At 41.7% G+C, this 67795-nt stretch overlaps 5 protein-coding genes across 6 annotated transcripts; 3 read left to right on the top strand and 2 right to left on the bottom strand.

Annotated features, from left to right (window-relative positions):
• The first annotated feature begins 10129 nt into the window (after positions 1-10129).
• fkbp3 (FKBP prolyl isomerase 3) lies at positions 10130-13965 on the top strand. The gene is made up of 7 exons (XM_012866732.3): positions 10130-10275; positions 10486-10587; positions 10683-10784; positions 10874-11009; positions 11095-11162; positions 13419-13516; positions 13640-13965. The coding sequence occupies exons 1-7, from the start codon at positions 10171-10173 to the stop codon at positions 13692-13694; spliced, it is 666 nt and encodes a 221-aa protein (XP_012722186.1). The 5' UTR covers positions 10130-10170; the 3' UTR covers positions 13695-13965.
• A 2111-nt stretch (positions 13966-16076) lies between these two features.
• LOC118561933 (ubiquitin-like protein FUBI) lies at positions 16077-19855 on the bottom strand. The gene is made up of 5 exons (XM_036134180.1): positions 19742-19855; positions 18256-18337; positions 18002-18146; positions 16444-16499; positions 16077-16341 (listed from the first exon to the last, which is right to left on the bottom strand). Exons 2-5 carry the CDS (start codon positions 18328-18330, stop codon positions 16216-16218), a joined length of 402 nt encoding a protein of 133 aa, XP_035990073.1. The 5' UTR covers positions 18331-18337; positions 19742-19855; the 3' UTR covers positions 16077-16215.
• A 711-nt stretch (positions 19856-20566) lies between these two features.
• Positions 20567-29184, bottom strand: LOC105929069 (PRP39 pre-mRNA processing factor 39 homolog (yeast)). Its single transcript, XM_012866677.3, has 15 exons — positions 29030-29184; positions 27555-27968; positions 27194-27384; positions 26928-27053; positions 26384-26502; positions 26123-26290; positions 25848-26028; positions 25356-25463; positions 25106-25270; positions 24493-24619; positions 22046-22314; positions 21730-21914; positions 21568-21651; positions 21300-21414; positions 20567-21208 (listed from the first exon to the last, which is right to left on the bottom strand). Exons 2-15 carry the CDS (start codon positions 27934-27936, stop codon positions 21119-21121), a joined length of 2310 nt encoding a protein of 769 aa, XP_012722131.2. The 5' UTR covers positions 27937-27968; positions 29030-29184; the 3' UTR covers positions 20567-21118.
• Positions 29185-33436: 4252 nt separating this feature from the next.
• On the top strand, positions 33437-36136 carry arf6a (ADP-ribosylation factor 6a). Of its 2 annotated transcripts, XM_036134191.1 has the most exons (3): positions 33442-33602; positions 33771-34082; positions 34422-36136. In XM_036134191.1, the coding sequence occupies exon 3, from the start codon at positions 34430-34432 to the stop codon at positions 34955-34957; it is 528 nt and encodes a 175-aa protein (XP_035990084.1). In that variant the 5' UTR covers positions 33442-33602; positions 33771-34082; positions 34422-34429; the 3' UTR covers positions 34958-36136. The 2 variants fall into 2 exon arrangements, with proteins under 2 accessions (XP_035990083.1, XP_035990084.1); XM_036134190.1 differs by lacking the exon at positions 33771-34082 and having other exon boundaries at positions 33437-33602.
• Positions 36137-53766: 17630 nt separating this feature from the next.
• On the top strand, positions 53767-67131 carry LOC105929100 (E3 ubiquitin-protein ligase pellino homolog 2). Its single transcript, XM_012866733.3, has 7 exons — positions 53767-54147; positions 61970-62099; positions 62411-62512; positions 64062-64259; positions 64346-64531; positions 64623-64828; positions 66424-67131. Exons 1-7 carry the CDS (start codon positions 54068-54070, stop codon positions 66812-66814), a joined length of 1293 nt encoding a protein of 430 aa, XP_012722187.2. The 5' UTR covers positions 53767-54067; the 3' UTR covers positions 66815-67131.
• The last annotated feature ends 664 nt before the right edge of the window (positions 67132-67795 follow it).

Raw genomic sequence — 67795 nt, 5'->3', positions numbered from 1 at the left:
CCCACGAGGCACAGCTCTGGCAGGAGGTGCTATGGTTTTATAAAGGAGCGGGGTAAAAAAAAAAAAAAAGGCAAATGCTGAAACTTTCTTGCAGCCAGATGTTGGTGGAGTTTTCCCACTGCTGACCCAACATACCTTGCACTCTGGCAGAGCTCCCTGAGGGGGAGGGAATGCAACCTCGTCTGAGGCGCGAGCTGTCAGCTCGAGCTGTTCCAGCGTATGAATCGTGCACTAAAGCAGAGGACGTGTTCTTTACAGCACCGCTCGCAGGCAGGTGAACCGAGCTTGCTATATGGCTTAAAGGGGAGCTTATTAGGTTCAGAGCAGAAAACACATTATCCACAGCGGACCCTGGCCACTGAAGGATGATTCCCATTAAGAAAGCCTTTAATTCTGCAACAGTAAGCGTGAGGAGGGGGGAATAGAGGAAAAGAAAAGTCTCCAACTCTCTTGTTGGTTTGTGCATGATGTCAAGGTGCCTGTTTCTACTGACTGGCACCTATAGGGGAAAAAGTGGTGCTGAGTTTTCTCTTAGTTAATTGAAGATGTTCAGTCAATGAATAGCCATCACACCTTTTCCTTTTTATTCGACGGTCTCCAGGACTCCTAAATTACTAATTACATACTGCTTTGCTTTTTGTTTTGTTTTTACACTTGCAAAAAAAAAAAAACCTATCAGCAAATTTCCCCCTGAGAATCACTGAATTTACGTGTTGCAGTCGCTTGCATGACCACAGGTGCATAACATCCATCACACACTGCAAAAAGAGAACTAAAAATAAGTAAAATTTTCTTGAAATGAATGTATTTACCCTTGATTTGAGCAGGTAAATAAGATTATTTGCCAATGGAATGGGTATTTTTACCCCTAAAATAAGATAATTAGATATACTGCACTTGAAATAAGATGATGGAGAGGAAATCTTACTATTTTAAGTGCTAAAATCTTATTCCATTGGCAAATAGTCTTATTTACCTGCTCAAATCAAGGGTAAATACATTCATTTCAAGAAAATTTTACTTGTTTTTAGTTTATTTTCGCAGTGCATAGGTCTGCTGACGGCTTCTACAAACATTCAGGGGAGAAATTCTTGCTCTCAGGACTTCAATGAATTCCAGCAGGATGCTACTGGTGAAATGTGTCCATTCCTGAAACCTCTGTGCTACTAAACACTTCACAGTCAAGCATAACAAAGTGGAAGGGGTTTTAAACGGCAGCAGCACGCGTTAGACCACAGGAAACGTGTGTGTTCAGTGGATGCTGTGTTGTCAGCTTTCTGGAGTCGAAAGCTACAGACCAGCAAACTTCACGTGACCTTCAAATTAGCTCAAGAACATGGTTGTGAGCTTAATGGAACGGGTTTCTGGGGCCGAGCAGCTGCATCCAAGTCTCACATCACCAACTGCATCGCAAAGTGTTGCATGCAGTGTAGACGTGTTCTCCGCTTCCTGTTCCGACATGACTGTTCCTCAGCGCAGAAAGTAAAGTCCATAAAGATATGGATAATTGGGTTTGGTGGGGGAGAATGTGAGCATTCTGCACCAGGTAATGATATTAACTTGACTGAACACATTTGGGATGAATTTGGGCGTCCGTCATCAGTGTCTGACCTCACAAATCTGCTTCTTGAAAAAGACTATCAAACATTTCCATAAACACATTACTAAGTCTTGTGAAAAGGCTTCCCAGATGAGATGAAGCTGTAAATGCTAACGGTGGGCCAACATGACTTTAAACCCAATCCATTACAAATGTGATGTTGCTCAAGTTCATTTGCGTATAAAGCCAGAAGACCGAATACTTTTGACAAGGTGAGAGATGAGAGGTTCTCTGTTTGTATTTTTCTTGTTTTGTTTCTCTTTACTTGCATATTCTTCGTCAAATTTATTATCCAAAGGTATTAACTTGTGTCCCGTATTAATGCAAAACTGCATGGATACCAGGAATATTTCACATTAATAAAGCACATGGAGGCGATTAATGAATAGGATTATGGCAGACTGTAATAATGTCTAGATTTCACTAGCAGAGATCTCCAGACGCCATTTTGAACAAAGTTGTTGTGAAAACCACACAATCTGGACGATGTGTGGCATTAATTTGACATTTACATCCCAATTATCATTTCTGCATAATTGCTGCATGATTTACTACTAGGCTGTAAAGTGTCACCAGGCAGACAGACTTATAAAGAGCCAGATCCTGCGCGTTTGCCCCACCATGCATGCACCCACCTACACCATCGCCATCGTTCCGGTCAACACCAAAGGGAAGAAGTGAGCTGGAAATCCCATCGCTGCACAGAAAGTGGAGAGCCTGTTTCTGGTTAGCTGAAGAGGCATAGTTCAGACTGCCATGCAGTGCCACAAATCATTCAAATCTTTAAGGTGATACGAGTGGAATACGGCATTTTCCTCATTTTATGGCCTGTCTCCTCATCGCCGTTTGTGTGCTGCTTGGCTTGCGATCATCACTTAGGGGTCATCAGATTCAAACTCTGGCTGAACGCTTGCAAACACTAATCACTTTTAAAATGTTGGATTTTGTGAAACCTTGCAGCAGAAATCCATACTTATTACCGCCGTGCTGTTATTGCTGGTGTGCATTTGTTCACGAAATAAATACACCACTGGATTGTATCTTTAATGCAGGTTATGGTAATTATTGTTGTTTTTCTCAGCTAGGTGAATAATGACCATTGTTCCTCCAGTCAAACCTTATTAGAAACTGCGTGTACCAAAGCCTTGCCACGGCGTGCCAAGAATGCGTAAACACTGACCCCTTGAGGTTCCCAACAGAGACTGCACTTCAGCTGAACTTGATGGATTTATGTCGCCCTTGTTGCACTTTAAATGCAAAAATACAGCCGGTTTAATCATGTTTATCCGACCTTGCATGAGTTTAAATTTGCGTAACTGACGACAAGTCGAGAGGTGCCTCTCAGAGGATGTGTATCACTTTGTTTGTGTCAACTGCAGATATGAAGAGCTCTCAGCTGCAGCATCAAATTAGATCTCCCTCATTCTTGATCCCTGAGATCATGTGAGCCGTTCGGCTTTGCATACCAAAGAAATGTTTTTTGTGTCGTATACTTGAGACCCGGGCGGAATTACCCAAACACTGAAAGTTTCATTCGGTTTATGACTGTTGTATTTATCTGTTAATAACCGTCAAAAAAAGTGTGCGTTCTCCATGCAATTTTAAATGTTATTTTATTGTGGACAGCCGTTCAAGAACTCTACACTGGTTCTTGTCAAGCGCCTCTGTAGGAAACACTGATCATACGTTGATTTTATTGGGAAGACACAGAGGGCCGGCCCAAGGTGTAAGCAAACTTAGCGACTCCGCAGGGCCTTCTTCTGATGTGGGTGCACAGATAGCACTTACATTTTTAACAAAGTATAGACACAGTAAGCATAAATGACTGAATAAAGAGTATTTATCGGTGCTCTCATAAAACGTCTGTCTTGATTTTTCAGTATTCCCATTTGATTTTACATTTTTTGGAGTAGTTTGTGTGTGTGTGTGTGTGTGTGTCTCCTAATTTTGACGTGTCAGTGCCATGGGATGCCGTATATTGAGTGTCTATGCGTCTCTGTTACCTTTAGGCTCCCATGTGACTTCATGCTGGTGTCTAATTGGTTACTTAAAGATTCTCCTCAGGGCGCACCTCCTGGTCCTGTGAACAGTCAGTACTTTTTTTTTGTCATTCTTCATCCTATTAGTTTAATTAACCCTACCTGTCGATCAAAGCCACACCCCTGGCAGTTTAGATGTGCAGGCGAATGTCTTAAGAATACAAACAGAAGAGTCAGACCACAGAAAGCAGGTTTAGTTCTGCAAACATTTGGTCATTTATTTAAAAATAACAATTTCACGAGGCTTCCGTTGGAGGAAACAAAAAGTCAACACAGGAACTTGGACTAGTCGACCAGGCTTAAAAATCCAGCAGAAGTCAAGTGACCCCAAAAAAGAAAAATTTTTAACCAGCCGACTCTGGTCACTGCTGTGGTGAAGCTTGTCAGGTGGGAGTTGGGTCGACCAATCAGATGTGTCTTGGGCAAACCGTGAACAAGGACTTGTTCAGATGCACCTCAGGAATTAGTGGACTAGCTACCCGATTGTCTCCTTAGAGCTTCAGAAAGAGTCTTCTTAGAGCCATAAGTAATGCTGAAAATATATGGTTTTTAACCATAAAAACCTATATCATAACTTTTTAAGTTATTCCGTCAGCCCTGTACTGTCAAAAAAGGCACCTAACCATATTATTGGATAAAGCAGCATTCACGTTCAAATTTTGACACAGCCAGAACTAATGTTAAGATTTACTGGTAATTATTGCGAATCGTTAAGCTGCTAGGCATTGGAATAAACAAAGGAGAATAAAAAACAGGTTGTTTTTGGAGACGTCAGGCCAACAAATGCACAGATTGAATTTTGCTTTGACTAAATCTACAGCCCGAAGAGGCCATTTGAAGTTACCTACAAAAAACAGGGCAATTTTTCCCATTTGTTGCTTGGAAACAAAATGTGAAACTTTGCACCTGATTGGGGACCATGCATGGCACAATGGTATATATGGAGGGCTGTCCCCAGCTCAGCAGTTTGGGGTTCAAATCCCTACAGCAGAAATTTTGTTGAACGTCCTCCCCCCTCTCTCTTTCCACAGAATCAGAAAGAAAAGTTGCCGTTCCTCCTCGACTCTCACAAGTCTGTATAACGGCAACAGGTTTAGCTGGAAGTGGGCAACAAAACTGAATTCTGTTGAGAGCCTAAAACAACCTTGAGCCAGCACTGAGAGGACACGTTGCTTTTGATGAAAGCTAAAGTCATTCCAGTTCATTCTGATTATTATGGGATTTTCAAACACCACAGCTCAAATTATTAAAAGTAAAGTTGTAAAATAATGTATCAGTAAGAAAATATCTAGACTGCCTTCACGTTATTTTAATATTCCCATCTTTGCGGAAAAGAGGAAACAAGTTACATATTTGGTTAAGTTTCTTCTGTTTTCCAGCAGAACCAAACGGCAAAAAGGCAAATGTCTGTCTCGATCACCAAGTTTATTAAAATAGCAAGTTACTTTTTTTCCCTTTGCCTTGTGTATCATTGAGTGTTTTTGTCATTTATTATGGGATTTTTGCTTTAAATATATGGATATTGAAGAATTTCTAATATTATTTGCCAATAATTTATGAAATACTTGACTACAAACAAAAGAACTAACTGATTCTGCATGGATGAAGTATACAGTATGGATACAAAGTACTTTTATACAGGTGCAAAATGGTGGCAAGGAAGAAACGAAATGACGTTTCGGTGGCTAAAAGGGGTATTAAATCCTGGAGGGGCAAATAGACCTGTAAGGGGTTGACAAACTTCTTCAGTTGTTAAAAGATAGTTAAGTGTTGATTTTACTGTGTGGCAACCAGTCAGAGATAATTATTAAAGTGCAGTATGCAGTAGTGAGTGTTGTTTTCACATTTGATGTTGCTGAGAAGGTAACTATCAAAGTGGCTAATGTAACCAACAACGATATAAAGGTTTATCCCGCACTGAGTCACATTTACTGCCAATGTTAAGAAAGATTTGTTATTAATGTTGCTAAATTCATTGAAATCCTGCCTTCTTGCAGGCCAGGACAGAAAGAAGCTGGAATGTGGCAGTCAGTGGTATACTGGGTGCACAGGATGGAAGCCCAATGCAATTCTGTAACTCAAGCCAGACCTGAGAAAATAATTTATTAAAAGGAGAGAAAGCATTACAAATGAATGGAAATCCCTGTTTATGTCATGTGTGTGAATGCGATCATGAGGAAAGCACCACATGAAAATCCAATGTGTCTAGTTGGGAGATCGGCTCTGCTAATGTCACATCTCCACAGTTTGCACAGTGGTAACTATTTTCCCCACAACAAGAGAAAAAATGAGACCTGGGAGACTTCCTATAAAGATATAATTATCCTTCTCCTCTTCCTCTCCCAGAGTCACTCTTGTTGCCTAGTAACCATTCAGGGCAGGGGGGGAAAAACCAGCACAGCCCTGTTCAACAGCTTGGTACAGTGTCTGGAAATCAACTCACTGCAATCCATGGCTACTGATAAACGGAAACTAGCGGGAGCTGTAGTAAGGCATATTTATGAGGGCCTTTTCAAGCCTGATGTGTCACTGTTAGCGTGTTGGCTCTGGACTTCTGGCTGAGCGGCAGGGCACATGCAGGGAGGGAGGGTGACGCAACAAGGATGGGGCCGACACGTTCACGCTAAGAGAGGGGCGAGGAGGCGGCGACCTGTCAGAGAACAACAGGCTCCGGCTTAAAGCGGACTAAATGTAAATCAACGGGTCTGGCTGGCAAATGCACAGCGAGACAAACTGAAGGTTGCACGTTTTGCAGACCATGGAAGAAAATAAGAAAAAAAATTAAGTGGTGATTATTCATAATGGAAATTTAAACTTGATGTTAGTTTCAAAACCATTCAAAACATATGCATGCCCTGTCGTCTGAGCTATATACTGGTTAGGACCTGATTTCTTTCATACACACAGCGATGCTTGTGAAAATTCTGAAACCTTAGTCAATTAGGTATCATGAGATGGCGAAAATGCTCCTTAAACTCGTAACCAAGTAAGACGGCAGAGACGTTTTAGTGAAAGGCAGAATTATGTAAAGTAGATACAGATAAACAGATAAAGAGAAATCTATCATTTACCTTCTGTATGTATGGACTTTGGGGGATAGCTCAGTTGGGCATCTGCAAAATGTGATAGTAATACATAAATTATTTTACAAATATTCTATACACTTGAAAAATAACTGGGATTTCATTCTCTGTAGGAAAATGAAATAAATATTCAAAATAACTATACATCACTCGCAACACATAATGTGAAAACACTGCTGACACTCTTGGTGAAAAGAAAATCCCTTAAAAGTCTTAGAAAAATTATTTTCTTTTTTTTTTGCTTCAGTATAACAATCGCTTAATAGAATAATACAAGCTTTAATTTGCGTGTATTTATTCAGAAGGAGAAAACTGATAATCCTTAACAAAATTACTGGTGGCTCAGTTACACGATGACACTAATCTGATTTTCTAGGAACTCCTAATTCATAATCCACCACTTTCTGTTTGGGCATAAATATGACATGACACCAAGCCACTATCACCTACTGGGTCACAAGGCTGGACAAGGACTCACACACAGCAAAGCAGAATGGTAGAACAAAGAAAAAAAATCCATAAAACTCTCAAAAAGCAGCATTTTGGGATCTCCAAGTCTCCAAAACAAGCTATAATTGCAGAAAAAAAAATCTATTTTTGTTCAGCCTACAAATGTAAACTGAACTCTGCTGGGCCTTTAAGTGAATCCACATTCTTTTTGTCAGAGAAATTTCTGCAACAAACAGATTTGGTGTGAGACACGGAACAAACATGTGGAAAACAACCCAATGTCCATCTGACCACTGTGGTGGTGGATCTGTGTTGCTGTGGCCCTTAGTCTCTTTCTAAGGCCAGCAAATACTAGGATAATATAAGGAACTACCAGAATACTGAAAATGGGTCATTACTGGTTATTTCGGAGGGAAATGATCCAAAATGCATGGCCAATTGGCCAAATCACCCAGAAATGGTCATTATGACACAAAATCGGCCCTTTTCAATGGCCATCTCGCTCCGCAGACCTAAACCCAAAAGAAAATCCGTGGGGGGGGGGTTATGAGGAGAGAGCAAGAAAGAGGAGCCAGGGACTCTGGACCAGATTATGCAAAAAGAGATGGCCAAACCTCTGCATATGCTCCAACTTTGTGAAATGTTATGAGGAGGACTAATCACTGTGTGCACAAACAAGAAATTTGACTTTGGTTTCACACATCCACAGCTCACAGACAATATAAATATATACATTTTAGAGGAAATAAAATGTATATAAAAGGAACCGTGTGTACATGTATGTATAAGCCAGTTTTTAACTAGAAAAAGGAAGAAAAGAAAGACTTGTGTTCTGTCCTGTTTTGTGGATCAGCCAAACCACACAGTGATGAACAAACTTAGGACAGATTGAATAATAGAAATGTGGAAGATGACCAGCAGCTTCTGCGGAAGGTCGTAATTATTGAGTTGCCACAGGAAGTACAGTCTCTGCTGGAATACTTCCTAACAGTGTCTGTGTGTGAGGATCAGCTCAAGGTTCTGGGAAATAGTTGTTCTAGAAGCACCTGTAGTGATCCACGGCAGGCACAGTATTATTAAGGATGGTGAGGGAGGGTGGTGTGGGGGTGTTCTTCAGAAGTCCACCCTCATCTCCACAGTACCAACGAGAGGACATAAAAGTATTATTCTTAAACAAAACCCTCTTCTATCAGGTATCAAGCTATCAGCGATCAAGAGCAAAAATGATACAGTAGAATAAGAACAGAACAAGTAATTCAATTAAAAAATGACTTCTTAGCACAGAACTGGGTGGCTATTTATTTTAAAAATTCTATTAATGAAGCTTATGAAAAATTTCTAGAACAATTCAAATGACTGTGTAATAAAAACTGTCCAATAAGGGGATATTACAATAAAAATAAATACTGTAATTCTCTTTGGATCACAAAAGGTTTACAAAACGCCTGTAAAAAGAAAAATATGCTTCACAGAAACTTCCTAAGATTAAAAACCAAAGACGCAGAATTGAAATACAAGAAATACAAAAATAAATTAATCAGTCTTTTGAGAATAAGTAAAAAGGAATACTTCAAGAATATAATAAATGAAAACAAACACAACATCAAAGAAATTTGGAATATCTTGAATCGTGTCATAAAAAAATAGCACGGATAAGATTGTGTACCTAAACGTTTTCCTCATCGAGGGAATTGAGAACTATGATAAGAATCAAAATGTTAACTGCTTCAATTATTTTATTTTATTTATTTATTTTGGAAATCTAGGACCAGAGTTATCCAAAGATATACCAGAATCACTCAGCACATCTCAGAATCTGAACAGAAGAATTGACCAAAATCCCAGTTCTATGTTTCTCCATCAGAAAAAATAATGACTGGATGTTGTTAATAAAATGCAAAAGGTCCCCTGATGTATATGGAATTGACAGGAAATTAGAGAAGCAGATAGTTGATGGGATTTCAAAACCATTTACTTACATAAGCAATGTGTCATTCAGAAGCAGCCTATACAATAAAAATAGCTAAAGTGATTTGATTACATAAAACTGGGAACAAACATCACCTCACCAATTACAGACCGGTTTCTTTGTTGCCACAATTTTCTAAAATATTGGAGGAGTAGTTTGATAATAGGCTGGAATTATTAATGGATAAGTATAAACTGATTAGTGAAACCCAGTACGGGTTCAGATCACAACGTCACTAGTCACTATTGGAATCTATAGAAGAAATTACATCAGGAAACAGCTTGTTGCAGGAGTATTTCCAGATATCAAAAAGGCATTTGATACAATAAATTAGGAATTATTAATAAACTGGAATAAGAGGGACGGTGTTAAATTGGGTCAAAAACTGCTTGGAAAACAGAAAACATATATAAAACTAATATTAATTCAGGTTTTAGTCCTAAAAAAAAAGAGCCATAGCAAAGAAAAGAGAAAAAAAAACAAAAGCATGTTTTTTTCTCAGATTAGACAGACAGACAGACAGACAGACAGACAGACAGACAGACAGACAGACAGACAGACAGATAGATAGATAGATAGATATAATTTTGTTCTACTTCATGGAATGTTTTTTGTTTTTGTTAAAAAAAAATCACAATAAAATGTGTTGATGTTTGTGGTTGTAAGTTGCCAAAATGGGAAAAATTCGAGGAGAGTGTTTCTATCACACACAAAAAAAGCGTCAAATTTTAAAATGACTCCTAAATTCATTCACCAGTGACTATGCAATCTTTTACCACTAGGTGGCAGTGCAAGCACAAAGAGTAGCAACTAAGACTGGATAATATTTTAAATATATAATATCTAATATGGAGTAGTAACATAATTTAGTGAATATTATAATGTGTATAAAAATATTTTAAAAAATAAATTAATTTTAATGAACAAAATGAGCTGAGGCGGAACCACAGAGAGAATCGCAGTAAACAAGCTGCGGGACGTGAAGACATCCGCCAGCAGAGTTCACAGTTCACCAGCTCGCCTCTCAAAATGGCGACTGACCTAATACGGGGATGGAGCGACGAGCAGCTCAAAAGTGACGACTTGCCTAAAAAAGACATAATAAAGTTCCTCCAGGACAATGCGGCCCACTCGGTAGGGTTACCACCTTAGAGCCGCCACGGTCTGAGCCACGGTCGCTTCGTACTCCCACTCCCCCCCCTCACCTCACCTCACCTCACGTTGGGCTGCGAGCATGCTGCAGAGCTAGCACCGGAGCAGCATGAGGCGGATGCAGCGACGCTGGGAAGTACCTCTCACTCTGTGCTGATATTGTCCTCTGTGGTGCCTTTTTTTGTCTTTCAGTTCCTCAATGAGCACAAATTGCTGGGAAACATAAAAAACGTGTCGAAAACGGCAAAGAAAGAGCAGCTGGCCGACGCTTACAATCAGCTCTTCGAGAGCAAAGTAAGTGATGCTAACACATGAAAACCTGTTGTCGCCTCGTCAGCTGCCTGAGTTAAAAAGCAAAAAGGTTGAATTTTCAACCTTTTTTCCCTCAGAGGTTTAAAGGCACAGAGCCCGTGGAGGACGTAACCGAGCACGTCAGAGCTGTGAAGATTGACGACAAGCCCAAAGAAGCCAAAGCAGAAGCCGTGGATGAGGTGCTGGGCTCATGACTTCTGGTGAAGTGCGTTTTATTTCCCCTCCTAACCTGCTTCAGTCGCCCTTTAAGGCTCCTCTCCATTCACAGGGTCCGCCAAGATATACCAAATCGGTGCTGAAGAAAGGAGACAAGACCAACTTCCCAAAGAAGGGAGACACTGTGAGCTGCTGGTACACCGGTACCCTGGAGGATGGGACCGTGTTTGACACGAACATCCCCGCAAGTATGGCCGCATCCACTCTGGATTATTCTGTCCAGTTAAAGATGTCCATCCTCGTTTTTAAACCATCTCTTTTGTCCCTCTGCAGTTGCAAAAAAGAAGAGGCAAACCAAACCTCTGAGTTTTAAAGTGGGCATGGGCAGAGTCATCAGAGGGGTATGTCATTAGTAACTTTCACTCATGGTGTGGACAAACGTAATCTGGGCTCTTAATTAGGGCTGAACAATTAATCGCATTTTCAATATAAAAAAAAACGCAATTTCCAAATCGCAGAGTCTACAATTTTTGGCTATGTAACAATCAGGGAATTAGACACGTCCATTAGGCGTTGGTAAAATGTTTAAAGTGGGTTTGCCTCCACATGGAAGGGAAGACAATTGCAGCAGTGAGATAATCTAATTTTATTACTTGTATTAGAGTTTATATAATCATATGTTTGCCAGAAACTTTCAGGAATCTCACCACAGCATTATTTACAGGTCAATCAGTTTAATACGCAGACTTGCTTGTTGGTTCTACTTTATGTTCAACAAGGATTGATGTCCAAATGAACTAAAAGCTGTTCTCTTGAATAATATTCTGATTAATAGAAACATTAAAAATTCTTGTTTAAAATAGTCCTTGTTTACAAACATCTTTATTTAGAGGCCATTTGTGTTGCTTTTGGTTAATGCAGAGAAAAGTCAAAATTGCAATGTTGGTTGAAATATATCATAGGCAGAACGCAATCATTTCTGCACCGAGTTTAAATGCTGTGGGTCTTTTAGCAAATAATTTGCACAGCGAGGAAACAAGTTGATTTATTGTTTGTATATGTTTAAAAAGACATGATAAATTAAACTGGGGGGGGGAATCGCATTAAATCGCAATATTAAGAAGAAAAAAATCGCAATTGGATTATTTTCCAAAATCGTTCAGCCCTACTCTTAATGTTGTTTAAATCGCTCTGTTCTTCCAGGGTGGAATGATTATGCAAGAAAGAAACTAGGATCTGATTTACTGTTAAAGTTTGAGCTTGATCTCAATTTTTATCAAATCCCACACTACCTTACATAAAATCATCATACACCCCTTCTGTTGCTTAATCCGTCTCCTCACCCTAAAGTGGTCAAGCATTTTTTTTTTTTAAATCACTTGGTTGTCGTGGGGCACATCCTGAGCATCATCCTTAATCCCACCCAATCCGAAAACAATTTTCAATGTTATTTACGCTGCCCAGCTGTAGAGCCCCGTCTTTGTTGAATTTCCAACCGTCACGCCCAGACCTTAGTTAACAGGGAACTGGCTGGAATGATCAGGAACCATAAAAAGCGTGTGTGTCGGCGTCTACGGTGAAGCGGGCTTCACTTCTACATGCACAGAGAACCTGTCATTACACAGGTACAAGGCAACAAAATGCAGTTTAGGTCTAACCAGAAGTGCAATAGCAGCAAGTGCAGGATAAGCATAAGTACAGGACATGGATATATACTGAATAAATATAGAGATGAATACTATTATAAACAGAATTTTACTGATAGATTTGTCCTATGAATATAATATATAGGTAACTAGTATTGTGAACTACATTTACAGCTAGTAAATGTAGTGTAATGATTGTACTATAAATAGAGTTTTACAGATATGTACAATAGCATAATACACAGCTGGTTGTTATTATAACAGTTTACATGTACTGTGAATATGAATATATGTACAGATGCTATTACTATAGGCAGAATTGTGAGCATGATATACAGGTAGCTATTGCTATAAAATGAATAAATAGAGTTTGGACAGCAGCTATTTAAAGTGCAGTGGATGGTAATTGCGTATTACAGTTAAAGTACGTTATTGCCAATGTATATGTAAACAATTGGTACTGTGAATAAACAGTCAGCAGTGCAAATCAATATTCAGTCATAGTTAGTAGTGCAAGATGCATGTAAACAGTTGTTACAATGGTAACAGCCAGGAGTGCAGGAGAACATTACAGTCTTGTAAATAACAGAATAACAAAATGGAGGTAGGTGTGAGGAGGGAGAGGAGGCAGGCTAAAGCAGGCTAACGGGCTTCTGGGAAGGCTCGGACCTCAAACCCTCACATTTATGAGCCTTAATCAAATTAAACGGACCGGATGAGTTCTGACAGGAAGACTGGTGACAGATCCAACCACAAATGTTCTTTGGTTTCTCTGTAGACGGAAATGAGACTTTTATCTAACGATCAGGAGTGTATTTATAAATTTGATGCTGTGTGGGTTAAAGAAAATGACATTGAATCATTTAAGCTGTCTTAAGTCTGCTTTAAAAAAGAAGCGTTCAATGTGTTGTCACGTGTCTTAAAATCCTTGACATTCATGCTGATTTGTGTTTGGAAAGGTCTGCCGGGATGTGGACAATTACTAGTGATCATTTCTGTTCTTACCCACAGTGGGACGAGGGCATTCTGACTATGAGCAAGGGCGAAACAGCACGACTGGAGATCGAGCCTGAATGGGCTTACGGAAAAAAGGGCGTTCCTGATTCCAAGTATCCTTCCCCCGTTAACCGTCTAAGGCGGCGTTTTTTACATGTTTTGGGTGTCGTTTGTCCGGCTGGTTTGTTTATTTTTGGATTTTTATGCGCAGTTTTCCTTAATTCCTGTTCCATCAGAATTCCTCCCAATGCAAAGCTGATTTTTGAAGTGGAGCTGGTGGCTGTGGATTAAAGATGCGCCCACATCCACAGAACGTCAAGCCGTTTTTTTTCCCTCCCTGAAAGATCTAAGTTCACGCCGTCTTTGGACTGTACTGCACTCGGCTCCAATATTTACCGCCATGCCTTGTGTCTGTTTACTTATCAAGAACAAATAATTGCTGGCTGTTTCAAATGCTAAATGAAAATGGATGACTTTTCAATGTTTAAAGGGTTGTGGAACGACTTTGGGTCTGTTTGTTTTTTTGCATGTAAAATATGGATAATAAATCTGTTTCATTGAACTCTGTGGTTATTTCAGATGTTACCAGGTTGCTTTCAGGTTAAATTACCATATTGCTGCTCTGTCGATGAAGTTTTATTTGCACGCATGTAAAAACTAGTAAGTTGTTTTAGGATGCAAACCCCGTCTTTGAAGATTTGGACCAGTAACGATCACCCAGTATTTCCATATTTAGGGGAATCTAATGGCATACAGGTGTTGGTCATATAATTAGAATATCATGAAAAAGTCAATTTTGTTTCAGTAGTTCTATTCAAAAAGTGAAATTTGTACATTCATTCATTCCACACACACTGATATGTCAACTGTTTCTTTTAATTTTGATGATTATAAGTGACGACTAATGAGAACTCCAAATTCAGTATCTCAGAAAATTAAGACCATTACAAAACAGGATTTCCAGAAATGTTGGCCTATTGGAAAGTCTGAGCATGTACAACACTAAATAGTCTGGGCTCCTCTCCCCTGGATTACTGCAGCAATGCGGCGTGGCATGGAGTCCATCAGCTTCTGGCTCTGCTCTGGTGGCTCTGATAGAGGCCTTCAGCTCTTCATCATTGCTAGATCTGGTGTATCACATCTTCCTCTTCACAGGTTTTCTCTGAGGTTAAGTTCAGGTGAGCTTGCTGACCAATCAGGAACACGGTGGTTAAACCAGGTACTGGTAGCTCCGGCTCTGTGTGCAGGTGCCAAGTCCTGCTGGAAAATGAAATCTGCCTCTCCATAAAGTTGGTCAGCAGCAGGAAGTGCTCTAAAGCTTCCTGGTAGACGGCTGCGTTGACCTTGGACCTCAGAAAACACAGCAGAGGACATGGAAGCCTAAACCGACAGCTGAAAGCTCGTTATATGTCAATGTTGGACCTTTTCACAATAATTTTCAGATGCTACATTTGGGGTTTTCATTAATTGTCAGTTATAATCAAAATTAAAAGAAACACTTGAAATATGCCAGTCTGTGTGCAATGAAATAATATAATATACAAGTGTAATTTTCTGAATGGAGTTACTGAGAAGAAAAATAAATCAACTTTATCATGATATTCTAATTATATGACTGGCACCTGCATACCAGACCAGGGTGCCCAAAGTGCCTCCCCATGACCACAATTTGAGAAAGTGGTGAACCAAACAGTTGACGTTTATTAAGCAAAAAAGTTGACATTTGAATAAAAAAAAAAGTTTCCTAAATTGGAAAGCAAACATCTTTTATCCACATTTTTAACTTTGAAATTAATTTTGTAAGACTACAAATATCCCTAAATTTTCAAACGCAGACTTGGATCCACCAACTAAAACCAAGCTAAATAAAGTTTTTGAAGAGTCAACCACATCCTGTTCTTGTTACTAACATGCAAAACCATTTTAGTGTTTACATTTTCTGAGATTTGCACATCCCCTTTCTTAGACAAACTCATTACCTTTGTTTTGTCAATATATTGTGTATTTAGTAAAGGCTGTACAAACATTTTTTTAGCCTAATGAATTTTTTTAAACAACGATGTAAACAGTTTTATGTCCTCATAAAATTCACGTCCCAAAATAAAGACGTGTCCCATTTTAGGTTTCATGAAATTTAAATACTTTAGGGCCATTAGAGGGACACGTCAAAAATACCTCAATGTTAGGCTGCTTTGGGCTCCATATGCAATCCCACTGCATTTGTGGAAAGATTATTTTAATATAATTTTCATAAAATAGTCTTTGTGACAAATTTCAGCATACTAATAAACTTTTTTTTCTTAGCATTATTTTCTTGATATACCAATAAGCACAGACGGTGGACAGGGTACCAGGGACCTATTGGCTTTAACTCCCTAAAGAAATCGGTTTCAGAAGCGGAACAATCTTGTGGGTTTATGGGGAGAAATGTTTTCTCAAAATGTTATAAAATCCTAATATTCACAACTTCAATTCGAATAAATACTACTGCAGCAACTTTAAAAAAAAAAAAAAAAAAACATTGCTATAAACAGCAATAAATGTAAGTTAGCTACAACTACATGAAATGTGAGGTTTTACCTCCGTCTACAGCTGAACATTTTAAGAAACCCTCCACCAACCAGGTGGTTTGCTGGTCAACCAGACTCATCACTGAGGACATTACTCCAGGAAGCCAAGTCAAATCTCCTTTATTCTGTACAAGACAACATTTAACTTGGTAAAAACTGACAGGTGTTATTCCTAATTGTTTACATACAATTAGGAATAAAATTGACAGTTGTTGGTGTAACTCCTAATAGCATTAAAGCATTTAGGAATTTGCGTTGGGCCCCTTCTTCTTTCCAAAGGTGGGCACCACGTTCACAAAGCGCCTGTTGTACTGGATGCGGCGCTTGGCGCGGCCAGTCTTCTTTTTCTTCTTCTCCTGCTTGTCAACCTGGAAAAAACAGAAAATTCACAGATTTTCTTAGGATAATCATTAATGAATTAATTCAGGGACTTCTGCAACAAAGTGGAAAAAAAATACAAGACACTTTACCTTGGGAGTCTGCCCTCTTACTTTTCCAGCACGAGCAAGGGAACCGTGCACCTTACCTGGAAGAAACAACATATTTATACTTTGCTTGGTGGCCCAAAAATAACACACACAGTAAATGCCCTAAAAACTTTTAATTTATCCAAATGTCACCATATAAAACAAATATGTGGTCAGGGTTTGCCCTACCGCATTATAAGCCTTGCTGGCCGCCAGGCTAGGAGTTGTTTATTTATTTATTTTAAATGAGGTTTTTTTAATACACCACCATCAGAAATACTAAAAATGGCGGTATCGTTAGTGGTGCAATAGCGACACCTTATGGTCAATACGTGAACACATTGTCCAATTCATCACCTGCACCCTCAAAACCACAGCCTACCCGTTTCTACACTAACAATTTCTTTAAATAATGCAATGGAGAAAAGGTCAAATGGGACGGCATCGCCGCCGAGCCCACTTGATTAACGTTAGCCGAACCGCGTTTCATCGAGGCAGAGCCAGCTAGCATGGATGCTAGCACGTCGCCGGGGCAGTCTTCTGCGATGGTGAACATCGAACTAGCAGATTTAACCCAAAATATTTGACCCTAAATTAAGAGGACTGCTGCACGGTAAGCATGTTTTGTATGAAAATAGTAACAAATATTAACATTATGCACGCAAATTTTATGTTGGCTTAAAAGTAAATGTTGCTATTAAATATGCTTTTTTTTTTTTTACAGTTGCTGCTTTTTTGGCATGTTTTGTCGGGTGTGGCAACCACCGCCAGTGGTCAATGCAAGGATCCTCAGGGTCTTCATTAAAGCCACTTTTACATCTGATGGGCAAAATGTGCTTGATGCACGCAATGGCGCTATAATAATAATAATAATAATAATAATAATAATAAATAATTACAACACAATTTAAATTAAAATTGTTCTCTGCATTTAACCCACCTCTTTGGGGAGCAGCCAGCATGCAAAAGTAAATAACAAAATTGCATCAAAATAAATATAGGTGGGCTGCATGCAGTGAGCCAGAAACAGACGAGGTAAAGACAGTTGAGCTCATCTCTTCTAGGCATTCCTTGTTTTTATTCCTTAGGCTTTAGGTGATCGGTTTGTTGGCTCCTTGTTTGCAATTTATTAACTTATTTTACTTTTAAATGTAACCAGCATTAAGTTGCTTGCTTTAAGATGTGCTGGCTGATCACTTAATTAGGATTCAACTTAAGTGCAAACAATTGATGTGTTTTATTTGTTTATTTCAAGAGTGTGTTTTTGTTTTAGTATCGTCAATGTCTTATGACATTTAATAGACCCATTTTGAAATTTCCTGTCAACTTTGAACATTTTTATCAAAAACTGGGGGTGGGGGGGGGGGGCGGCTTAGTGGGACCTGCCACTGGGCGTGGCCAGTTTTCTGGGGGAAAACTGTGTGGTAACATTTAATGAAAAAGCCAAACATTACACTTCCCAATGCAGCTTCACATGCTTTTTACGACAAATTACTCTTATTTAATCTTCGAGGCCATGCTTTCGCAACGTTTGAAAAAGGTGTAGCATCCATGTACCGACCTCCGAGCAGCCTGCCGGCCACCTCCAGGGTGCAGTGCTCAGTCACACCACAGGTTGCCAGGGAGGCATCGTCCTCGAGTGGGCACCCAGCAAGCAGCAGCACCTGGTCCTCCACCAGGAGTCCCTCCAGAGACTGGACATGGGCCTGAAAGACAGAGTCAAAACATCTTTAAAATACTGCTCAGAAAAAAAAAAAAAAAAAAACAAAGTTCCAAACAAAGGGACCTTGTGTCTTTGAAGCATGTTTTTTTTACCTTGATCTGACCAACAGTCTCCTGTCCAGTCACCTCAAGGGTGTGAGTATTCTGGGCACGCAAGAAGAGCTGCATCTTTACTCTGAACGGGGGAAAGAAAGCATCATAGTGGATTAAAGTGTTTCGAATCATTGCTGATCACACAAACATCCAGAACTCAATTCATTCTCCATTTACCTGCTTCCAGTGAACTACAATACAGGAAGCTAGGGCGTGACGACAAACCTCTGGTCTACCAAAACTGTTTTATAAATGTGAGCAGTTTCTTTAAATCAATATAAAAAAAAAAACAGCCCATTATTGTTTGAGTCCATACAATCCAAAAATTATAGATGCTTTACTGACCTCAGAAATAATAATAAAAAAGTGTCTATATTAAAATAACTCAAGATAAAGAAAAGGTGTTGAGCTAATTTACCTGTTAAGGTAATAAAAAAACTCAACTACAAAGGTAGCTTTAAAAAAATGCATTCAAATCGAGTTTAAAAGAGAATGCGTTTTATTTTTTTTAGTTAAATATTTTCTTGACCTTTCTGCTGAATAAAGGAGACAAAAATAGAACATTTGACACAGAATGTCACAGTAGACACAACCTACTTTTGGGGAAAATGCCGATTTGTTTTGTTCCAATATATTTTATTATTGGAGGCACAATACTCCCGGCTCATCAGATTTAAAGATACTTTAATTTTAATTATTTACAGCAATGCACGACCTTTGCGCTGTCTGAATGGTCCTTCCGAGGCCATTGCACATGAAACAGTTCGTCTTTTGTAAATGTCATACATAAAAATACATTTCTTGTTCAAATTTCGTTACAATTGTTTTATTTTATTTTATTGCTGAGTAAAACTAAATACAGTGTTAGAGACAGTTTTAGTTGCTGGAACTAGATCCATGCTACCATGGTGGCTTTTTAGTGCAACGCACGGGTAAAGGCAGCGATAGAACCAAGTCTTCCTTTTTGTGTAGATATGTACACGTATTTACAAAATAAATATGTATATTTTCCTTCTACATACGTATACCGAGAGTCCTCATGGAGAGTAAGGCGGAACCGGAGCCAAATTCCTAACACAAACCCATTTCCATGAGCTTCACATCGCGACTAATCAACATGTCGGCCTCTGGAACGGAAACTCCTAGTGTGGTGGCGCTACATTTGGTAACGACGACTAACGGCATCTTTTACCAAAGCAATCAACATCCATTGTTGAATTTATTTAATCGAGCGCAAGGTTCACCCTCTTCAAAACTTTAAGTAAATAAAGTAGAGGTTCTTCTAGAAAACTCTGTGCTAGCTTAGCTTAGCCACATGTTACATGTGTTGTAGAGAAGTCGCGTTAATATATGCTAAACGCTGTTTCAAGACAAAAAAGAACTACGATACATTGTGGATAATTATTAAACGTACCAAATCTGCTATCAACCGCGTTATAGGCTACTTCATAAAACGAAATAACGGCAGAAAAGGAAGACGGCTCACCTCGTTTGATGCTAGTCGTTCCACGCTAAGCATAAAAAGGACCGTCTGCAGGGCAGCACAGCGCATGTGCAGATTTACGTCACTTTCAGTCGAAGCTGTGGTGCGTTCAATTTGCCTCGGAGGTCGGAATCTAAATCGCGGATAAGTCTTCACGGACGTGGAAGTCTCACAAAAGCCATTTGTTAAACGTACACAGCCAACTTACGCATCAGAATGCATTTTAGTCGTATTTTATTGCAACATTTTTGCATTTTTTGAAGCTGAGCAAAACTTTTCAACTGAACACGCAACGCTAAGCTGTAGGTGGCGATCCATCGTTGCTACTTTCGGCCACTGTTAGAATGACAAAAACGCCGTTCTAGGCTGTATTTCGTGCTGCATCATGGATGCCGCGTACCATCCGGTTGCACCGACTTTCCAATTCGTAATACCGACTTTGGGAGCCGTTACTTCCAGTGGAAAATTTCAAACTCGGAGGTAGAGCTCTGGTTACCGAGCACAAATGGAACGGCCATCACACTCGGTAGAAGAAATAAAAAAAAGCACTTATTCACTAGATATATAGTAACCTAAAATTAGCTAACAATTAAGAGGCTGCGGTTTGGTGTTGCAGGACTTGTTTGTATTTTATTTGGTCATTTATCACATGACTCATCAACTAAAACCACAATTATTAAAAGCCAAATGTAATTTATTCTAGCTTCCAGTGAGAAAGCTAAATTGTCTTACCATAGAACAAATCTTCCGTATGCACATTCTAAACAGCTCAGGACAATATACAATCATCAGGACTTCAAATTCATTACTTCAGGACATGAACCAGAGTCTTGAGGATATCAATCTCTTTATTAGGAAATCAGGTGAAAAAAAAAGGAGTATTTCATGAAAACTATCATGACATTTTTACAAGTGTTACTGTTGGGAAAGAAGAAATATGACTCCAGAAACATACATAAATGCTTCTCTAACAACTTTAAAGCAAGAACAAAAAGAAAAACCAAAACTGAATCTAAAAAAAAAAAAAAAAAAAAAAATTTAAAACCTTTACCTTTGCCTTATACAGTACAACAAAAACAAAAAAAATCCAATTTGCTCTAAAACAGCATTTATTAAATCAAATCGAGACTGCTTAGACAATTTGCCGTTTTAAAACCAACTGATTTCCATTCCTACCATCGAGAACCAAATTAGTTCTAACACGGGGGATGCAACAGGAAATTTAATTTGCAAACAGTCAACGGTAATGGAAGAAGAAAAAAAATATAAAGGTTATCCTGCTCAGTGTGTGGCTGAATTAAAATCTTCTTGACACCCGGGTAAGTTGCTCTGCTCCGAGACGGAAAGTCGGGAAATGATGCATCTCAATCTTCAAGTCCATCATGTAGGAGGAGGGGGGTAGTATTGGTTGTACTGGGCATACTGGTTGTACTGTCCCCAAGAATTTTGTCCCCAACCACCGTACTGTTGCTAAAAAAAGAAGAAAAAAGAAAAAGACATTAATGACTTAGTTGTTGGATTGGATAAACGAGTCCCAACGAAGAATTCAACACAAACCTACCTGGTACCAGTTGTAGTTGTATGCAGAGTTGTTTGCCTGCATGTCCGTCATTGCATTTGCTGCGACCGCATTAGGATCATCTAGTCTCTGCCTTTTGGCATCAGGTTCTTGAGAGCTGGAGAAGAAGATTTACAATTAGACAATTGTTCTGATTGCAGGACTACCAAGGCACTGTATTTCTCTTTAGTGACTAAACAGGGCTCGGTGCTTGAGAACGAAGTGAAAACTCCCGTCAACGTGTGATCAAAGGCCCGTTTCAGACACCCACCTGTCATAGCCGTTCTCAGCCTTCCTCTTTAAAGAGTCGTTTTCTTTCTGTAGTCTTTGTTGTTCTTCGTACGCAGCCACAAGCCTGAGCGGTGAATTAAAAATATCGATGAGACAAAGTTTCGCACCTGAGTAATTCTACTCATAGCTCCTCTAAACTTACACGTTGATGTCACTGCCAAAGTCTTCCAAGAACTCAACTTTGCGCTGGGAGAAAACGATACGGGTCTCCAGGGGCAACGGGCTCATTAGGGCCCGGTCGAAACAAGCCAAGATCTCCGTCTCGTTCTGCGTCACATCCCCGGCGAACTCCAGTTCCAGCAGATTTAAATATAGCCTTGAACTAGTCTGCGAAGGTAAAAAAAAGAAGAAAAAAAGACATACATCACAAACAATGCTTTCCAACTCATCCTGAAAAATAGAACGGTTCAGCCAAGACAAAAGTAAACTTCCATGTATCCGTATCAACCGATCCTCACCTGGTCCTTCTCAATGGCATCAAGAAGCACCTTCTTTGCCTTGGCCAGACTTCTCTGCACCTTCACCATGTGTCTAGCCAGCTTCACGGCATAGAACGACGACTCTGTTGTGTTATTCGCAAACTCCATCGCTTCCTTCAACAGGGCCTCTGCTTCCTCCAGGTTGCCGCGGCGACGCTCCAGACTGACCCTCCGAAGACGAACCATGGCCAAACTGGGGATGGTTTCCTCCAGGGCCTTCAGGATTCTGCGAGCCTCTTCCACGTTGCCTAGACAAAGAGGCGCACAATACTTTGACTCTGGTTCATGTAGTTATGCCATTAGAGCTTTTAATTGTGCATTTAAACTCATGTTTTTGCTCTGGAATCCCTCTAATCTACAGGGCAAAGTCAGACACAGTTTAAAATACACAATGTAACCCATGTGACCAAGTAGCAGCGCTGCCTTTTCTTGGAGACGTCACCAAGCTTCTGGCACAACTCTGACTGGATATTTCGCCTATCGCCTTCAAAGAATCAGCACTGATTATTTAAATTTGCTGTTTTCAGTACCAGAGCATCGCCGCAGCTCTGTAGGAGAGCCAAAGTGAACTTCAGACATCTGCTACATTACACTAATCTGTTTAGTTGTCAAAAAGCTGTCAAAGAGGCTCTAATAGTAATTTTCTGATTCAACTACTGATCATCGGTCTTATTAGCTTTGTTAATCCTTGTGCTGCAGCTACCCTGATGGTGTCTCAGTAAGTTTGTGAGAACTCTTTTAAAAAGTTCTTTGTTAACGAGATTGATGGTATCCATACACATCGTTGCTCCTGCTTTTAAACCATATGTTTACATCCCAGTATTTGGTCACTTTGAGTCTTTGTCCTTTCTTTGGCGAGGTTAATCGTTTCAAACAAGTTGTCCCCTCACGCTTACCGACAGACGTTTTTGATACAGCTAGAATGACTATTCTGTCTATTACTGACAGCAGTCTTCAGTCTGGTTATGTCCCTGCTGACTTGAAGCCTTCTAGGGTGGAGCATAATCTAGTTGAATCAAATTTTAGACTGATTTCAGAATGAAGTTCTATTTCCAAGGCACTGCTGACTTTCCTCAGGTCCAGGCAGTGTCACATTTTTGTTGTATTAATTTATTACATTTTGTCTTTCATTAACTTGTCATCTTAGTGCTTTTAGAAACAACAGACCATATTATCCTTGCATTATCTTCAAGTTCATTCTCTCTCACGGTGTCCCTAACGGATCAGTTCTTGAACCCTTTTTACCCATTTTCTCCTTTTGGGTTCTATTTTTAGACCAAAGCATGCATTCACATTTCATGGCTATGCAATGACGGTTAACGTTCCTATGAAGCGTGATGCCAGTATTCCTTTGAAAGTTAAACCATAGAGGGCACTAAAACTAAATGAAGACAAACCAGGTCTTAGATTTTGGACTTTCCAACTCTCTTGATTTCAACTCTTTAAGAAATTACAAAAGATTTACATCTACCAGAAAACCCAAGAGTCATTCTTGACAACAGCTTAAACAAACGGAAAAATGTTTTCTAGGCAAATCGTTGCTGTTTCCAGTTTAGAATAATAAACTGCGAAGGTTCTGTCTTAATTTCTGTCTTTTGGTGACTTTGAAAAGCTCATCTATGTGTTTGTTACATCCTGGTTGGACTATTGTAATAGTTTTTATGTTGAAGTGTCACAGATTGGACCACATTACTCCCATACTGGTTTCTTTGCACTTGCTGCCAAGAATCGCTTTAAAGATTTTATTTTACATTTTTTTCCATCTTTAAATGGACTGGCAACCAATTATCTCAGCTTTTAACTTTATATACTCCAGCTAGATCAGTAAGGTTTGTGCGCAGCGCTTCAGTCAGCGCTTGCTTTTAAATTAACTTAAAATAACTTGAACTAAACTTTATGGAAACGAACCAGGCATTTAAGCTTACCTCATGAAATAAGGAAGCATTTAAATGACCGTCCTTATTTTAGATAAGGATATCAGTTAAATAGTCAGAACTGTCTAGTTGATGGCTGTAGAAAAAAAGTGGTTTTCTCTTAAGCCCAATATATATTTACACAAGTATCAGTGGGGTGCATGTATATATTTGAGCTTATTGTAATTAGGCATAAACGCACCCAATATAAACAGATTTCCTGTTTTAAAAATGCAGTTTAGCTCCACGTTTCACCATAATAGTTCTAAAAATAATATTTTAAGCCAATCATTAAAAGCCCCAATTGAATGACATCAATTGATGCAATCTGCAGAGGCACCTAGATTGAAAACATTTTAACCAGTCTGTATGATTCCACTGAATAAACTAGATGTTGTGAACTGGTGCCATATAAACAAACCAAATTAAAACTGCAGACGGCTGATCCATAAAGTCAAATTGTCGGTCTGGCACAATCAATCACTTCCAACCCTTTCCTAATGAGCTGCTTACCTTGCTGCTCCTCAAAAGCTGCCCACAGAAGGTGGATGGAAGGTTTCTTGGGCAGATGTATGGTGCAGGCCTTCTTGTACACGTGTCTCGCTCCATCAGTGCTGAAGCCTTCTAGATATTTTGCATACTTTAGGGTGGAAACAGGAAAGCAAGTCGGAAGAAGGGCAAGAGGACAGAAGAAAACAAAAAAGGACAGAAGAAAAAAAGGCAAAAAGAGACATAGCATTTTTAACCTGTATACAAAGTTCAGGCACACAGTGAAATGCTTCATAGACAAGATCGTTTTTAGAAATTTTCTGTGTAAACCCATCAGCACCTTCATGGAACCAATTAGATAAGTTTCTGTAAGGTAGTGGGAGACGAAGAAGATGCAACGTAGTAGTTGGCAAATGCTGCAGTCAAATCTTGTGTGGCAAGCTGGCCATCCCCTAATACAACAGATACAGTCACATATCAACGTTACACGCAAAGAGAGTGCAGGACGTTTCGTTTTTCTTTTTTTTTTTTTTGCTGCTGTTGTTCTTTTTAACTGAGTCGATGAGATTTATCAACGTTGATGGGGGGAAGTGCAGGGAGGCAGCAGTAACGGGACGCGAGTTCAAGCCCAAAATACCTTGATCCAGAACTCCTCGTAGAGGGCACACGCGATGAGGCATCGCTCAAAGAGAACCACCACGCGCTCCGGCGTCCCGTTTTCAACCTCGAAGTCCAGGTACTCCTTCCAGTTGTTCAGCTGCGTCTTCTCCAAGGCTTTGACGTGGAAGTACGGTCGCTTAATCTGAAAAGACACAAACGACTTAGAAAATGCTGCATCGTGAAAAATTACCCGGCAAACAAGAATGGGGGAAAAAAAGAAAACGTACCCCTTCTTCAAAGGCCCAGCGCTTGCTGACTTCATGCTCGTTGTGGTTGAACACTTCCTGCCGAACCTCGATCACCTTGTGCCGCATGTTTTCAATTTCTGTCACCCTCTGCATAAAAACACACATAAAGAGCTAGATCAGCATTTTTGTTGTTTCTCTCCAGCACAACATTGTCCACTTGATGAATACTGCTAGTCCTGCAACCAAGGATTTACATCACCATGATGTTGCCAGAGACAAGAAGCCTGTAGAAGGGACAGGAAAGTTTGCACCCTGCACAGCTGGGTTCAAAGGAGCCCCGGTTGATCCTTTTAGTTTAAGGGCGAGTCCCTTACTGGACCTCCTGGCTTGGCTGGTGACATAGAAAAACTTCTTCAAACCTGAACATGGTTTTACCTAAGTTATCATGGACAACAGGAAAGCTCCTGCTAAACCTGCAAGTGGAATTTTGTCAGTTTTCTCCCTTACTAGGAATGGCCGTCTCATCCTTACCTTAGCGGGATCTGCAAGGTCCTCGGTTCCAGGTGGCAGCTCCTCCTGAGGAATGTTTGCCTCTTCATCTTCACCCACCATTCCGGACAGGCTAGATTTAGAGAGCTCGAGTCTAAGCTGAACAAACTCCTCTTCTGACAAGAAGTATTTGGGATGGTTAGCCTGCACGTGATCTTTGAACCTGCACAAACGAAGCCAAATGTTAGTTAGTCTCAGATTACACTGAATCATAGGAGATGAGGTGCGACTGAATGGCTGCTCATCCTTCTGCGTACCTCTGAAAGTGCTGGGAGTACAACTGTGTTGGGATGCCTAAGATGCGATCATAGATGGTGGTAACATTAGCCAGTTTCTGCTGCTCTGTCTCCCAGGTTATGTAGGATTCCCAAAGGCGGTCAGATCGGAAATCTGTGCCTGCTGCGAGCACTGCGTGTTCATAAGAGCTATTGGAAGAGAAAGAAAAGGGGATTTCTTTTTAATTGTTGTTCATGGGGAAAAATTAGGCGACATGTTTAGGTAAAGAATGTTTTACTTACGCCCGAATTCGTCCCTCTGTCTCTGGGTCATCTGGGTCAGAGTTCTCCTTTATAAAAGTGAGGTAGTGAAGCCAAAGGTCTACACTAAGAGGGATAGCCTGCAAGCCTCTTCTGTACACCTGGGTAGAAAAGAATTCAAAGGACGTTTTTTAGAAGCTGAAATTATCCTCTTTTAGAGGATAAACACTTTTTGGAAGACACGCTGGATAAATATTTAAGTGTAAGCACGTAGTTCAGTTTGTCTACTTGTATTGTGGACCTGTTTGCCAACCCTGGTCTTTGAGACAGCAGCATGTTTTAGGTTTGCCCCCACTCCAAAACACATGATTCAAAATAATCAATTAGTTCAAAAGCTCAATGACACAACCAGGGTAATCACCAGTCAACCGAAATAGGCCGTGTGGAAACTGTTAAACATCTACGACAAGCAACACATATTGACCCAAAGACTAAGACGGGGAACAACTAGTCCGAGACGCTGACAATAACGCCGGCTCCGTGTAGCTGCTCCTCAGAACAAACCAAAGCAAGAAACAAGTCTCACCTCCTCTGCAACCTGTATGTTGCCATTCTTTTTCTCAAGATCTGCATATTTCTTCCAGTAGCCATAGCAGTAGGGATAACGTAGGAAGAATACATCAAATGACTTTCTTGCAGGTAACAGGAGATTCTGCATAAGACAAAAGGACACACAGACATTACAATTCTGGTTCTAAACGAAAAAGTCGACCACAATTACTATGATGAAGCCGACTTGAAATTGTATTTCTACAGTATTTAATGCCTGTACAACAATCTGTAGTTCCTTACTTCTTGCTCCACATATTGCAGCAGCGCAACCCAGGCATTGAAGTCTTCCGGGCTTTCTTCACATATCTTAAACAACCTTTCAAACTCTGAGGGTATGGTTGGTTCTTCAGGGACAGATGATTCTTGAGTACCTTCTCTGGATGGTTCTTCCAGCTCCATGCCATCCTCTAACTGTGGCGCTTCGGTACCATCTAGATAGAAAAAGAAAAGCACAAAACAATATTAAGGGAATGTCGCAAACTAAAAAGAAATTCAGTTCCAACGTGACGAGAAGTACACTACTTTCATTTTACGCTCGGCTAGCAGTCGTCTTTTACCAGAAAACGTGCAATGTTAAACTAAATTATACATCACGAGTTACCTTGACTTCCATCCTGCACATAAGCCCCTGGCTGAGCCTCAGACGCATATTCAACTGCTGGGTCTGCCTCCTCTGCAGGAGGAGGTGGTGGAGGAGGTGGCGGCGGAGGTGGATGCTCTTCTTGGAAGAGAGAGGCACTGGCGAGCTGAAACTGCTCCACAGCCTTCTCCACAGATCCCAGCTCAGAGGAGTTCATTTGCTGCTCTTGCCCAGGATAGTCCTGAGAAGAATCGGAGCCTTCCGGTACTATGTCGGCGGGTGGCGGCGGTGGTGGTGGAGGAGCTTGGTCCAAAGACCAGCCTGCTGGTGGAGCAGGAGCAGGAGGTTCAGGAGGAAATGCATTCCCATTGCTCTCCATGGTAGCGGACTCAGCGTCCAGCATTCCAGTTAAAGGGCACCTTTAGAATGACGGGCCTGTTGGAAAAGAAACATTTAATGTATGAATGTAAACATGTAAAGCATCCTTTTTTCCAAGCAAATGCAGAGCACAAATAAAAATAGGTCAGTTAAAAACAAGATTCTATTTTATCTTTGTCTGAATTCACTTTCCAACTTAGAATTTGATGGTGACGGTAGAAGTGCTGTCCAGAAACGGCATCAAGTGCATTTAACATGGTGCAAAAACAGGACATAGCTCTTCAATAGAAAATAATCATAGTGAACTTGCTCAATGATTAATAAAAGTCGCTTAGAAACAAAGAATTTTCCAGAACTAGCTCGACAACATGGCTTCCTTCGAGGTAAACAAAAAAAAAAACTCAACCCAGCAGCCTTTGCACCCCATCAAATCTGAGGAAACACTCATCTATTCAGTTGAACATTTACAAACAAATACATTAAAGACTACTTTTTTTAATGACTGCGCGTCGAAAATAAACCCAAGCAGCTAGTCAGCAGAAGCGCCAGCTAGTGGCGCAACAAGATACTTCCTAGTCTTAAATATAATGTCGATTCAAGGACCGAGATGACCTGCTAAAAATAATACCGGCGCCGTGTGTTATTTATACAAAACTCCTTTTAGCACACCACATCAAAGAACTTGGCGTTTTGAAACAGCTGGTGGTATTACAGTCAATGTTTGCTTAAAACGAGGCGATGTCTCATCCGGGAGATCGTTTGCTCAAAGTTCAGCGTTAAATTAGGCCTCAGCCTGTCTACTTGACGCGAATGCTAAGCTAGCTAGTAGCTAAGCTAGCTACTAGCTTAACGGCAGGGCTATTTTCACGTGTTAGTTTTCTTAATACTACTTTGTTTCAGACGCAAATATCATTTCCATTTGTTTGACTAAAATACTGAGGTAACATATTAACGCAACTATAAATGGGCGAAATGTTTCCGTTTCGTCCTCAGCTGGCAACACGCACCGAACTGGCTAGCCGGTTTATCGTCTCCCCCGACGACGCTAGCGTTAGCACAATCTCGAATTGTAGACATTTATTGCGAAGCAGGATCAACCACGTAGTTGAAAACCTCACCTGTCGCTGCAAGGTCTCCGAGGTAAACCTTATGAAACGGCAATCACTGTCCGAAATTACAACCCAGCAACCGATAAACGCGCGTCATCCACCATACCTATCCACTTGGAGGAAGAACAGACTCAGGTGCGCATGCCTGCTCCGAACACCGCGGACACACGCTAAACGGGGTTACCCGAGGAAAGCGCAGGGACTGAGACTTTTTTTTTTGACAAACTTTATTTACACCTAGCTCACATGTGCATTCACCCGCAAAAATAATAGTATTGACCGGAAAAAAAATTTACGCTTATTTTGTAATTGTGGTTATAGAATTTACATAGCATAGCTAAGGTAGTAGTTATATAATAAATATGTAAGCCACTAAATTGACCATCGTTTAATTTTTTTTGTTGAATCTATTATTGTAAAATTTTATTGTAATACGTTTTGGAGAGGGGAAGGTTATTTGTATAGCACATTTCAGCAACAACACAATTCAATGTGATAAACATGACGAAAACATAGGAAAAGAAAACACATTAAATAGTACGCTGCAGTTGGCAAAACAATGGAAAGTAAAGAAAAGTTCGACTATAGACTGAACTTAAAGATGTTTCCTTTAATACTTTGAATAGAACAGTCAAAGGCAACTGTAAACAAACAGGTTTTAAAATTTGATTTACAACAACTCAAGGTTTTGAGATGTTTGCAGTTTTCTGCAAGTTCGTTCCAGGTTATTAGGGCATAGAAACTGAATGCTGCTTCTCCATGTTTTGTTCTGATTCTGGGGATGTGGATTAGATTTTAACTAGAAGACCTGAGTACTCTGAAAGGTTGACACAATGACCACACATCTTTCATATATTTAGAATAGAATAAAATAGAATAGAGTCTCTATGTTGCACTGCGATAGACTGGCAACCTGTACAGGGTGTACCCCGCCTCTCGCCCATTGATAGATGCAGATGGGCAGCACCCCTTGCGACCCAATGAGGGATAAACGCAGTTACATAGGATTGTTTATAAACAAACAGACGTGTTTTAAGTGTATTTATTATAGTTGGGGGATTATTGTTTTTGTTTTTTTACATGTTTGAAGTATACTACTTGACTGCCTGATTAACCAATTTACTAACCAACTACTAAACAAACTAAATAACTACTTAACTAATTAATTAACATGTAAGTACAGCTATTACTATGCATCAATAAAGCAACAGAACATTAAGAGACCAAGCCATTATAGTGCATAATAAAACCACGTGGAATAGCGTCAAAGCCGCTCAGAACTCCCCAGGATCTTCATGGGGCTTAAAAATTCCCGATAACTGAAAAGCCTGGTTTCTTTATTCCAAAGCTGACCTAACAATAGTATATTATTTTATATTATTTGTTTTCTTTAAAAACATCTTGTTCAAAATTTAATGTTTAGCTGGGGAGATACTTGTAAGAAACCAGGCCAATAATACTTGTTGTCGAAGACTGATATATAATTCTTATAACAAAACTGTCTATCTCCAGCTGTCAGTGGGCGAGAGGCGGGTACACCCTGGACAGGTTCACCAGTCTATCGCAGGGCAACACAGAGACAAACAACCATTCTCACACATACTCACTCCTAAGGAAAATTTAGAGAGGCCAATACAGAATACATTATTTACATTTTGTACTTGAAAAATAATCCAGATATTTTTTTATCTTTTTACTTACTTCAGCTTTTCAGTTGATCATAGAAAGGCGAAGCATAAAAGCACCTGGGCTAATTCTAAAAGTTAAACTGTTTAACAACAAAGTCTCACAATATTGATTTATGTGTACATTTTTAAATATCAAGGAACAAAAGTGTTCTTTTGCAAAAAATATTAAGAATGTGTCACTGATACAAAAGGTTGCATTTGTAAACTTGGCTCGTGCGAAATTTCAAGTGCTCTTGTGGGCCCCCTGTTAACCATAGTTTGCTTTTGCCTTGGGTCGGCTTAATTTATGATTCTCTTTTAATTAAAGGAACCCTGAAGAAGGAGGACCGTGTTTGTCATCCCAAGTATATACAAAGTGGAACAAAAAGGAGAAAAATCCATGAAATGCCTAAAATAGATCATGCAGACACAATTACTACAAAGAAACAAAAAGATGCAATATGAATCATAAAATGAAAATGGATGATCACTGGAAGAGTTTAGAATACATTAAAATGAAATGTAAAAGCTGCGAGGAAAAGAAACATATGGATGGATCTGGCGACCAAGTGACATAGTCACGTAAAGCAAGAAACGACAAAATTAAGACTTTAAATTAAACTCTTAACGTCACATGCAAAATTGCTATGAAAAAAGTTATAAAAGATTTCACTCATGTTGATTAAATTTAACGAAATTACCAAACATTTTATTATCATTAAAACATGACCTTATCTCACTTCGCCAAGTGTAAATACATCCTGGAATATGACAAAGTTCAGCCCAGATTCTGCAAAGCAAAAAAAGTATGTTCGACTCTTACCATATTTTGTGCTGCAACACTGTGTTGTTTAGCACAAAAATCACGAATAATTAGTTTCCATTTAACATCTTATTTGTGGCAGAATGAAAATGTCAGTCTAGAGGCCTTCGTTTTCAGCACAGTAATATATTTTTATAACATTTCCAGCTGAACAACACTTTGATAAAATCACAGAAACTTTGCAAAATCCCTCCTTTTAAAGCTTTGCATGGTTAGTCTTGCAAAAATCGTCACACCTGGTGGTGAGTGTTTTCACATTTTATGATAAAGACTTCACCGTATTTTAATACAATTTTTGATACAGACGAATACAAAACAGTAGTACATAACTCTAAAGTAAAAGGGAAAGGAATAAGTTATTTGTGGTTTTCAATTGCATTAGACCTGCACATTGTTCAAATAGTCAAAGTGCTGTTAGTGTTTTTTTTTTTTTTTATCTCCATGGCATGATTAAACGTAATTTATTTTATTTTCAGCAACCTACGGTTTTCTGGGTCTCAAGTTCACCCTGGTAATACATGTGCAATTGGCTGAAACGTCATGAAACCTCGGGTGTGAAGTATTTTTGATATATGAAAGTTTTATTCAATCCTTTGGACGTTTTTGACAGCAACTACAGAGCAACACTGTAGTTCCCCACATTAAAGCTCCGCCCACCTCACGGAAAGCCTCCACGTCACAAACTGAGAAACGGAAACTGTTTGAATGAATGATTGGACATGTTGCAAAGAACCACGAGAAAACCCATCCTGAGATCCTTGCTCCTCAAAAAATGGTTTTATTAGGCTTATTAATAGAGCTGTAAATACATTTGGAGGTGATTGTGTCTGAAACGAATGCCCTAATGGCGGCAACACCAGCTAACGGCCGACCTGCAGCTGAGCTTTTATTTTTTTCCCTCTTGCGCGCATGCGAAATGGCGTATGGTGCATTTAGAGGTAATCGGGAATATATCCACATCCACATGGCTCTACTCAACTGTACTTAATTTTAAAAACATAGATCATATAGTCCATTAATTAAGTGTGTAAATATAACATATACAATAATTAACACGTATTTTGAAATCGCGTCTCCGTCCAAGTGTGTAACTTTAACCTAATCTGACTATGCATTCATTAAAAAAAAAAAAAAAAATTTGCCTACTTGATCTCAATGTTAGCAGTGATGTCTGGTCTCGTGGGCATGAAGAGGACTGTGAGATGATTTTCCCCAGCTTCTAAAAATGGCTTCAATTTTGTTTCGATCAAAAGAAAGAAAGAAAGAAACATTGGGAGGAACAACAGTACAAGGCTATTAAAACAAGAAAAAACACAATAAAATACAAGTTAAAACAAAATATGCATTTCAACTATTCTAAACAACAATAAATTGAATTTGAGATTAAAAATATAGCTATACATGTTAAAATAAAGGTCACCAGCACCGGGTAATAGCTACTGGGAATTTTAAATTAAATTAATTTTAAATTTGAAGGTACTGACCATATCAGGCGATTTACTATGCTATATGTGCCTTTATTTTAGTTCTTGTATGTATGTATGTATGTATGTATGTATGTATGTATGTATGTATGTATGTATGTATGTATGTATGTATGTATGTATGTATGTATGTATGTATGCGTGTGTGTGTATACCTCTTTATTACTCAAATTAGATTGGATCAGAAATTGCTTTGCATGCTCTATCATGGTCCTCATGTGAACATGGTGTGTTAAAGTTTTCCTGAAATTAATATAAATAAATAAATAAATAAATAAATAAATAAATAAATAAATAAATAAATAAATAAATAAATAAATAAATAAATGTCCACGCTAATAAGCTCGTTTGGTCGTTTCTTCGGAAGTTCGGCTGTCGAAGCTTTCCTCGTGTTCCTGAACGCAGCACTCCGTCTGTGTGTGTGAGAGCGCGGTGCAGAGGAAGTGGCGGCTGATCTGGGTCCGCACCTTTTCCGGTAACACAGCCCCGCCACCGCTGTGCCTGACTGAGCGGCTGGTAGACACAGAGGGAGGAAGACGAGCCGAGAGAGCGGCAAGAGTGGGGGAGAAACGGCCCGGGGGACTGGGGAATGGTCGCCGCAGACGCAGGTATTTATCTCGCTCTCACTATTTCCCCCTTTTTTTTCTTCCTCCCATTTGTTTCCCGTTGAGCTTTTACGAGAGCGCGAGGCTAGAGTATTTTTTTCTCTCTCTCGGATTCAAAGTTGTCCTCTGTACTAACACCCCTCCCTTCTCCGGACCGCTCCTATGTCACAGGGGGAAAGAGAAGAAAGTCGGATGAATCAATGACCTTTTGAGCTCTCCTCCGGTGGATACCCCGGTACCGAAGCGGACCGGGAGGGCTCCGAAACCGTCGCCGCCTGTTTAGCGAGGGAAATCGGCGTGCTTCGAAAACCCCGTCGAGGTGGGAGAAACAGGCTAAGTGTGGACAGCCGGCGGCCAAGAAGGAAGTGGGATCCCCCGGCTTGGCCTGGGCCTGATTTATATTGTCCTCCTCTGGGTTGGAGAGAGAGCGACTTCAACCAGACTCTGCTCGGTCACCTGGGAGGAAAAGAAAAAAAAGCTCTTGTAAGCAGAGCCCACCCTTATTTTGTGCTTTTTTTTTAATTTTATTTATCTTTTTTGGAGGGAGTGTGTGCTCTAAGCTGACTTTGAAGGAAGGGAATGTCTTTTTTTTTCTCCCTTCTTTACATTTGGAGCCACCAAATCTCTACCAGAACCGTTCCCTCTGACTGCTCAGGTCACATTACCTCAATCAAACTAGCTGTACTGTAAAGACTCCAGAGTCGCGGCCTTTCACACACCCGTCGTCACGTGTGTGTGTGTAGCTTCGCATTGAACCCACGAACTCTCCTCTAACCAGAGCCTTTCTTCTTCTCCTCCTCCCGACGAACTATTTATGCACAGCAACCAAGATGGGGAAGATGCTGTCGAAGATCTTTGGCAACAAGGAGATGAGGATATTGATGCTCGGACTTGACGCCGCCGGGAAGACCACCATCCTGTACAAGCTGAAGCTGGGACAGTCGGTCACCACCATCCCCACGGTGGGCTTCAACGTGGAGACGGTCACCTACAAGAACGTCAAGTTCAACGTGTGGGACGTGGGCGGCCAGGACAAGATCCGGCCGCTCTGGAGACATTACTACACGGGCACGCAGGGCCTGATTTTCGTGGTGGACTGCGCCGACAGGGACCGCATCGACGAGGCCAGGCAGGAGCTCCACCGGATCATCAACGACCGGGAGATGCGGGACGCCATCATCCTGATCTTCGCCAACAAGCAGGACCTGCCGGACGCCATGAAGCCCCACGAGATCCAGGAGAAGCTGGGCCTGACCCGCATCCGCGATAGGAATTGGTACGTTCAGCCCTCGTGCGCGACGACAGGGGATGGACTATACGAGGGCCTGACCTGGCTTACCTCAAATTACAAATCCTAATGTCCCCCCCCCCCCCACCCCCCGGACCCCCCCGGACCACCAGCCTGGACAACAACAACGTAGCAGACAAAAGAGGAAAATAAGGATGCAATTTAAAGCAATTAATTCAGCGATCTCTTTGCTTAATGTGTATCACAGAGAGTCGCGACTTACTTAGTTTTTTTTAATTGCTTCACTTTAATCCCAAAATGTTCAGCTAAGCAAAAAAAATTTTTTTTTTTTGTTTCATTTAGTTTTCTTTAGTTCTCAATCTGTGTAATCGGTTCTGTTTAATCTACACATCTTACATTTGTGCTTTTTGCTGCATTTGCTTTAGTTTATTTCCCCTCTTTATTGTATCATTTCTTTTCGAGGGGGACCCTCCTCCTCCTCATTGATTTGGTTCTCGTTCTGCTGCATATCCAAAAGAAGGGGACAGTCCAGGCAGAGACCGTTTCCTAGATCAGCATATCACTTTCAAGGCCCGAAAAAAAAAAAAAAAAAAAAAGGACGCCTGTGTCGTTTGTCAGAATGTGTAACCGTGGAGGTGCCAGGACCTTGGCCAACGGCGACTGATTGTACCGGGTTGAATGAATGAGTTCCTCTCTCCCGTGCAGCGACTCCATCCATGACGTCTAATTCACACACTGTGATATGGATTCACACACACACGTACGCATATATATGTGTTTTAGGTTGCTTCAGGGTCACAACCTGTTGGCGCCGGTCTCCTCATCCCCACTCTTGTTTCTCTCAGAGCTTCCATTAAGTGTTTGTGGTTTCAGCTGCCTTAGGACGGACCGGGGTTCCAGGTGCCGCCCCCAGAAACTGAGACGGCCGCAGAAGGCCGAGAAGGGTATTCTCAGCCGCTGAGTTTGCACTTTGAATGGGGAGAGGAGGAGGAGGAGGAGTTTGAGGGGGGGTGAGCAACTTGCCGGTTGTGCAAATTTTTCACTTTTTCTTGAACTGACTTTTGGACTCCGGCGAGGTTTACGAAGTTCCCCCCCTTCCCCCTCTTCCCTCCGGTCGCCTCCATAACAGGTGCTTCTTTACATCACCAGCCCGTTCAAGGTCCTGCAGTCAGTTCTGTTGATACTTTAAAACCATATTGCTGTTTAATTCTCTTCTCCCCTCCACATTTTTTTTTTCTTTTCTTATGCTATGCTGTTGAAATAATAAAAGAAATATATATCCAGATCACTATGGAAGTGGTGCCTTTTCAATGAGCTGTTGCTACTATCGCGCTTAGAAAACTAAAACAACCAAAAAAAAAAAAAAAAAGAAGCAATGTTTCCCTTCTGAAACGGGTTAGGCTCGTAAAAAAGAGGAAACGAGACCAATGGGCGTTTATGACAGCTGAAGGAAGGACAAAACCGAACAGAAGTGAGCCTCGGCTTGTTTCCTTTCTGCTCCTCTGAGTCACTTGTGAATAAATGATGAGAGCTCTGGTTTCCGAGTAGTGATTGCGAGGTAAAGCCGCCAAAGGTCTCGGGGAGCCTCTGCCAGGGGCGTTCTCGTGTTTAACCTCGCGTTCTCACTTCGTTACATCAGGGCGTCGTCCATCACAACTTTGGGGTTTCTTTCTTTAAAACGAAGTCTGTTCATCAGCGGCCTGCCGCTCTCACTCCCCTTTCCTGAGTAAGCGACTGTCCCTGAAGCGCACACGTGAGATCATCAGGCTACTATTTCAAAGCCGTCCCGTCCTCTGCTTGTTTCGCCTCTACCTGCTCACTTGATGTCACTGCTTGGAGCGTCAGGTGTCGCGCCGACAGCCGCTGAAGCTGCTCGTCTTAAGAAAGGGTTTAAAAGAGAGCCAGGAAACTCTTTTTGGGGGGCTGGCAGATTGTCAGTGGTTTAGAAATGACTCACCAGAATGTAAAGGAGGTTGATTTTTTTTGCAGGTGACATCCTATAATGTGTGTTTTGTATGAGTGAGTCTTGTAAAAAACAACTAAAAACTTTCCAAAGGCCCCTGAAAGTGCAGGAATTCCTGCTGAGGGGAATGCGTTGCTTTCTGGCGGCGCTGCCTTTCGCTCTGTTTGCTTTTTGTCGTGTTTGCTCTGCAGCTGTCGAAGTGAAGTTTGACCCGCCGCGGAGTTGAAAGCTGCCCCCCCCGCGTGTGTCCGGCCCGAAGGACAGCGCTGTTTGACTCAGATACACAAATGAGGCCGACCCGTTATCTCTCACGAAACTCCTGCCGCCTCTCTGGTGGTGTTTTTTTTTTTGTATAATTAGGATCACCAGACAAGAATTTCCTGCTTTTTCAGTTCTCAGGGCAGCCGAGAGCCAGAAGTGTCAAGTTTGCCCCTGTCTAATTTTCCATTTACGCTTTGATTTCTGGATGGTGTCTCTGAAGGGGAGGCGGGTGGGGTTTAGACCCTGGAAAGGTTTCTCCCTCAAGGGGAAGAGGAGCTTGAGAGCGCTGCTGATGTTGCGTCAGCGCTGAGCCGGTGAATCATGCCGCATGTGTCACAGGCCTTTTGTACGGCTGTCAGTGCGCTCGCTCGCCGCCACATGCGCTGCACACACTAGCTGGCCTCCCAACGCTGCAGGGCTCGCCCCTGGCCCCTCGCTATGCTAAAAAATTGTAGGTTCCTGTTAAATGTGTCCTTCTCTCCTGTTTTGTTCTCTCCTTTGGAGCTCCAACATTGTACGCTGCAGGGTGGGGGGGGGGTGGTGTGGGACGGCCCTATTGTACGCCTTTGACGGGGTTGACTTCAATCAATGCTCAAAAAAGCGAGCTCACTGCTAGTTCCTATGTGAGCTGTTTACTCAGGCGTTCCTCCTTTGATTCTAATCTCCCGTCAGTTCTTCATTCGGCTGAGCGGAAAACCACCAAATTAAACAATGCGCCGTACAAATCAGCACTGACGAGGGGAGGGAGCTGATAGCAAACTAAAATGTGGCGACTTTTAATCGCGGGATATGTGATCACTGGTGATTTTAGATGTGAGCAATAAGCTGAGGATGCGGAAGAGTCAATTGAACCAACACCATTTTGAGCATACATGCTTTTTTTTTTTTTTTTTTCTTCTTCTCCTCACACCTCAGACACCCGCTGTCTATATCCTCCCACAGCTGTTTCCATACAGCTCAAGTGTTTACACACAGTATGCTCAGAGTCGGAGGCAAAAGTGCCTAAAGCTTCACTCCTGAGCCTTTACTCCTAATGTTTTTTTTTTTTTTTACTGTTTTTTTTATAATGTGCTTAATATTAGTTTTGCTGCAAGGCTATAAGCTGGATTCTCACTGATGACTTTAACTAAACATACCGCCATTGCATTAAAGATCTAAAACTAACATTTAACCGCTTCGATTTAAAGCAGAACAGAAACCGGCGCAAAGATGATATCGCGGTTATGACAGTGTTATCCGTATCCATTGGTTAATCTGTTGACGAAAGCAACAAATAAAAAATATAGAACGCACACTTGCTTAACTTAGTAGTAGTCTTCAAATTAAAGTTATTGCAAAGAATGTCGCCCCGGGGTGTGCTGGATAGTTGTTGGCCTGTGGGCTACAGCAGGGTTGATGGTTGTTTGCTCAAAAGATACTTGACGCGTAGCTTGGCGGCTATAGCACGGGTGTTGCCTTTAATAAGACTGATGTGCGGTCCCTTTGTTTTCACACCACGATCGTCTGTTCCTTTTTTTTTGGTAACAGGAGATAACTTCAAAAAGTTTTTTTTTTTTTTAAGGTTTGGGGAAAGGGTAGTAGCCTCTTTTTTAGCCTGCTTTCCAGCAGTGCGCAGCAACAGGTGGAGGAGGGGTAGTGTCACGATACTCTGCGTGTCATAACACTACCATGCCACCCATCTATATGTAGAAAAAAAAATTATATATCATTTTTTTTTAAAGGAACCATTAAAATATAGTTTTGTTTCATTATGTTAACTATAGTTTTCTGACAGATTTTTCTCAAAGATTATCTAGATTATTCTTACATTTATTCAGCCATTATACCAAATCAATAGAAATGCCCTGATCCTACACTGAAATGAAGGCAGTTTTTAGGTGCTTGGCATCGCTGTCTCTGATGACACTCTATACCAAATACCTGCTGCAGGTATGCTGTGCTGTGCTTTCATCCCATCAGCTGGACCCCTTGTGACTCATGTTGGCCACGTTTTACACATGACAAAATTTGAACAAATGAATCTGGGTTAGAAGACAGAGCTGCAGAAAGCAGCTGAAACACCGTTCATAGAGTGGTACAACGTTCAAAGCGTTAAGTTTCTAAAGCCAGTGAACCACTTTGCTCCTAAGTTTTGGTGAACAATTAAACAGCCAGTTAAAAACAGGAATGTAAACACGCTTATTTCAGCCTTACTCTTCGTCAAAGTGCTCTGCGTGGGAACATGAGGATATATTGGAGACCTTACGTGTTGAGTAAACAAAATGCATATGAATCAAACGACGAAGCTAAGCCCTTCTCAGCCGAACGGTTGTCAAAACATTCTTGGAGCTTTCTTCATGAAGCCAACCCCTGTTTGACCAGCGCACTACGTCGGACCGGCAAAACCTCCAGATGGGGTGAAACATCTGCTGCTGTGAAGAAAACGGATGATTAATGAAAGAGTAAATGTCATAGGCTGCTGATGAGACGTCATTTTGCTGCACTTTAAAGTGACAGTTTCCAGGTATTTACAGTTTTTTTACTCCTTTTTTTTTTACCTTTTCAATGTAATATCTAAAATGACTGGTATTGGTAATAAAAAAAAGAAATACAGATTGAGAAATGCCTTCTAATTTACTTTGTTAAATGATTAAAAACCCTTTGGTACCTTTTTTAAAATGTGGCTTATTGTAAATCCTGGAGTACAAGCTGCTGAGCAGCCAAGCATTAGCGGTGTCGGTGTGAAACTACACAGGCTACTTCACAGTTTCAGAGCTATTTCTGTCCTCTTTGCATCCTGGTGCTTGTATTTCTCTGGGTCTTTTTTTCTTTTTTCAGGTTTTTGCCACTACTGACCTTTATTTAACATTACGGTGACAGGAAGTAGGGTTGAGAAAGAGGAAGAAGACGAGCAGCAAAGGTCCACGGACCAGCCGGGACGACCACATGGAGGACTGAGGCCTCTGGACATGGGTCACGTGCCTCCACTGCGCCACCACCACAGCACCCCCTTTCTTTGGCTCTTTAAGCAAAAAATAAATAAATCCTTTGTCACTAGCCACAGGACCAATGAAATTCTTCTTCATTGCCAGTTGTTCTGCTCAGCAGATTTGGTTTGAAAGGGCAAAAGAAAAGCAGTGTCGTCACTGGACGGGGCAGAGCCTCGGCTTAAAAAGAAAAGCTTCAGTGTCACAGCTACAGTATGAAAGCCCCGCTGAACCAGCGTCATTAAAGGCAGCACGCGGGCGGCATTCAGCTCGCAGGCAGTTTGTGAGCTCCTCAGAACAGAACCCTCCGTTTCCCTCTGCCGTGGACAATGTGCTAATAATTATAGGGAGCCCGAGGCCTGCGTTTGCTTTCTGCACAAGGGCTGTGCAATGGGAGGGATGTGCTCTGCCGCAGTAAAGCCCTGTGCAACACCAACAATTTAGGCACACAGTTGTAATTACTGGAGGTGGTGGTGCATTACAAAGCCATGTTCGCTAGATCGAATCCCTCCCACTTAATCTCTATTGAATGAAATATGCAATGCGATACAGGCGGGAAAAAGCTTGTAAAAGTGTTTCTACCCTTTTTAGACGATTTTTATGTTCTGTCCTAGCAGAGCCACGAGCTGCAATGTATTTTAGTGGGATTTCACATCAAAGACCAACACAAGTCAGAAAATGGCACATGGCTTTCCAGAGCAGAGTACATTCTGACATTCCCAAATAATGACACCTTGTAAAAAAATGAAAATGTATCTGAAAACGTATCAGGACAAAGCAATGCACCTGAACTAGCAGACTGGTCAAGTAGAGCCATGATCAGAACTTAAGGTGCCCATGGTGACTCTGGAGGAGCTGTAGAGAGCCACACCTCGGGAGGGAGAATCTGTTTACAGGACATCGTTAAGACGTTGCTAGAATAAAAGCTGTTGTTAAACTTTGTCCCATGCGCAGTTTTCCACAAACCAAGTACAGCATGTGGAAGAAGGTGCTCTGGTCAGACGAGATCAAAACAAAGCTTTTTTGACCTACCTGCAGAACAATGTGTGGCGAAAAAACTAACGCCCCGCCTCACCCTGAACGCGCCACACCAGTGGTGAAACATGGCGGTGGCCGCATCATGCCGTGGGTAAAACCTTTATTCGGCAACGGCTTGGAAGCTGCTCAGAGTTGACGTGAAGGTGGGTGGCAATCCTGGGAGAAAAACATGTTAGATCCCGCAGGAGGAAAGAGAGTGGGACGAAGGTCCATCTGCCGTTAGGATAAAAATTCAAACTTCAAAGGACTTGTAGTTTCACACTGGTCAGATTTTTGAGAACCACGCATTGTTTTCCTTCTGCTTTACAGCTTTGCACGTCATACTGCAGGACTATCACCAAAAATCACATCAAAATAAATGGGCCTGTGATACTAATGTGACAAAAACGTGAAAAAGCTTAAAAGTAGTGAATAGTTTAGCAAAGCCCTGTATTTTTTTTTTTTTTTTTTTTTAGATTATTATTCAAAAACTAAGTCAGTTGACTAAGAAAAGTCAGAAACCTCAAACACTTCTGGGTTACCTGCCAATCTGAAATAACAGGAAGCCGTGAGAACTTTTCATTAGATAAAGCAAACTCTTTTTCTTTTTTTTCCTCTACAGATGAAGGCACGGTGGGGCGGGTAGACGTTGAGTTGTGCTTTCGTTTGCGACAGGAACTGACATGTGCTGCAACCTTCCTGTGTGACACATGGCACGCCACAGTGACAGATGGACAAACTGAGATACAAAAAAGGGGAAGGTAATATATATAAAATAAAAGGACTAATTATTAAGCCCGGGGCCTGAAAGAAAACAGGGAGAGACGTTGTGCAGCGTTTGCCACCGGCGGCTCTCTAAAAGTGGCTGCAGAAAAATAAACCGAGTTTATGTGGACTCGTCACCCCTCCATTGTCATTGTAGCAGCAACGCATGCTTTAGCACGCTTTGAAAGCTGAAGGACTACAACGTGACAGACTCAGGTTAAAGATTATAGTTTACGTCCAGTGTGATTGCTAATATGTCTGCAGTTGAGATGTTGACAGACAAGGCAGTTAATTCAGTCTCTGGTTCCTGTTGTGTGTTATTTACATCCCTAAATAATACACAGCACAAGATCCTAAAATAACCCCCCCCCCCACACACACACACTCACACACACACAGCCTCCTCACTGCTTCTTACAACTGTCCCGTCTGAAGAGCCGTCTGCTTTAATGTGAAGCTCAGACCAGCAGCTGTGTGTGTGGTCTCTGTGCTCGGGTCATGGACGTGTACTGCAGGTTGTTAGCAGGTGCCGTGGCATTTTTATTTAAGATTTTGGACCTAATCTGCTTTTCTTTAACCTTTTATCGGAAACTCTCGACAGTTCAGGATGAGAGGACTTTTACCCTTCCGGCAGAACCGAAATAGTGCACCGCCGATTATTCTGATCGGGCTATAGATAGAAATAGATCTGCTGCCATGCGTTCTGCTTTTTGAGAGCCCGCTCAAACTTGAACTGCTGCTCTGTGCTCTGGCCTAACCCGCTGAATACAAAGGTCAAGCCTGTCACATGTTTGGGAGCTTTATTGGAGTCCCTTTTTTTTGGCTGTGATTTCTTTCTTTTTTTTTGTTTGTTTTAGCGAGAGCTCTCAGCGGCTTCCTTATCTCCAGTTTCCCCCACATGATCTCGTAGAGTCTTCAGCTTTAGGCGGAGATCCAGCGTGGCCGTTTTTCAGAACCGCCTTTGTGTGTGAGGGACTCTGCTCCAGCGCATGCGGCACACACTGTCATTTGCTACAACCTTTTTTTTTCGTGTAAAGTGACCGAACTTGCTTGCGTATACAGTTACGCTGCTCCTCAGGGGAAGAGGGTGGGGGGGGGCTGGAAGTCACCAGCAGTAGCAGAGCCCAGCCCGTCTGAGCTGCTGGAGAATGGGAATATGCTGAGCCATCTGCAGCATCACGCCTGCTCATAAAATGCATCTCTCTTGTGCACAGGCACACCTAGCAGGTACACATTCCTGCAGAATCTGTCGCTGAGGCCACGTTTGGTGTGCATTATGTTTATGTATCTCAAGTTTTCAGCACAAACAGGGGAGAGCTTCTGTTTAATGATAGACATACCTTGTCTTTGTTTGCTGCTGTCTCTATGGCAACCGCGACAAAGACCCCGCAGCAGATGGCTGCGGCACATTAGGCGCTCTGACACGACTGTCTCGATTCACGTCATTATCATTTTTCACCATTCCTCCACCAAATATCTGAGGAAATATCTATTATCAGCATAGACTAAATCCAAATCAAGAAATGTAAAGTTTGTGTTATGTGGTGTCTGTTTTTTCTGGAGGTCATTGCTCTTGACATTGATATTTTGCCTCAAATTCAAATTTGATCTTATTCTAATTTTTTCTTTTTGACTTCCTAATATTTAACAGCATATACATTTTCATACAATTGGCATTTGGGTTGGGAAACGTTGTCAGCATATAACCAAAAAAACCCGCCGGACATTTTAACAGGCAGATGAGAGTCAGAACATTCTCCCTCTGGGTCCATGAACGGACCGTCCCTTCATAGTTCATACATTGGTTCGGTCACACACGCGCACGCACGCACACACACACACGCACACACACGCACACACACATAGAAAATAGGTTTAAAAGTGCAAATGTTGGACATGGCTTTAGTTACATTAGTTCAGCTGATTATTTAATTGTGTTTAATGGAAATTTAGTGGAGAAAATTGAAGCTGAATCTCCTGAAAACATTTTTCAAAGTGTTACGGTAGAAAAAAAAGAATAGTCAGGGAGAAAAAGGGATCAATTTCTGCTCTAAAAGTTTTTCAAATTCTGCTTATGAAGCAAATACAAGAGTGAAGTTACTCTAGAATTAGGATGACAAACATGCGGCCCGCGGGCCGGTTCTGGCCCGGTTCCAAAAAAATGTGAATAAATGTTTTTCAACATTGTACAATCACTGTGATCAGTTCTTATGCATAATGCACAAGTAAATGTTTAACTGAGTGAAAGTACTGTTGAAGTTGCACATACTTTTCTTAAAAACGCTGAGGTTATTCATAATATATTGTGTAAAAGTGAAATTCATTTAATATAAAAATCAACAACAAGTTCACTTTTATTAGTTCTATTTAATGTTGCAATGAGTTTACTCGTGTGGCCCTCTTGAGATCAGATTAGGCTGTATGCGGCCCCTAAACTAAAATGAGTTTGACACCCCTTTTCTAGAAGGTTCCATATTTTGTTTCCTACGCATTATAGCTCTACATCTATGATCAAAGGTTTATTTGAAACTTTTATTCTTACGAGCTCTTGCACTTCCTTACTCGACAGAAGAATCCCACAGGGATGTGTTTTAGGCTCTGTTTTATACACTGTAGAAACTGCTGGTTTAAAACCCACCCAGTCTAGGCTTCTTTGCTGATTCGGTCCTTGCTCACTTACAGATCGATCTATACAGGACTTAATTTGACACAACAGGGTTGAGTTAAAGGTCATGACTGGCACACTGCATACAGAGCTGGGTAGAGCAGCCAAAGATTGTACAAAGATAAGAGTAGCACTACTTCAAGATTGTTTACTCAAGTAAAAGTAACAAGTGCTTAATCAAGAATTACTCAAGAGTAAAAAAGTATGGTAAGAAAGCTACTCGAGGGTGGAGTAACTAATCATAACAACTGATTTAATATTTCAAAATTATGTTATTAGCCAGGCAGAAATATTAAGTTATGTACAAATTCTGGCATTTTAAAAACTAACATAAAAATATACAAAAATTCTTTAAAGCTTATGAAACTATAGGGTACTTCCAATGACGATATCTACTGTTTACTGTGTGGTTACCTGATCTCCAAATGAGCCAATGAGCTCAGCAGGTTGAAAAAAACATTAAAACAACTAAGCTTGTGTACAAACATGAAGTCTCACTTAGACATAAACTGTAGATATGTGTCTCTCTGGTGCATTTTGGTTAAAAGAAGTCTGTTCTTTATTCACTGACGTTACTCACAGTGGGTAGACTAGCCTAGCCTCGTGAGACCATCCTGATCTCGCGAGCTTTCAAGGTTTCACTCGCAGATCAGTCTGGCTACTCTCCGTTAAAGAAAATTTGGAGCCGTTCACCAAACGAACGTCCAATCAGCGTTGGCTTTGAGGCGGGTTGAGGTGTGACGCAACGAGATGCGGGACAGTTCAGTCTAAAGAACATGGCGGCTTCAGCCGATGAAACTAGCGTTAGTGTGGCTATAGAGCAAGTTTTATCGGAATTACAGAGTATTTCTTTGCTGAGCTAACGAGCCTTTACCTGCAGCAGCAAGAGTAGCTTGGCTTGTGGTTGTGTTTTCGTCGTCGCTCGTAACAGAGTACGTCATATGCTTCGTTGATCTGATTGGTTTATTTGGCCCGTCTATCACCAACATAGGCCAATCAGCTAACCAGTATTTTCGCCCCTTCCCAAAATTACTTCAACGGAAGGTTTCCAGATGGATATGCGGAGCAAATCTATCTGGCGGCGTCAGGTTAAGACTAGCCATAAATCTTACTCAAGTAAGAGTATCGATAATTCTTAATAATATTACTCAAGTAAAAGGAAGTAAAACGACCCCTGTTAAAAAAAATACTCAAGTAAATGTAACTAGTTACCACCCACCTCTGACTGTATGAGGTCTTCTACTGAAATCTGTGCACAAAGTCTGATGCCGGCAACATCCATCCATTTTCCTACACGCTTATCCCTCATGGGGTCGCGGGGGTTGCTGGAGCCTATCTCCAGCTATCAATGGGCGAGAGGCGGGGTACACCTTGTATTGTTGCCAGTCTATCGCAGGGCAACACAGAGACAGACAGAACAAACAACCATTCACGCAAACTCACACCTAAGGAGAATTTAGAGAGGCCAATTAACCTAACAGGCATGTTTTTGGACTGTGGGGAGCCAGAGTACCTGGAGAGAACCCACGCATGCACAGGGAGAAACTCCATGCAGAAAGACTCTAACCCAGGATCTTCTTGATGCAAGGCAACAGCACTACCCACTGTGCCAGCAACTATGTTCACATATCACATATCCCTGCTTAAGAAATATACTTATTTATTCGTCTTATATGTTTCTGCAGTTCAAGTAATGCCTCTGATACATTTCTGTTGATATTTAGATGTATTTCCATTTTGCATTTTCTTTTTTGGATAACTTGCATCTTTTGTAATACAGTGGCCCATATGTGGTAACCACTTGGTAGAAGGGTAAACTTAGACCTGGCTTTTAAAAAGAATAAGGACTTAACGAATGACAAGCCATCCAGCACCAGAATGGTGAACTCCTTTGTTCTGCGAATCCTTCCTTCACAGTTCACCTGTATGCGTCACGGTTTATGCAAAAACCAGAAACTCTGAAAATATGCAACTTTTATTTAAGATATTCCAGGAATTTTAGTTAGTATTGTTCATTCATTGTGGGTCTTTAAAAGTGGTTGATACAAAATATAAAAAAAAATGCTGTTGCAACTGCAGGTGGGCAATTCTGAAGGTTTTACTGGTATCTAATGTTTACAAAAGAAAGAGAAAATGGGTCGGATCAAATTGCTCAGTTGTGGCTCTGTAAATACCTTCGAAAATTTGCAATATGCATCAAAGAAAAGTTATCCCCAGAATATCCATATTTGTGTTCATTCAAATAAAATAAAATCTTTTCTCCAGATAATTCAGTCTTCACTGGCCAAACGTCCTGTTGTGGTGTAATTAATAATGCTCACAATAAAACAAGCATTCTGACCTGTGATCAGTTCATTATATATGGCTTCTGGTTGATATGCTGAACTTGATAAAACAGTTTGTTTCTATGCACTGCGGAGTAAATTCATCTGCAGTTTCGCCGCTTCACCCTTTTATCAGATTGTCAGACTATTATCAGAACTTATGTCAACAACATAAATGTCAAAGCATGCGGGATATGAAAACAGTTGCAACAGAGAAGGAGCCATGACACCATGTTGTCATTGGCAGAAAACACACAAATACTTCCATCCACTTGCTTTGCATTGAAGCTGCATGAACACTGAAACAACTAAACATCATATCCCAAAACCAAATTCCAGTGCCAACCTGATCACCGACAACAGCAGCAGCAACTCAATCACGTCTTTGTCGAGGCCTCCGATCTGGCCAAATATGTAGCCAGACAGAGGCCAGATGTTGCACACACAAATCACAGTTCTGTACAACAGCTGGTCCAGATGGAGCTGTGCTGTGGACATCGCCAAGTTGTTGTCAATACCCTTACAGGATCTGCCACAGCAACTGCAACCCATAGCTGAAACATCAACAGTCATGAAGTAGGTGCACAGCATCAACCGTCTTGGTTGATGCTATCGCAATAGTTATCACATACAGTATTTTTTAATGTTTGGGCTTATTAATCTGAACTAGTCCTCACAGCTCTTGAACTTCCTCATTAATATCAGGAATTCCACAGGGTTGTAGGTTAGTCCCCATTCTATACACTCAGATTTGGATTATTTCCACCATGCTGGTCAAATATGAAGAGGGTTATGGGTTTGACCCGGGATGCTGGGTCAGCCCAAAAAATGTGTTAGAGTGACTAAATCAAATGTTAATCTTCCCCCAGAGTGGTTAAACCATAATCTGGATTACTAAAAAAAAAATGACTATTTGGGTTCAAATAATTTCAACCTGGTTGTTTTATGACTTTTAATTTAATTCAGCATTATACACTTGCTTGCAAAAGTATTCATACCCTTTGAACTTTTCCATATATTGTGACATTACAACCACAGACATGCATATATATTATTGGAATCTTATGTGAAAGACCGACACAAACCGGTATACAGTAATGAAGAAGAAAATTATACATGATTTATTTTTTATATTATTAAAAGCTGAAAAGGGCATTGTGCAAAGGTATTCAGCCCCTTGTGTCAATACATTTGTGGACCACCTTTTGGGGTATGTCTCTACCAGTGTTGCCCATCTAGTGACTGAAATTTTTACCCATGCTTCTTTGCAAAACAGCTCAAGCTCAGTCAGATTAGTGGAGAGGGTTTGTGAACAGCAGTTTTTACATCTTGCCACCGATTCTTGATTGGGTGTAGATCTGGACTTTGACTGGGACATTCTAACACATGAATATGTTTTGCTTTAAACCAATCCATTGCAGCCCTGGCTTTATGTTATCCTGCTGGAAGGTGAACCTCTGCCCCAGTCTGAAGTCTTTTTGCAGACTCCAGCAGTTTTTTCCCCGAAGATTGCCCTGTATTACGCCACACCCACCTTCCTATTAATTCTGACCATCTTCCCTGTCCCTGCTGAAGAGAAGCACCCCCAGAGCATGATGCTGCTACCACCGTATTTGACAGTGGGGGTGGTGTGTTCAGAGTTAAGTGCAGTTTTAGTTCTCCACCACACATAGTGTTCCACATTTTAGCCAAATGTTACATTTTTGTCACAATTTTCTTTCCACTCGACAATTGTAAACCACTTTGTGTTGGTCTTTTACACAAGATTTCAATAATATATTTATGTTTGTGGTTGTAATGGGACAAAATGTGGAAAAGTTCAAGCGGTGTGAATGCTTTTGCAAGCCACTGTAAATGTGTTGATTAAAACATAGACCATCACAAAATATTTAAAGGCACTTTTATTGACAAAGAATTGAAGTTGGTTACAAAACAAATCATACTCATTACCTAACAGCATATAAAAATAATCCTGTTTTTTGTTTCACTGCAAAAATTAAGTTAATTATAATAATTTTGAAAAAACAAACAAACACCAATTGCAAATTTAAAAAAAGGTTGTCGCTGGAGTTGCACAAAATTTGAAATTGCATTTGTCATCTCCACACGTGTGTGCAATATTACATTTGTAAAGGACTTCTTGGATGCAATATTTGGATGGATAGAGTATTTCAAGCATGCTTTCTTCATAGTCTGAATATGCATTTGGGGTTTGAGCGACTAACTGATCTTAATCATCTACTGTATATTTCTAGCGGCTGAGATCTTAAAGATCCCAGATAGTGCAGAAGGCATTGTTCAGTGCTAAAGAAAGAAAAGACGTAGACATGTTTATCTGATGTCTTGCAGTCCTAGCCTGTCTATATTGACATCCTGAGCAATTCTTTGATAAAAGGGCGACTGCTGAACATAGCTAGAACCAGCAAAGGCTCAGCGAACAAACTGGTTTTCTTTATTTTCATAGTACTTACTACAACCCGCTGACATTAACATTATGACATATCATTTTAACCACCTTACTATGTCTTATTTCATCCAGTCGAAGAGGTTCTGACTGGTCGGATCTTTGTATAGGTCAAAACGGTGGACTCTTTTTAGTCTTTTCCCTAACCAAGCAGAAATACTGAATAATAAACCCAGTCTTTGGATTAAAGAAATAAACTAGCACATTTTGTGTCTATCCTCTACCCTCTGTGTTTGTTCTCGTACTATAAACACCATTACTGAGTTGTCAGAAGGCACAAAAGAAGTTGGACTGATCAATGAAGAAAGTGAGTCTGACGAGAAAGTGAAGGTTAAGAGGCTAATAGGCCTGAGTGTTAAAAAACGTCTTGGCTGCAAACGAGTAAAAAGCTGATAATTGATTTCAGGAGGAATGAAATGTCCACCTGCTCATGACAGTTGGCAGAGAAAAGTGTGGTGTGTGTGGGGGGGGGGGAAATACCAAGTTTTAGCTTCGGGTACACACATTTCAGAAAGCTTTCAGTGCTGCCATATGGAGAAAGCCCAACAGACACTGAATTTCCTGGGAAGTCTGAGAAAAAAAAACAAAAAACGAAAACTCTTCCAAGAGCTGTTTATGTCTTTCTATTGCTGCACCAATGGGAAAAGCCCCTGTCAGATCAGCGTCTTGTTAAGGCATGCAGCTTTGCAGGAGATAAGGGAAGTCACTGCAACAGGCTGCATTAAAGACATTACCTGCTGCCTGTTCTCGAAGGCAAACACACAACCCTGCGACCTGTAGAATATACCCTGCACTCTGCTTCCACCCCGCGCATCAGCTGTTTGAACTCCAGGCAAACCTGCGGGTCCAGCAGAGCATGTCCTGCAAAGATAGGACAGACTCACCACTTCAAGTCAGCTCTGGAATCATGCGCTAAAAACTATTCTGATGATTAAAAAACTTTTACATTTTTTTTTAAATAAATAATGCTAATTCTTCATTTGTGTGCCTTTCATTTTAGGAAGTAAAATGATTTTGAATGTGTTATCTCCACAGCGACATTTTGCCTCATTGTGACTCATGGCTTTTACTTATCAGGTCATTTTAGCAACAATGTGTCCCTAAATCAAAAAGTCATATCTTTGACATTTGTTCCATTTCATCTGATCGGCAGCACAAATGATTGTCCAACCTTCTCAGCTCCCTTGGTTAACTGTGGTGTTGGATAACGTATATTGAGCAGAAAGACGGTTCCCTAACAGACTCATTTGCTTATTATCTATCACACCCGAGCATTGCTTCTGGATTTGCCACCAAATGCCACTCCACGGGCCAACAAGTCCGTCCCACTGCTGCTTTTCTGTCTTTCTGTTTTCTAAATACCCTTTTCAGCCAAAACAGGAAGTTTATTTGCGCACGGCCAAAGGAAAAATTTCCCCTTGGGATTACAGCATGACTGTTACACACGGTCCGTCCAGTTCATCGTCCAGAAGAGAGTCCCAATGTTCATTCGGGGCATACTTTAAATTCCTGAACAGACAAGTGAAATAAACAACTCCAGTTGTCTAAATTGGATCTTTCTCCGTGTGTCAAAAAATAAAATCGCTAAGGACTTTATCCATTAGTAACCTGGCTTATTTGTTTTCTTCTTTGTGCTCAAACTCAGCCTCACAAGGACAGCTAGAGAAAAGCAGAGAGAGACTTTAAAGTGGAGTAACAGAGGGTGTGACCTTAATCCCACAGTGGGAAAGAAAGAAAAGCACACACACTCACACTCACATACACACACACCTCTGGTCTATCCAGTTTCTACTTGGTCTCTCATAGGAAAAGTATGCTGAAGGTTAAACTTGCGATAAACACAATGAAACTTGTGTAATCCACTTCTTTATACCCAAAGAAGTGAGTCACCATTGAAGCCGGTCACTTTCTCTGCAGGAGGCCGTCATTCATAAAATAAGGGCGTGGACGCCTGTTTGATTTATCCTGATATTCATACTTGAGTCATCGCCCGTTACCCTCTCTCTCTCTCTGTGTGTGTGGCTGCAGCACTTTAGTTAAATGTGCGAGCGAGAGCACGCTATATTTCACCTCTCTCCGATTTACATCTCCACATTTTCATAGACAAACGTTTTACTGGGGCCAATATTACCGCACGCTGCGGAGTCACGCGGAGTACTGCACGGGGCATATACAAGCCCTTACGTGTTGCACCGGGCCACCAGAGCACATTTTAAAGCTTCTGTTTCAGACAAAGGCAACCACAGCGCTGTGGAGACTGAAGATATTCCGTTACTGAAACCTCTTTCCCAAAAAGTCTGCAGTCGAAGACATAACGCCGGAGCCCTCAGGGGCTAAACACGGGACGTACAAACGTTTATGTACGTAGTGTGTTGGCAAAGTAACTCACACGTATGAACTTTTCCCCATTTTTGCAAGATTGTACATAGCCATAAACTATTTAGAGAACGTTGGTGAATAAACAGAATCATGAAGACCAAGGGACACACCAGGCAGATGGGGGACATAGTTGTAGAGAGATTCAAAGCAGGAATAGGTTATAAAAGAACACCCCACGCTTTGAACATCTCACAAGTTCCTATTCAAGCCATTGGCTGATCTAGGTAATGGTAGGGCACAACCGGCGCCTGCCAAGCCAATGGCCGTCCTCCTAAACTGACACATCAATCAAGAAGAGCATTAATTAGATAAGCAGCAAAGATGCCCATGGTAACTCTGGAGGAGCTGCAGAGATCCACAGCTTACATCTTATACTCCAGTCTTGCACTTCACAAATCTGGCTTCTATCGAAGATTTAAGGAGGGAAGAGGCAGAATTTCTCTTGTTATTGTCCCCAGTTAGAGCTTCAACTATCTGCAGTATATGCCTGTTGCTCTTTCTCCCTAAAGCTTTATCTGTTTCCCTTTAAGACTTAGACACAATTCATGGGTGAAATAGTTCCAAAAGGACATTGGTGGTAACCAGGAAAGCGAATAAATAAATAAAAAGCAAAAATGACATAAAATAAAAGTGTAAAAAGTTGTAAAGATTTAGGAGGTTAAATTTCAGATTTCAGAAGAAAAACAGACATGTTAACAAATATGGTCTTTGTGTAATTATAATTTCAAAATTGTGTTAATTTGAACAGAAAATAAGAAGAGACAAGCAGTAAAATTTAACAATCTTGACAAAAAAAGAATATTTTGATGATAATAATAATAATAGCAGAACGTGACAGCGAAAAACATAAAAAACACAGCATCAATAATCACTTTTGCATCATTTATTCATCAAAATAGCTGGGGTAGCCGATCAAATACTCGAATAATCGAAATACTTGAGTGACAAACACCATTTATCTGGTAACTTGTCTATTACTTATAGTTAAAAAGTGTCTCTCATACCGTGCATGAGGGACACGGATGAGCTGGAGAGCTCCTTCAATGACCGACCCCACAGCAGCATCCCAGGTGCACCAAGGAGCGTTATCACAGATCCTTCCTCCCAGTCGGTCCGACTTTATAACCACCACTGCTCCCAATAAACTCAATAAGTGTTTACATAATAGTCTACATCCCTGCTGTTTTTTTTTCTTTTGCACTTTTTCATTCTTGTAAATAGTTTGTTGATTTTCATGCATGAATATACATATACATTGTGCACATTTCTTAAAATAACCCCATTCACTTGCTCAGTGTACTCACTTCTATTACAGTATTTATCTCCCCTTGTGTTGTAAATTTGCTCCTTGCAGCTGGTACACCTGGATTTCTCCTCTGTGGGACAACAATGGAGCTTTTTCATTGACTGGACCAAGTATTTTACCTCTACACTGCCCTCATGTGGTTACACCGTAATAGTTTACTACACTTTGTGACTGAGCGTGATGAAGTGTGTATATGCGCGAGAAGGAGGAGGAGGAGGATGAGAAAGAAAGGACAGACAGAGGGTTAGAGCCTCGAGCTGGTTTATGTTTCTGTCTCTGCTCCCACATGAAAGAGATGGAGCGATTCTGCCTGGGACCCCGGTAATGCTGACCCACATTTTGCCTCCACCCGCTAAGAACCTCATGACGTCAGACTTTATTATAAACCTCAACAGCCTTACTCCTGTGTGTCCTGGTTATTAAATCAGAACATGCGTAGCAGCAGCACTTTAGAAACAACAGGATCCATCGACATGCCCTGGCACACTGGAACTTCCTGTGAATTTCCAAACGCCTCATTTTATTCCATCAGGGGGGAGCCAGCGTCTCCCGATGGAAGGAACCAATTGGACTTCTGAGGGGGGTGCCCGCCCCACGGCTCACCCACTTTTTAATTCCCCACAGGGTCTTTTTTTAATTAATAAGAACTAATTTAATGTAATTACTTGTAAAAAAGGAAAAAAACTACAATTCATACGAGCAAAAAGCGTGGTTTATAAAAATATAGAATACACATTGGAAATAAACTCCCCCGTGAAAGGGTTGGTACGTCTTACACCCTGCCGTTAGCCGTTGTTGTACCCTATGCTACTGAACAGATTTACCGCGATACAAACTGGCTTCCCGCTGGCCTTAACCGCCGAGAAAGATGCTTTTTCAACGGATTAAAACGATGAAACACACGCCGGGACGTCTGGGAAAACTTTGCCCAACTGTGCCCAAACTTTAACAAGACCCACAAGCCCGATATAGTCTCCAGCGTGTTAGCATTGTTTTATTATCTCCCCCACTACTAGTTTGCCTCTCTGGTCGAGGTTTGTCCTCCTTTTTTTTTTTTGTTTTCCCCTCTTTCTACTTTTCTTTTCTTTAAATTGGAGGAGTCCAGTCTGATGAATTCACCGAAAAAGGACGGAGACGACGATGTGCCCGTTAAAGACCCGGTGAAATACGGAGAGCTGGTCATTTTGGGGTAAGTCTCTCGCGCTCTCTGCGAGGCACGTAACGGTTTGTGGGAAGAAGAAGAAGAAGAAGAAGAAGAAAAAATAACGGTCTCCCTCCCTGCCGCAAATCCCATTAAAACGCACAGGAGCTCCGTTAAAAGACGACAACAACCCGTGACGCGACGTGTCGAGTCCGGTTTGAACTCTCTTTCCGTGCTCCCTGTAACGTAGTTGGGGCTCGTTTATTAGACATGCCCGTCGCTTCTACTACCAACAGTCTGCCAGCATAGTAGTGATGCAAAGCAGGCTTAGCGAATAAACCGAGCAACGGTAATAATGTAAAAAAAAAAAAAAAAAAAAAGATGATATGAGTGTAAATGTTTGCTGCACTGCACGAGAAGGCTACTACGGATGTAGCCGCTTATTCCATCAATGGTTGTAGTGGGGCGGCGGGGGTGAGCACGCTGAAAACCCCAATGATGTCATCCACTGCTGGATCCGTGACTGCTAAAAGTAGGTCTGAGGAGCACGCCGTGATCTGACGCGCACACGCACCTCGCCTCTTTTTTCCAGATGTATTTTATTATCGGGGATGATTTTATTTTAAAGGGTGTGTAAAACGTCCGAGTCGCGGCAGGGATGAAGGCGGAGGAGGTTGGGAGTAGGAGGAGGATGAGGAGGAGGAGGAGGAGAAAAGCCCCTTTACATCACTGGCGTTCAAACATGCATGCAGTGGGCAGGATGTGCCAATGTGTGCTGATGACAGCCACCAGCTTCCACACAGCAGCTCCAGCCCCCACAGCTCCACGCTGTGCAGGGTGTGTGTGTGTGTGTGTGTGTGTGTGTGTGTGTGTGTGTGTAGGGGGGTCTGCAGGGACCACAAATGACACAGCGCGCACCACAGATGCATCATCACATGCAGATTTACAAGAAGTTCGCTCTCACAATGCAGCGCTTCCTGTGTCGGCCAAAGATGACTGACCTTAATGGCCCGCCCCTTCCTTCTCTTTGGATTAACATAGAGGGAGAAAGCTGTGGTTGCTCGCATCAGAATACCGATTAGTTGTCCCCCCCCCCCCATCCCCATCTCTCTTCCCTTGTTATCTGTGTGTTTGAACAGAGCACTCCTTTACATCAGGAGATCAGGATAAAGTAACAAGTGGGGGCCTATTTCGGTTCGCGCATGGCTCTCTGCGCCCCATTCGAATGCCCAAATTTAAAACTAGAGAAAGACACGCCAGGCTTTTGCTGACTGATCCCAGTTTACAGCGGTCTTTAAGGTCTGACCTGCCGGTTCAGATTCGTTTTCTCTCTCATGGACTATAACATTGAAAAAAGTCAAAAATGTGCAGCAGACGGTAAAATATTTGAATCGGATAATGAAAGAATTGCGAGATTCACCCCTCTTTTGTGTCCCTTTGCTATTTCTGATTTCTTCGTTTGGCTAAACCAGGGGTCTGCAACCTGTGGCCCTGGAGCCGCCTGTGGCTCTTTGGACCTTCCACAGTGGCTCTTAATAACTGGCTACAAATTATATTTTTATTATGGTATTTAAATGTAGTAATGATGATAAATACAGGTTTTAGCAACTTTTTCTTGGACTAATTGCTTTTAATTTTCACAACAGAATGATGCTAAAAGTGCCAGTAATATTTAATTTTAAATCAATACTTTTTTGTTATGTTGGAAACTATGATTTTTTTTTTTTTACATCATCATCCACAAATAACATCCCATCCATCCTATTTTTTCAAACCTCAAAATAGACATAAAATGGCGTTTCTTTAACGATGACAACATATTTCCTATAGTAGATCTTTATCACAAATTATAACGTCTTTTTTTCAAAACCCACGCAACATTTGCGGCTCTGAACAAGTTTAATTCAAGTGGACTGTAGGCAAAACGGCTCTTTAGACTGTAAACGTTGCAGACCCCTGGGCTAAACCAAAGGCCATCAAAGCACCGTTGAATGATTGGTTTATGGACCAAAATTTGGTTTATAGAGCAAAAATGCTGGCAGTTCTTTGTTTTGATTTGTTTAATGACCAGGGGGAAAATGTGATTTTTTTTTTTTATCCCTGAAACCCTTCCTGAAGGTCAAAGGAAAATGATTTCTATCCCTCAGTTCTGTTGAGGACTGCAATGACTGGAGTTCAGTGTTACGTTAGCAGAATAACAGAATTCAGGCTGTATTAGACGTCCACTCCGTAGATTTTTAACCACAGGCTTGGTAAAATGTAATGAAATTATATATTTTGTAGGGACCGGTGTAAAAAATAAAAACGTTACAGTTTAAAGACCACTATAATTTTGCCTCACACGGCCCCTCACAGGGTTACTGGGTGGTCCTGAAAGTTCTCCACTTTGCTTTTAGTATTTTCCAGATCTAGAGAAAAAATAAAACTTAGTATGGACACTTTTCCCCCCTTTTATCCATTTTCTAAAGGGCATAAATTACACAAATAATGTCCGTAACTGCTGTGGATTCTAACTTTGGTTTATATTTGCATGACTTGCTTTATCTTCAGTTTTCCTCGTGTTTACTTGATTTTAATATATTTCAGCCTTCGGTGTTTTGGTTTCCTGACTTTCAAAAAGGAAAAAAGGGGCTATTTCCCCACTGTTTTGGACTCTAGACAACTTTAAACTCTAGTTGAAGCTGACTGGTGGTTCTGGAACTAGTTGTAGTGAGAACTACAGATGATTTACGCTTGTGTGTGTTTTGGTTTTTTTACGGGTGGTTGAACACACATATAAGACCAGTTACAATTCAAGCTCTTGAAGGTTAATATTTCTTACTGAAATAGCCAGAATTATCTAACATAACCAAACAAAAACCAGTGCTGGAGTGTCTGGAGTCTCACAGCAACGCCCCTCCTGCACCCGTGGCTGCACACTGCTGGTCAGCTGGCTCAAACAATGGTGTTACTCTTGCCTACAAAACACAAAACAGGCTTTCAGACAGCATCTTTACTTTAGTCACAAAACCACACTGCAGCTCCTTAAGTTTCCACATGTGGAGATTAAAGGAGCACCACCTGTCACTCTATTCTATTTTGTGTCAATCTTTTAAAACTAACTAGTAATAACATTGTTATGTATCTTTGTTTGAAAGAATTACACGTAAATAGGGGGAAACCCTGGTACTCCTACTCGACTTTTGCCACACTGAGAAATTCCTATTGGTCACTTACCGATCCTTTGTGGCCTAAATCTTATTTTGTCAAGAAAAGAAACGTTTCTAACACAGTTTTTGATGTTATTACCAAATAATCCTATAACATGTTTTGGTAGGACTTAGTTAGGGCTGGGCTATAAATCGATTTAATCGATTAACTAGAATTTACAGTTTATTAATCTTACCTTGGGCACTTATTAAGGTCTTATTACCTATTAACTAATGCTTATTACAGGGACCTTAATATAAAGCGTTACCCATTTTTGGAAAATCTGGATTTTATTTTGCCAATGCACTCATTGGGTTCCATGAAAAGAACAGTAGGAAAATATTCTGTCAAAATATTGTAATGAGGAAAACCTTTTTTTTTTTTTTTTTTTTTTACCATGAATCAAGACTCTTTAATTCATTCATTTAAATATTATTTTTTTAAGTTAGTTTGAAGTTACACAAGGGAAGTGAAGCCTGTCCTTGGCTCATTGTGTAAAAACCACCAGCAGCAAACATCTTGTTATATTGTCATTGTTTACTACGAGAGGGCCGCCATCTTGTTTTATCAGCACGTTTCACAGCTTGCGTTCAGTTACAATTTGAATTCAGGCCAACTCCCCGATGAAATGCCTTAAATTAAGGCAAGTTTTTCAAAATGATAAAACAGAAATGGAAGACGGGAAAAAAATCGTATGATTGGATTTGGTATAATAAAATCGTACATTTAAGTTTTAAGCCATATAGCCCAGCCCTAGACTTAGTAATGGTCCTCTGTTCCCAAACATGCAGCTGGCCTCTTTGGAAATCACATCAAATGTGTTTAAATAGGCTGTCCTTTCTTCTGCCTCCTGTCTGAACTCATTATTCCCAGCCCTGTTCTGAGTACGTGGGCGGCGGGCCATGTGCTCCGCCGACAGCCGTCGCCTTCCTTAAGCCGGGCGTACACTGTACGAGTTTTTCCCCTTTTCGGGCCGATTCTTCAGTCGTGCGAGCATTTTTTGAATCGGCCGAATTTCAGCTTGGTCGTAGAGGGGGGGAGGAGGGGGGACTGGCTTCTCACGACTACCTCCCGATCAGGAATCGGACGATCGGTGAAAATCAAACGTTTGAAATTCAGTCGGCTGTCGTGAGGTTTTCGTGAGCGCATCCTGCTGTTCAAGCAGAGCTACGAGGGGGCTCCTCTCCGTCCCCGCCAGCGGAGGGAGGGAAGCGGGCGTTCCTGAAGCAACCTCCGGCCGGTGTTGGGGAGGGCGAGCCGTCAGGTCCGCGCAACGCGCTGGCCGCCTGTTTTGGCACTCCTCCGCGGTCCGCCTGTTTCGGCACTCCTCCGCTTGCTGGGGGAGGGGGGGGGGGGGCAGGCGACCTGCCGTGCCGCGCGGCCGCCGGTGCGTCTCGTCTCTCCTCTCTCTCCCCCTCCGTTCCCCCGACGCCCGGTGCCTCCTGCGGGCTTCGCCAGAGCTGGGCTCGAACCCCTGCTCTGGGTCCCTGTCACCTACCGTTGCTCGCCTGCCTCTGCCACCACAGTGAGCGGTCCCAGAGGGGACACGACGTACAGTGTGAGCACTCCGGTCGCGTCTGGGCGTCGCGCCGCACAGATCGTGAGCGGTGAACTTTTTAAACCCCGCGGTTCTGTCGCACAGTTTGAGATGTATATAAGTACCACGACTGAAAAACTCGTACAGTGTACGCCCGGCTTTAGTCTGCCTACGACGCGCCGCGTCCAGCAAAACTCAGCCCGCCCGTAACCCCGCAGACATCAAGCTTCCACGTGTTTCCTCATCTCTCCTCACCAGGCCCTCCGGTCCTCTGCTGCGGTGCCTTTGCTCCCGACGAAAATAAACCCCGCGTTGAGGGGCAGAGGGAGTGAATATTTCATACGATGCTTTACCACGCGTGCACAACCGTGTCCAAACCCAGAACGGCTCATGCTGAGGAGCTGGAGTGGTGTTGTGTTTAAGCTTTATGGTCCTGTTTCCCAGCTGCTGTCTCCGTCCTCCTCCTCCTCTTGGAGATCTTTTGGGTCGTCCCTCTCTCTTACATTTGGCCTTCTGTCATATCGCCGGTCTGTTAATCAGACCCCACAGAACCTTTGGCCTTGCGTGTCCTGTTTTATCCCCACCCAGATCGGTTTGATCTGACAGGCCCCGGGGCACGGAGACCTCCGGTCTGCTTCGAGTCGCGCTCCTCGACGAGATGCCCTGTTTGAACGGCGGCACACCGCCAGCGGCCGCTTCTGACCGTTGTCCTTGGAGAGTTGCTTGAATTTAAAGCACTGGGTCCGGCTCAAATTAGCTCAATTTGACAAAAACAAATAAAAATGAGAAGAAAAATTCTGCTTGTATCTGCAGTGGTTTGCAGACATATGTTTGTGTTTAGGTGGCGTTGCCTTTAGTACCTTGCCATATGATAAAATCATACCACTAGCTCTGAAAATGAGCCATTTCGGTCATGATTAAATTAAATTGTAACTCTCCATGTCAAACGCCGACTGGCTCATCAGGCATTGCCTCCACGCCGGGCAAAAGTATTTCCTCCACTTGGAACTTTTTCATGTTTTGCCACGTTTAAGTCCAGAATTTCAATACACTCTGTGGAGATTTTACGTGATATACCAACAGGACGCAGCACACAATGCCAGAATGGAACAAAAACTACACCCGAATTTCCAAATTTCTCACATAAAAACACCAGAGGTTTGGTATCTGTTCATATTCAGCCCCCCTGCCTTGTTGAACCACCTTCTTGCCTTTCAGCTTGCAGCAGTAATCTACCAGAACCAGGTCTGTTAGACTGAAGGGAGATCATCAGGGACCAACAATCCTCTGGTAGATGCTGGTTTGTTCTTTGACTAGGCCATTCTATCTCAATAAGACCACAGCTTACCATACCAGGGTGTCCGCTACATGGAATAGATAGCTGCGCACCGCCACGGTGAAATAAAAGCCACCACGCCTCAGTAAAAAATAATAAATAGATGTTAAAACAATGCAAAGCATATTATATGTCAATCAAATCAATCAATCAATTGAGTTGATTGATATTATATATATATATATGTATATGTATGTCCGTCCGTCCGTTGTCTTCCGCTTATCCTGGGTCGGGTCGCGGGGGTATATGTATATGTATGTGTGTATGTATATATATATATATATATATATATATATATATATATATATATATATATATATATATATATATATATATATATATATATATATATATATATAAATAAAGTATGTATGTATGTATATATGTGTGTGTGTGTGTCCTATATTACGTATAGCCTATATTTGCACACTTATACTAACCATAATCAGAGTTTGAAACAATTTTAAATATCATTACATGTTAAAATTTACTTTATTTTGAAAAACCAACACCTGCTCCTTCCTGTCTGGATGCCAAGCTGGCTAGCGGCTACAGTACTGCTCCGCCCTCAGGAGGGAAGGAAAACTAGAGACGATGAGCCAGTGTTGCCCATTTAGTGGCTTTGTTGCTACATTTAGCAACTTTTCAGACCCCCTCTAGTGACTTTCTTTCAAATACGACTAGCAATAGCGACTTTATCTGTAAAAACGATGACTTTACATTAAAAGCACCAATCGTTGTGGAGTCTCTGGCAGCAGCGAGAGCTGTCACAAGAGGCCACCACCCTGGGATGCTTTCCTCAGGGTCATATCTAGTGCTAGTTTTCATCCACACGCAGCATGTTAGCCACAATGTTTCGTTTTGGTCGCATCTGCTCTGAGCTACTTCCTCCCACGCTGCTGGTTCAATTCCACACAGATCTGTTTAGTGATTGGGCCACTTCTGAAAACAGGGAGTTGCCCTGCACTTCGTTTGGGGGCATCGGTATTAAACGGGGGCCAACTGCAAATTCACATCAGACTTTTCAGCTTTTTATTTGCAAGCAAAACGTGTTTAACACTAACCCTCCACTTGACAACTACACTCTGCTTTGTGTGGCTCTGTCACCTTAAATCTCAGCACAACACTGAGCGTTGTGGTGGGCGAAATGTGAAGAAGTGCCTGGAGCATGAACACGGCCTTTCATTGGCCCCTGTACATCTGAGGGCCGTTCCTCATAATGGACACACATGTGGCGTACCTCTCTCTGCGTGAAACCAGGAAATGGATGTTTGACGCAGCTTTAAAGCCCAGAGAACCACTCCAGATTAGTCTGCAGTAAACACTGAAGAAGGTTCATATGACGACAGACTGGTTTACATTTAGGCAGATTAGGTTTCTTCATAATATTTAACTTTCATATTAAGAATCTAACCTGTTTAGTCGGCTGTAATCAGCCAAAAGCAGCAGGGTTGAATTGTGTTCGCCACCTTAATTTAAGCTCATTTTAATGGTTTTCTTATGTTTAATAACTCAACGCAAGAGCTAGCTGTTTGTCTCGTTTCATTCATTTTAAAAGGAATTTAAAAAAATCAACCTCCTCCTTATTCAGGCAATAGCATCACAGACAACACATGTTAAAGAAAACGTGTTTAAGTTGCAAATACGTTTGAAACTCTCTTATAATTGATCAGTGTACTGGATAGGCTGTATGCTTGGCCTCTTTTGTATCCTTAACGAACCTAGATAATTATAAATAAATAAAATAAAACAACTGCCTAATTGAATATTGTGATATCTTGCCATTATCTGTCCCCGGTGGCCTGCAGGTACAATGGCTCTCTGCCGAGCGGAGACCGCGGGCGCAGGAAGAGCCGCTTCGCTCTTTACCGAAGGGCCAAGGCCAACGGTGTCAAACCCAGCGCTGTGCACATCCTCAACTCGCCACAGGACACCAAGGTACGCGCGTTACTCCAGCTCGTGAGCTCCTTTCCCCTTGATCGTCTGTTGGTCTCTGTTTGCCTGCCGGAGGAAGGATGTGGAAAGGATGCCGCTTGTTCTCGGCCCCTTACCGTCCACGGCTCTTCCTTCTGGAGTTTCTCTCGTATCTTTTATAGACATGAACGGTAAAAGGTTTGCCATTATCAGGTTAAAGTCTAGTAGATTTTTCCTTTTTTTTAACCTGAAACTGTTACTTTGGCTTTTAATAATAATAAAAAGAAACAAGTTCTAGACAAATGAGCGCCTTTCCTGCTGCTCTGATGTTGCAGGCGGTGCACAGCAGGGGGCAGCACAGCATCTCCTTCACGTTGTCTCGTAACCAGACGGTGGTGGTGGAGTACTGCCATGACAACAGCACAGACATGTTCCAGGTAAGACGCGCGACCAAAACGTCCAGGGGGGACAGCGTCCCCATCTCTGAAACGTCCTCCTCCTGACACCTTTGTGATCACGTGCCGGTGTAGGTACCAGATTGACTCGGGTGGTCAGATCGGCTCGGGCGCTTCCCGATGACGTCATCATATGGCAAATCCACTCAAACAAACTACATTACGCCCGCGGTCTCCATTTGTTACAAATCAATTTTATTTTGTTAATTTACGGTTATTTTCCAGTAACTTAATCGAGACATGAAAACCTTTAACATATTTTTGGAATGCTTCTGTGGTAGTCTGACAATTTAATTTTGCCGGATCAAAGTTATATCTTAAGAGAAATTTCCTTCCTCCAATTTTTTTTTTTAAGTTGTGAAGGGAAAATAAACCATAAACTCTTTTAATTTTTAATAAAAGCCTGCAGCCATTTTAATTTAATCACGGCATTCATCGCTTTAAAATCAATAACGTTTATTCCTCCTTTTTCTACTTTTTCTACTGATATTACTACGTTGTTCTTTCTGATCACATGTTTTTTATTATTCCAGATGAAATTGTGATCAATTTGATTAATTTTTTATTGTAGTATTTGGTATATTTAAGATATATGCTGGATAAATTAATCTGGCTATCCCTCCCGTTTTTGTTAACAATAATCTTCCAAAAATTGAGCCAACTGTCAAATATTTGTATATATTTTTTTTTTTTTTTGTAAAATGGCTTGAATATTTGTTATATCAGTTCCAGTGCGGTCCTTGTTAATCATTATAGCTAAATATTTCACCTCATTTTTATCAATTAAAGTTGGTTGATTATGTGAATTGCTAAGATTTCACATTTTTTTTCTATGTTCATCTTTAAGCCTGAAGCTTTTAAGAAAAAAGACACCGCTAAATAAACTTACTAAAATTGATTCGTTACAAATACAGACCGCAAGCTCAATGTAGTTTGTTTGAGTGGCGTTGCCATAAGGTGATGTCATCAGAAGGCGCAGGGACCATGGCGAATTTCTTGGGTAAAATTGTCCGTTTACAAACCACAATCCCGCTCTCGAATAAAACCTACACCCCGCTATAATTACTTTAGTAAGTTGTCCAGACCAATTACAATATTTTGCGCAATTGAGCAAACGTTAAGCCAACCATGTATAGTGACGTCATCAGAAGGCGCAGGACCCGAGTCGATCTGGTACCTACACCGGCCTCTCTTCAAAGACGCATCACGTAACGCCACCAAAGTCGATTATTTCAGTTCAAAGCTCTTGACGATTCAGTGGTAAAAAATAACATCCCACCGTAAAAGAAAAAAGGTCTATTTTTGGTGTTTTTGCCTTATTGCACGCAAGCGAGGAACCGCATTGGCCATAAACGGCCCTGCTTCAAATTTCTCGACCGCCTTCAGAGACCCGTGGGAACAGATCATTCGTTGACCAGCTGGCGACCCGATTGGGCCGCGATGTCGCCAGTTTTCATCAGCAGTGACGGTCTGCAGGCCTGCTTTAAGCAGAACACTGTGATGAATCAGCAAATTTTTGTCTTCCCCGCAGATCGGACGCTCCACAGAATGCCCCATCGACTTCGTGGTGACTGACACCTCTGGAGGGGGCAAGGAAGGGGAGGACCCCTCCATCGCTCCCAGCACCATCTCCCGCTTCGCCTGCAGAGTGGTGTGCGAGCGCAACCCGCCCTACACCGCACGCATTTACGCCGCAGGCTTTGACTCGTCCAAAAATATCTTTCTAGGGGTGAGTGTAATAATAATAATAACAATGACGCGGCGAGAGAGAGAGAGAAAGGCTGAAGCAGCCCTCCTGTCCCTGGCCTGTTTTAGGAGAAAGCAACCAAATGGAAAAATCCCGACGGCCACATGGATGGCCTCACCACCAACGGCGTGCTGGTGATGCACCCGGAGGGTTTCCCGGAGGACCCCAAGCAGGGTCTGTGGAGGGAGATCTCCGTGTGCGGAGACGTGTACGCGCTGCGGGAAACGCGCTCCGGGCCCAGCCGGGGAAAGCTGGTGAGTCGACGCAGCCCACCTCGCTGACGGCGGGCTCCGGTCAGGGTTGTGGTGTTGTGAGCACGTGTCCCTGTCTGCATGTCACTCGCAGGCGGAGGGGGAGAGCAGCGCCCTGCGCGACGGCTCCCTGGTGGATCTCTGCGGGGCCACCCTGCTGTGGCGCACGGGCGAGGGACTGATGCGCGCCCCCACTCTGCGTCACCTGGAGGCCCTGCGCCAGGAGCTGAATGCGTCCCGTCCTCAGTGTCCTGTGGGCCTCAGCACGCTGGCCTTCCCAAGTTTACCACGCAGCCACAGGTGAGGGCACACTCACTTCACTTAATACACCGTACTCTTCAGACTATAAGTCACTTTTTTTCCCATAGTTTGGCCTATCCTGCGACTTATATATCAATTGTACCGTCTACAGCCACAAGAGGGCGCGCTAGGCTTTTAAAAAAAACTATACGCTGCTCCTGTACCATTTAAAAATGAATTAAAGCATTAACTTATAAACAAAGAAAGACTGGACACATGCACACATGTTGTTTTGCGGTTTCAGTATGTATGACCCAACAGAACCCTGTTATTATCCGATCAATGAAGCTAACAGCTAGCGCTAGCTTACAGCTCTGTTGTCCAGGCGGTTTATAACTTCACGTGAGCTTTAATGTTGCTCTGTAACATACATGTCATACTGTTAGCTTAGCACGTAGCACCGTTACTCTCACGGTCTAATTTCAGCGTAATAAGACCGAAATGCTCTGATGAGAACTTTCCCGGTTGGAGTTGGTGGCATGTTGTGCTAATTTACTCCATGCATCCTCCCAGGTATGTTCCATGTTATTCAGCCGGTTGTGGATGCAGCTGTGCAATTAAATAAGCTGCCTTACCAGATTAAATTTCAGTTTTTAGTCTTGGTTTGTGCGAAATAAGTTTCTAAATAAATGCTACTCAGAGTCCGGTGCGACTTATATATGTTTTATTCCTCTTTATGATGCATTTTTTGACTGATGCGACTTATATTCCAGAGCAACTTATAGTCTGAAAAATATGGTAATTCACATTTGTTAGCACCCTGTTAATTATGTGTAAAAGCCCTAAAACAAGCAAATCTGTTATTGCAGCAGTACAATATTATACCAACTTTTCTTTGGAATAATCTAACCTTTGATTTCAGTACATTTAAAAAGATGTTAAGAAATAAACTGATTAGCAAATAATTGGCACCATTAACCATCCCTTTTCAAATACTGAAGCCTTTTCTTGCTCTATATTTGATTTTTACGCAAAGTTTCTTCAAACCTTTAATTCTGGCCATAAATTATATTATTTATTATGCTATTGAAATGTAATAATGATAATAAATGCAGGTTTTAGCAGTTTTATCTTGGACTAATTGCTTTTAATTTTCACAACAGAATGATGCTAAAAGTGCCAGTAACATTTACTTTGAAATCAATACTTTTTCATTATGTTGGAAACCTTTTTTTTGTTTACATCAGTATCCACAGATATCAACATCCCGTCCATCCTATTTTTTCAAACCTTAAAAATAGACATAAAAGGGCGTTTCTTTAACGATGACGACATATTTCCTACAGGAGATCTTTATCACAAATTATAACTTGTCTTTTTTCAAAAGGCCAGGCCTAACCAAGTATTGCGTGCATTGAAATAGACATACTTTTCAGAATCCTGACATTTCTGTTAAAAAAAATCCTTTTTTATTGCTCTTACATAGTATTTGAAATTTCTGAGACACTGAATCAGGGGTTCTCGTTATCCATAAGCCACAACCACCAACATCACAAGAAGTAAAGCAACAGAATGATTTAGACTGACGCTGCCTCGTGTGTTTTTACTCTGTCACAAAACGTAGAAGGAATGTAAGGAAGTGTGTGTTTCTGCAGCCTGGAAGAGCGCCAGCCCTGGGTCTACCTCGCCTGCGGCCACGTCCACGGACGCCACGACTGGGGCCAGAGATCCGAAAGAGAGGAGGAACGGGGCGTGGGCGAGGGCGAGGGCGCCGCCATACGCAGAGAATGTCCCCTGTGCAGAAGCGTGGGGCCCTACGTGCCGCTGTGGCTGGGCTCCGAGCCTGCGGTGTACGTGGACGCCGGGGCTCCCACTCACGCTTTCGTGCCGTGTGGCCACGTCTGCTCGGAGAGGACAGCCAAGTACTGGGCCGAGACCCCTCTGCCCCACGGCACACACGCCTTCAGGCCCGTCTGCCCCTTCTGCTCCGCCGCCCTCAGCACCCCCGGCTGGATACGGCTCATCTTCCAGGGCCCCATCGACTAGCCGCGCCTCGGCGACCCCTGTCCCGACCCCAGGAAGCCCCCTGGGCTTCGTTCGGGTGGCGCGCGTTAGCTCTGAGTGTCCGGCTGCACTCTCCCAACGTCGTGTCCCAGAATGCCGCTCGGCGCTGAAGAATCCGTCCCCCTTGTTTATCCTTCAGAGCTTCAGGATCAGGAGGACGCGACAGACTGATCAGTGCTAACACTAAGATAGTAATTAGTCTAAACTAACTATAACGGCGTGAGCTGGCCTTCGTTAAGTCGAACATAAACAGAAGCTTAGGTGATGCTGCTTGACCTTTTACTAAAAAAAAAAAAAAAGGAGCATTTTCTCAATATTATCAGATGGTTCAGCCCCGTCGTACTGTAACTCTACACTTCATCAGGTTCAGACACCCTTGTAATCCTCCTCAGACGGCAGAGTGTGACATCACAAGTAGCTTTTTTGCACATAAGAAAAAAAAAAACCCAGAATGGCCTTGACTGTCACCTTGCCAGCATTAATCGCGGATGTGTACGTTCCGACTGCGCGAGCACTTCTCCGGCAGATGTTGTCCACGAGCTACCGCACTCTGACGTTGTTCTGTCGAACGTTCTCCTTTCTGACTGAAACGGTCTCGGCTTCACCTCCATCACGACTCGACTGCCTTCCTTTCATCATCCTCACCAGTTTTTCACTGACCGTCTCTTTGTAGATCGGTGATTCTAGTGCCATGTTTTGGCCCCAAGCGATCGGCTGATGTACATTTCCAAGAAACGTCGTATAAATGTACACACACACACACATATGTGTGTGTGTACATCTGTATATAAAGTTGTGCGTGTTGTTCCCTTTTTGGTCTTCACAACTCCTTTTAGTATTAAGTCTATGCACAGATAACTCCTGGAAATGAAACCCTGTGGTGACTTCTGAAGCGGCAGATTGAGCGTTACCTACAGGGCCTTACAAAAGTATTTTTAACCTGTTTCACATTTTGTCACTTTG

Source organism: Fundulus heteroclitus, unplaced genomic scaffold, assembly GCF_011125445.2.
Source record: "Fundulus heteroclitus isolate FHET01 unplaced genomic scaffold, MU-UCD_Fhet_4.1 scaffold_76, whole genome shotgun sequence".
Classification (NCBI taxonomy): domain Eukaryota; kingdom Metazoa; phylum Chordata; class Actinopteri; order Cyprinodontiformes; family Fundulidae; genus Fundulus; species Fundulus heteroclitus.
Note: the sequence above shows the minus strand (reverse complement) of the source record. Positions and strands in the feature narration are given on the sequence as shown.

What these genes read in the sequence shown, in the direction of transcription:
- fkbp3 (XM_012866732.3), top strand. Translation starts at nt 10,171, where the DNA reads ATGGCGACTGACCTAATACGGGGATGGAGCGACGAGCAGCTCAAAAGT. An exon ending in AGGACAATGCGGCCCACTCG is followed by an intron (nt 10,276 to 10,485) that starts GTAGGGTTACCA and finishes TTTGTCTTTCAG; the next exon opens with TTCCTCAATGAGCACAAATT. An exon ending in ATCAGCTCTTCGAGAGCAAA is followed by an intron (nt 10,588 to 10,682) that starts GTAAGTGATGCT and finishes TTTTTCCCTCAG; the next exon opens with AGGTTTAAAGGCACAGAGCC.
- LOC118561933 (XM_036134180.1), bottom strand. Translation starts at nt 18,330, where the DNA reads ATGCAGCTCTTCTTGCGTGCCCAGAATACTCACACCCTTGAGGTGACT. An exon ending in AGACTGTTGGTCAGATCAAG is followed by an intron (nt 18,147 to 18,255) that starts GTAAAAAAAACA and finishes TCTGTCTTTCAG; the next exon opens with GCCCATGTCCAGTCTCTGGA. An exon ending in GGCCGGCAGGCTGCTCGGAG is followed by an intron (nt 16,500 to 18,001) that starts GTCGGTACATGG and finishes TGTTTCTTCCAG; the next exon opens with GTAAGGTGCACGGTTCCCTT.
- LOC105929069 (XM_012866677.3), bottom strand. Translation starts at nt 27,936, where the DNA reads ATGCTGGACGCTGAGTCCGCTACCATGGAGAGCAATGGGAATGCATTT. An exon ending in AGCTTTTGAGGAGCAGCAAG is followed by an intron (nt 22,315 to 24,492) that starts GTAAGCAGCTCA and finishes CTCTTTGTCTAG; the next exon opens with GCAACGTGGAAGAGGCTCGC. An exon ending in TTTGGCAGTGACATCAACGT is followed by an intron (nt 21,652 to 21,729) that starts GTAAGTTTAGAG and finishes TTCACCGCTCAG; the next exon opens with GCTTGTGGCTGCGTACGAAG.
- LOC105929100 (XM_012866733.3), top strand. Translation starts at nt 54,068, where the DNA reads ATGAATTCACCGAAAAAGGACGGAGACGACGATGTGCCCGTTAAAGAC. An exon ending in ACAGCACAGACATGTTCCAG is followed by an intron (nt 62,513 to 64,061) that starts GTAAGACGCGCG and finishes TCTTCCCCGCAG; the next exon opens with ATCGGACGCTCCACAGAATG. An exon ending in GGCCCAGCCGGGGAAAGCTG is followed by an intron (nt 64,532 to 64,622) that starts GTGAGTCGACGC and finishes TGTCACTCGCAG; the next exon opens with GCGGAGGGGGAGAGCAGCGC.